The 72,089-nt window shown below is 43.9% G+C and overlaps 1 protein-coding gene across 3 annotated transcripts; it reads right to left on the bottom strand.

The window, feature by feature from the left end:
* Nucleotides 1-13,099: 13,099 nt before the first annotated feature.
* RAD23B (RAD23 homolog B, nucleotide excision repair protein) lies at nucleotides 13,100-70,635 on the bottom strand. Of its 3 annotated transcripts, none has more exons than XM_065549865.1 (10): nucleotides 70,425-70,635; nucleotides 46,605-46,686; nucleotides 43,735-43,814; nucleotides 41,382-41,665; nucleotides 39,419-39,474; nucleotides 34,899-35,026; nucleotides 27,898-28,027; nucleotides 24,771-24,897; nucleotides 23,242-23,440; nucleotides 13,100-14,429 (listed from the first exon to the last, which is right to left on the bottom strand). In XM_065549865.1, the coding sequence occupies exons 1-10, from the start codon at nucleotides 70,488-70,490 to the stop codon at nucleotides 14,316-14,318; spliced, it is 1,266 nt and encodes a 421-aa protein (XP_065405937.1). In that variant the 5' UTR covers nucleotides 70,491-70,635; the 3' UTR covers nucleotides 13,100-14,315. The 3 variants fall into 3 exon arrangements, with proteins under 3 accessions (XP_065405937.1, XP_005283538.1, XP_065405938.1); XM_005283481.5 differs by having other exon boundaries at nucleotides 23,242-23,421; nucleotides 24,770-24,897; nucleotides 70,425-70,634; XM_065549866.1 differs by lacking the exon at nucleotides 46,605-46,686 and having other exon boundaries at nucleotides 23,242-23,421; nucleotides 24,770-24,897; nucleotides 70,425-70,555.
* Nucleotides 70,636-72,089: the final 1,454 nt, after the last annotated feature.

The raw sequence follows: 72,089 nt of genomic DNA, 5'->3' as shown, positions 1-72,089 counted from the left end.
GCCGGGGGGGGGGGGGGGCGCCGGGCCGCCGGGGGCCGGCAGTGCTGGGCGGGCCGGGGGTGGTCGGCTGGGGCCGGCACCCCAGGGCCCGAGCCGACCCAGGCTGGAGCCGCCGGGGGGCCAGCCTGGGCCGCGCCTCCTCCCCCCACACCCCCCTTACCTGCTTCAGGCTTCCCGCGAATCAAATGTTCGCGGGAAGCAGGGGAGGGGGCGGAGACTTTGGGGAGGGGGCCTGGGCGGGGCTGGGGCCCCGTGGAGTGTCCTCCATTTGGAGGCACAAAATATGGTAACCCTACTTAAAGCCCACAGACCGAGGCATGTCCCGGTGCCAGGAGAGAACCCCGCTGAGTGGGGTTTGCTAATCTAACTAAAACTTCACTACTACAAATGAAGATAATGATGTACAATTAAAGAATCAAAGTCCACTGAGAGGAGCACTTTCAGAAAACACAAGGACGAGCTGAAGTTCTAGTGAGTGTCACAGGCGATAAGAAGGGGGCTGCAGGTCGTCGGAAACCTTCATGCCAGCACTATGAGCGCGCTGCTCCAGGGGGCACCGGAGCCGACCCAATGGATACCACTGAGGGAAAAACTTTCCAGTGGCTGTGTCCAGGGTGAGCGCACACCTGCTTTGGAATGGACACAGGCAAGCCCTTGAAGAAGCAATTAAATTACTTGGGATTTTTAAATGGAGACTATACAAAGTGCTAGGCAACATACTATAGAGAACAATCCTACACTAGCAGAAAGATAGCCTGGATGAACTAAATGTCTTTTCCAGCTCAAATATCTATGACTTATGACTGGCTGTAAGGACATACTGTCCTGAAGATGCAGCCAAAAACTATTAACTCCAAGCATTCATTAATCCCCAGGAAATGCCCCATACGAAAGTCTATTATAAACTGAAAAAAAAAAGGATGTTTATTAGCAGATGATGCAATTTTACACTTGGAACATGCAGGTCATTTCTAGTGAATTAAGGCCTGTTTTTTAAAAGTAGGCACCTGGAATTACAGGCTACGACTCCAATCCAGCAAACAGGCTCCTGCTTAATGTTGCATAGGTGAGTAACCCCTTTGAAGTCAGTAGGCCTACTCACATGCACAAAGTTAAGCATATACATAAGTGTTGGTAGGATCAAGGCCCTAATTTGAACATGCAGTTATCATAATTACATACACAAAGCAATTAACTGCAGAGACAAATGACCACTTACATATTTAACTGGCCCATTTGCATGCATAATTACCCCTATTTGCATGTGCAATCACTGTAATTCCATGTGCAAATCACCCACATAATGTGCATGCCTAATTTTTAAAATCAGGCCTCTAATGCCCTGTATTTACCCAAGTAGATGCTTTAATGCTCGGTTTGTAATTCTCCATGCTGATCTGATGCTGCAAAATTCAAGCGAAGATTTCAGAGCTAGAGCCTCAGCGGGTAGGAAATCAGTGGAGTTCTGACACCAGTTGGGGGTTGGGCCAGGCTCTTTCAATGGCCTGTCATGAAAGGAAAAGGAGTGGCTGCATACATAGATAAGCAATCCACTCAGTCTCATTGAGCCATTAAGGCCCCTTTACATCACTCAGAAAACAAAGGTGCCTTAAACATGTGCAGTATCAGGACTCTTTCCATGCCCACAGTGGTGTAAAGGGATCCTAATGGAAATGAGAAGCTGGCTCCACTGTGTGAAGTGTTTGCACTAAGCAGGGAGCGAAGTGCACCCTGAGCAGCGGAATCTCCAAAGTCTTTTTGCCTTTCTGTGTTTATTTTTCTCATGTTCTGAGGAGAATCTGGAAAAAATCAAGAGGGTCTGGAACTCTTGCAGCATGCAGCATTCCATTGTGAAGAATATTGGAACAGATGTAACAGAGATTTTATAGTGTGCTAAGAAAAGCTCTGGAAAAGTTAATGTGAGATCTGGAAAAATGAAAAATGTAATTACGCTACCCAGGTCTTTCCAGGCTCTCTCTTGGAAGGCACTGGATCACTTTAGCAAACACTTTAAAAAATACATTTAAAATGTAAAGCTTTTAAAATGCTTTGGATGGCAAGCTGGGAGCTCTCACAGGTACACATTGCCAAATACAGCATGTCTCATTAATGCCTACCTGGCAGCAAGATGGGTCTGAGCAGGTCAGCTTGTGGGGATCAGTTAATTGTTGAAATAAACAAACAGTAAGCGACGGAAATAGATTCTGTTCTCAGTCAGTGGGTTGGTGATTTATGTTTGTTTTTAAATCACAGCACCCAGCTATTTCTACACCTTGACATTTTATTTCAGCTAATACTTGCAATCTTATCAATTCAGTAAGAAAGAGGCTACCAGGTCCACCTACTCCAGTATCCGGTCTACAGCATTTGTCACCACCAGATGCTTCAGAGGAAGGCATAAGAACCACCCAGTAGCCAGTTGTGGGATTATCTGCCTGAGCTCCAATAACTCTCTAACTACGCCCTTTCCATAACCATTGTTCTCATTACCTAGGTTGTGAGCTCTCAGGGCAGGGACTGACTTCTCGTCCTGGGTTTGTGCAGTGCCGAGCACAATCGATTGCTGGTCCGTGACTAGGTACTATGGCAATGCAAAGAATAAAAAATAAATAAAGTAAGAACAACTCTGGATATTCTTGATCTCCCTATACAGGGATGTGTGACAGACCCCAGCTACGTCGACTCAGGATAAGGCATGCTTCAGGAGAGAATTGCAAAGGCATAGATGGCAGGTAGGTGTCCAATTCCCATTGAAAGCAATGGGAGCTGGGCCCCTAACTGTGATTTGGGCCTTTGGAAATCTCCCCCTTATTCTTTTAGAACAAGGCTGAGCCATAAAGCTCCAGGCCGAGTCTGAGCTGGGCATAGCCCGGCTGCCCCAGGAGCAGCGCTGGGAAGGGATTAGAACTGACACACCAGGGCACAATCTAGCCCGTAGGAATGAATGATCACTGTATCAAGTATTCCCACAGGAGGGGAGGCGGGTGTTTCTTGCTAGAGCCTTAAGTAAACCCAGTAGCACCCTAAAATAATGATCAGGGTCACTGTCCTAATATTAGAGTAAGCTGTAGTGTTTGGATCCATTACCATAGCACGGAAAAGTATTTTGAAATGAGCGAATAAGATAAACTGATATAAATCAAACAATTTATCCTTACACAACAGGGGATCTCAGACTTTTTCTTAAGGTACAACTTAACCGAGAGATTGTCTCATGGGTACCTCATTCATGGAACCTCCCCTCTCATTCACATTACATCCATGGAGCAACTACAGCAATTGTTGGAAATGGGCCATCCTGATTATCACTACAGAAGTTTTTTTCTCCTGCTGATAATTAACTGATTACTCTCGTTATAGTTAGTATGGCAACACCCATTTTTCATGTCCTCTGTGTATATACACATCTTCCTATTTTCCACTGCATGCATCTTATGAAGCGGGTTTTAGCCCACAAAAGCTTATGCTCAAATAAATTTATTAGTCTCTAAGGTGCCACAAGTACTCCTCGTTCTTTTTACAGCAATTACGTATGTGAAAAAGCCGTATCAGGCCTCCAAAGACCTAGGTTCAATCCCTGCTTCTGCAACTGGCTCGCTGAGTGACCTTGAGCAAGTCACTTCTTGCCCCGTGCCCGTTTCCCCAAAATCTGTTAAATAGAGATAATACACCGACCTTCTTTGTAAAGTGCTTGGGCCCAGATCCTCAAGATCTCAATGATAAGTACCTTTGAGCATCTGGGCCTTTGAGATTGACTGATGAAAAGTGCTATAAGAGCTGGGAAAGGAGCTAATATATTGGTAGCTCTCTGTTAATGCAATTTAGCATGGACCCCACATTTGTGTGGGTGGTAGGTAATTTTGGGACTAAAATGAGTGAGGTCCTTTGAACTGAGACACATTGGAGAGGCATGTTTCACTGTTTAATTGCTGTTTATAGTTTCTTTTGCCTTTGTGTTTGGTTCCAACATTTGGATTTTTTTCCCAGGCTGTTCTTAATTAATAGGAGATTGTCAGTTAATGTTTTGTTTCTTTAATAACTCTCTTAGAAGCTTCCAAATGAAATTCCTTTCCATACTGTCATTTTCCATTTAACAAAGATTAATTGCCAACTGCTTTAATGGTGTTGAAAAGAATGCAATTCAGCATATGTTTAAAGGGGCAGGACACACTAGTTAAATGTTATAGAACTTTACCAAACAACAATCACACTTCTCATCTGGTTGAAGACAGACTTTGGCTTTCTGCCTGCTAACAACCCTAAAGTATCCATCATCTCCATACACTCTCTCACGAGTTATGGGCTAGTGGCCTGCTTTTCAAAGGTGTGAAGCACCTGTATTTCTGAATGAAGGCAGCAAGAGCTGTGGGAGATCGGCATCTCAAAGTCAGGCCATAAGGAACTAGGGAAAGGATGTGAAGGGAGGCAGGTTGTGATCAGGTTCTATGTGTTGAAGGAGGGATGCAGTCAAAGCTTGCTTTAGTCTCTAGACTTAACAGCCTCAGAGTCACTGTTACAAGTAGAGCTGCTCAGAATTCCTTATTTCCCCCTGAACATTTTGACTTTTCAGCATAAAAAACAAACATGGAAATATTTTGATTCAGAAATGTTGCTGCAGTGCTTCAGAGGACTTGTAGTATAGGTGCCTCATGATCCCAGTCTGCTCAATAGGCCGAGCTCCCTGGTTGTACCACATGTCCCATGATGCACCATGGCCTCCTCTCTTCCTGAGGGGAAGGAGTGCATCATGGGAGACCCATGGCTACAGAGTATCCTGGGAAATAAAATCTGGCTGGGGGGGCCCTGGCCACTAGAGGAGAGGGGAGCATGAGACACCACAGCAGAGTATCTGAATTGAAATGTTTTCAGGCAATTTTTCCTGGAAAGCAGACACATTTCATGAACAATTTTAGTCAAAAACCCAAATTTCTGTCAACAAGTCTTGACAGAAAATGTTCAACCTGCCCTAGTTATAGCCTACAGCAATCCTGTTCTGTGACTCCTTCTGTCTTCATAAGACTCCATAGAGGGGCTCAACTGGCAAACCCAGAGCTACTCTGCTGAAATTTGTGTCACATCTTAAGGGGAAAAATTATCTACATACATTGATCCAGGCCCAACAGGGAGGAAAAGACCATTACAAGGCATAGCCGGTCAAAAATAGTAAACACTTTAGGCAATTTCATTCCATAGGTTTAGAAAATGAACAATTTTTCACTTACCTGATTTTATTTTCACATTCCCGCTCTTCTTTTCTTTCCCCAACTCCCTTTTCCTCCCCTTTTCCTCTTTTTCCCCATTTTGTCAGTGAAAAATGCAGAGAAAGAAGAACAAAGAAAAACCAAAAATTTCATTGAGAAAAGAGAATTTTTACACACACACACACACACACACACACACACACACACACACACTATATATTAGGAAAAATAGGACCTTTCTGTCCAAAACATTTTTTCAAAGGAAAAATGTATACCTCTATCCCGATATAACACGAATTCAGATATAACACGGTAAAGCAGTGCTCGGGGGGGAGGGGGTGGAGGAGACACTGCACACTCTGGTGGATCAAAGCAAGTTCGATATAATGCAGTTTCACCTATAACACGGTAAGATTTTCTGGCTCCCGAGGACAGGGTTATATCGAGGTAGAAGTGTATATACTTTCTATTAAATATGCTGCTTATGTTAAGGGGAGATCAGGGAAGATGAGGCTGTGGAAAATGCATGCAGGGAGTGGGGAAACTGTTCAGGTCTTAGGTTAAGAAGAATGGAGATCATTTTAGAACAGTTCTGAATAGTATCACATTCACACTTCAGTAGGTTGCCCAAGTTCTTCCAGATCCTTACAGTAGAACAGCTTGCTGTGTTGTGGAAGAATTGCTAAATCATTTGGGGCCTGATTCTGCTACCTTTCCTTACATTATTTCCGTACATTATTCTACAATTGGGACTCAATCCAATTTGAACAGACATCACCTGGAGGGAGGGGTCTTTCTATATTCAATCAGAGTTGTATACTTTCATTATTTTCTGCAGGCCTACTAGAAGAGCAAGGTGATACTTAGCACAGGGCTTTAGTGCATACTAGTCAGTCTCGTTCCCTGGCAAAATCAAGATATATGAAAAGTGAGGATGGCCCTCTACATAAATTACACACAACACTGTGTCAAGAGAGCCATAACGTTGCAAACTCAAGCACTCAACAGTTAGGAAATGCCAGTCTTAACGTCTGTGCAACATTAATTCAGCCCCCCTGTGCATACACATTAGTACAGTGTTTAATTACAGAATCATGTTTTTCCACTGCAAACTGAAACAGAGATTCCATCACGTGGAGTCACACTGGCCCCCACGGGGCTCATCAGCAAGCTTTCAGCCTTTAGCTCTCCCAGACAGACTCTCCCATTTGAGCTAAGGGAGTTAACTGATAGCAACAGTAGGTTGTCCCCTCTGTATGGGCCAGCCCCTAGAGGAGAATGAGACACTCACCTTGCAAGTGGGGGGTCACAGATATTTGCTGACAGCTGAGGAATGGTGTGATAGAGGCAGCCTGTGTTCAGTCCAGGTTGTGAAGTGGAGTGTACGCTCGTGACCAGAGCTTTCCATCCCTGTAGCCTCCTCCCAAGCCTGGCCCCTTCTGCCCTACCCACTCCAGCCTGCCCTTGTGCCAGTCCTGTCTCTCCTCCCTAGCTCTATACTGCCATCTCCCAACCCCCAGCTCGCCATCCCAGTCCCAGTCTCCCTCCCAGGTTCCTTGGTCAAGTCCCAGTCTCTCCCCCTGGCTCTCAGCCCCAGTCTCTCATTGCTCCCTGGACTGCCTGTGCAATCTCAGGTCCCCCATCCTCCCCAAGTCCCAGTCCCTAACTCCTCACCCAACATCTCCATGGCTTCCAGCTCTAGTCTTCTCCCCCAAAACTCCTTGCCCCCAATCAACCCCTCTGCCTGTCCAGCTCTTTTCTCTTCTGTATTTCAATCAGGTTGTTTTCTCCTCCTCTTCTGTGCTGCTGACTGTGGGGAGCAGTACCTGCAGGGAAAATCCCATTCAGCCCCTGCAGCCCCGGATGGAGCATGCTTTGTCGGGGATGGTGCATGTGCAGTCTTGTCAGTTCTAGGAACCGTGATGGGAGGGAGCATGGTCAGAGCAGATGGAATCTTCAGCGACCGTAGCTACCCAACTCTCTTGTGGGCATGTGTAGAGATTTTCAGAGGCTTATAACTTGGCCAAACTTGGGCAGTTTTTCAGGGGAACAGCAAAAAAGTCATTCCAGCCACCAGGGTGAGCCCTATTCCCCACATTTGTCAAGCCCTTGTTCAAAATCGTGGATGTGCTAGAGCCTTTCAACAAAACGGTTATTAAAAAAATTAACTTGGAAAAATGGATTTTTCCCTAATCTCATTCTGAAATGGCCAAACTGGTTTAGCAGAAAATTTCCTCAAAAATTCAGCCAAAGGCCAATGTTTTAAATCTGCAAAGTTATAAGCAACAAGAATCTCAAAGGGATGTGTCAGGCAAACAACCATATAGGTGGTGCTACCAGCTCTGCCTATAACAACATAGTGACAAATATATTCCAAAAATCAAGCCATGCGAACGTCACTTATCACCACTTCTCATGTGAATGGAAGTTAATTAGAATTGTAGTAATATTTAGCCTGTTCAGATCTGTTGAATAACTTTCACATTTCCTTTGCTCAAGCTGGAAATGAAATAATCTCTTTCACCCAGATGTGAAATGCTGCATTCCCAGTTCCACGCTGTACCCCAGGAAATCCCATGTGGGGTTTTATTTGTACTTAGATTTATTCATATTTGGAATAACATTACACCACAAAACAGTCCACAGAATTACATACTAAAATTGCATTCAGACTATTTGCTCAATACAGCCAACTGCAAACATATGCAACTTTTAATAGACAATAAGGATGCAAGTCCAACTCAGATGCTTTCAAAATGTATGTACACCCACACCCCACTTATGTTGAGGTAATTGCCATGTGATAAATAAGTATGTTGTATGATTCTGCAATTTATCATCCACTTCTGACCACCTCACCTGCACTCTTCCTACTAATCTATTTACCCTAGAACACGTGAAACATTCCAAACCCTGAGCAACTTCAAGCTGCAACTTAAAAAAAATAATCAACCTGACACAAACTAACTTGCATCTTTAATTTCCTTCATTTTATATTGAAATACACAGAGGATGGCAGTAACCCCTCCCCTGCCTCCCCCCACTTGACGATGATGCACCTAGTCTTACCGTATTTGATCCTGCCCACAAGATGTTGCTCATCCTGCCCTACTCCTTTCCAAAGATCCTCTGTTCTCCTAGACAGCTTCCATGCTCATTCCACACTCTGCACAGCAGGCAAGCAGCCTCCTCTGAGGCTAGAGCTGTGCACCATGCAGAAGCACCCAAACTTGGCCTTGTTTTGTGTATCCCCTTGGATCATGAAACTGCTTTTCCCAAACAAGGTTAGAAAATATGGACTCATGTCCACTCAACTAGTAGCCCATGAATCTCCCATCCCCCTTGTTTGCATCCTTGTGAAGGTCACAATTATTTAGAATTTAAGACAAGTGCCAACAGGTCATGAATTAAAGATTTGCCAGTATCCCATAATCCCAACAGAATGAACTGTCAAAATGAACTCCACATGATCAGCCCCTTGATAGTACCCAGGAGCCTATGAACTGTCAAGGGGGGAATTTAATTACTTTAAATTAGCCATAGGTACAAACAAAACAAGCAATAGCATGCCCACGAAATGTGCTGTTTGGAGAGGGAGAACCTGGCTAATCAGCTCAAATAGGCAAGGGGGGAATTGTAAAGAAGCCGAAAAAGCAGCTAAAGAGACATGCATGGATGGAAGTGCAGCAAGTTAAAAAATGTCTGACAACTACATTCACACAATGAAAGAGAAAGTTTTACCTGTCAGCTTCCTTTTCTCCAAGCAGGGTCACGCTGGCAGTCAAAGCGGAATTATATTGAGTAGACCTCCGAAGAGTGTGTCTGTATATAGTAACATATGGTTTTTATCCTTCTCTGACCCCTTCGCTGTTCTCTCCTTGCCACCTCTCCTCACGCAGATACGACATGTCACCCACACTCTCATTCATTAGTTGACTCCATTTGCCCCTGTACTCAAGCTTGCCAAACTGACCTGTCCCTTGGCTGACTTAGCAACTCCTTGGGTCCCCTGAGCTCCCCCAAACCCCTAACTCCTCAGAGACCCTTCCCTTCACATCACTAATGCCCCAGGCCCCTCTTCCTACATCATCTCTTTACTGCTCAGAACCAACCCCCTCAGCTCAGAAACCTCTGCCATCCAACAGACTCTGCATATCGCTCCCATCCGACTTCCCCCTCCACTCCTCAACCCTCCAGACTGAGTACTCTTCTTACCAAACACCCAACCCCAACCCAGAACCCCCCCTTTAGCGTTCCTTTTCAAATGGTCACACAGTACAAAACTCAAGACAATTAGAATAATTCAACTTTTGCACGATTCTTACTTCCCGCTGGGTCTAGAAAAACAGGAGCAGAAGGAGCAGTGAGCATGTGCTCGGAAATAGCTCCCAAGAACACTTGAGGGAGCTGAAGCCCTCCAACGACAGCCCAGTGTAGCAGTAACTCTCTGGCAGCTGGTGGTACTGCATACTGCAATACATCAAAACACTACAGCGCGGGGGAACAACAAAGAAGTTTTCAGGGGATTTCCATTCAACGTTTTTTTATTGAAAAAAAATCTGAACTTGAAAAGTGATGACTAGCTCTAAAAATTCTCATATGTATGAACTATAGATTAATTCACCTGTTTTCTTATCCAAGGCTGCGGTCTTTAAAACTCAAATGAATGAACAAACAGCAATGAATCCATCACCTAGGAGGCCACAACAAATCACCTCACCGTTTGGCTGACTTACTTGGTACATGACCATCCCTCACGTATCATGTCTGAGATCCTTGTTATCTCTGACAATAGGAATTCCAAAGATGCTCCTGCATAAGGGCACTGAGGATTTGCTCACACATTATTACCTTTAAGTTAGAGGCTTAAAGTTTTTTATGGTCTACTACTTCTAAGCATTGCTGCATGGGCGGCGGGGTGCAGGAAAAACAAGGCCCTGAACATCACCACTTGCTACTGGATTTCCTAGTACCAATAACATTTGATTGTTATTCAGTATTGAAAATGTGTCTGGGAGCATGTAGAGGGATAGGAGGTGAACAGCAATAACATGACTTTAGATGGTACTATTTATTAAATTGACAACTAAACCCACTCAAGATTGAGTGATCTGCATGAAGATTGATCCTAACAAAATTTGTGGACAATAGATTTCCCAGATACCAGTTTTACTAAAGTGCATTTTAAGTTAAAAGAAGCATTAAATTGCTTATTATTCATGTTTTAATCTCTTGCCCAACCAGTGTTCATTTCTTATTTCAGAGGAGGGGGAAGCGGTTCACAGCGAGCCTAATATTTTCTCTATAGTACAAGCTCAAGGTTCTTGTCAGACTGAACATTCCTAGTCCTGACTGAGCTAGTACTAAGAAAAGACTCGGATGCATGCAGCACAGTAACTGGACAACAGCACTAAACTCACACATCGATTACAAGGTAGCACCTTACTACCCATTCACTTTCCTTCCACTGGCCACTTCCATGCATCTTGCCAAATGGGCATCAATAGGGTGATGTGGAATAGGACCCATTTTTTTTGCACTCAGTATTCCAGCATCTCTGCAATCCACCTTTAGTAACTACTCTCCCCCTTAGCAAGTCCTCTTATTTGTCCGCTGTTTACAGTCTTCAAGTATGAGCAACAGAGCCTGACCAAGGTTGTAGCAGCTTAGTCAGTAACCATTTGTACAGATGTCCTCTCAGGGATTATGACTAGGGCTAATGAAAAAAATAGTTGTTTGGATAGTTTAATAAATTCAAAGGCATTTTCCATTATTTTGTTTCATAACAATCCAACTTTTCATTTTCCAAATGGACGATTTCATTTCAAAACTCTTAGTCACATCATCTGACTAAGCTTCAGGAGTGACATTGGCCACACACGTGCCTACCTAACCCCCCAAAAGGGGGAGGGGGAGACCAGGTCACTCTAAACCAGGGGTGGCCAAACTTACTGACACTGAGTCAACAAACTTCAGAAGTTCGGGAAGCATGGTGCAGCTGCCAGGCACCTCCTGTCCCACAGAGCTGAAGCCCCAATGCCCTCCTCCCTGCTGGGGAGAAACCAGAGGCGGGGTGAGAGGGACACGTGGGGTCACATCCCCCCTGATTTTTGCCAGGGTTTGCTGGCCCAGCTTGGTTACATGCTGCTGCAAGGCCCCCTCCCTGCACAGCAACGGCTGGAACGGATGAGCTGTGCCCTGGGTGGAGGCAGCAGCAAACAGCTGGGAGCTGCAGGAGCTTTTGCTGCTGCCTCCACCCAGGGAGCTACAGCAGAGGCCCCGCCCCGCAGCTCTCAACTGTTTGCCACTGCCTCTCCATGCAGAGACAAGGCCGGGGAGCTGCAGGGAGGGGCTGCGGAGGGTGACACTCGGGGGGGGGGGGGGAGGGGCGCGGCAGGCGCAAACCTTTACATTGTGCCCCCCCCCACCCCCAGCAGGCACCAGTCATCTGTCAGAAGCCCCTAGCCCTCCCCAACCCCCGGTGGGCAAAGAAGCGGGGGGAAAGGGGGGCAGCATCACACAAGCCACAGTTTGGCCACCCCTGCTCTACACTCTTCAGCTACAGTTAGGCCCATGAGAGGATCTGCGATTGGGACAAGAATAATCACCCCTGCTATTTGAAAAGGGAAGCAGAGAGGACTAGGGACATCTTAAACCATAAGCAGCAGAGCTGAGACTGAGTGAAGCTTTTTCATGGGAGAAGTCCCGCACACCTATCAATGCGCGAACAGCAGTTATCCACATGAACAGTGCCTGGCCCTAGGACCTTTACTTGAAGGAAAACAGGAGATAATATGAGGGCGACTTGTTTAGGTCATATTGCTACCTACTTAAAAACTTGACTTGTACGAGATGTGCCTTTCCAGCGGCGGTAAGGAGTGGCTGGGATTTGTCTCAGCCTGCATCCATGGTAGAAGTTGTACTCATTTTTCCAGCACTAGTTCAGGTGCATAGTATTACCAGTCTATATTCACTAGATCTATTAGGGACGCTTATTTTCAAGATGATAATGTTCTACAGGTAGAAGGGGCTAATCTTGATTAACTTTTTATGAAACCCTGCTTATGGTACTGATGCTTATGCTTAAATTATCTGAAGTGTATTGAAATTTCTGTTTTTGTTTTCTGAAGTTAAATTTTGTAAATCTGCAAAGGTTAAAGTTCAGTCTGGAACTATTTACTGGTCTATACAACTGCCCATGATATCACTGCCATATTGTTGCAGTGTTGCACTCATGGGTATTATGTAACCATGAAAGACACTAAGGAGTTGCAATGAAAGTTGAATGAATAAGAAACACAACAGAAAACTGAAGACCCTCTAAATAACTGAAGGCTACAGCAGAGCAGAGAGCTCTGTTTAGTTAAACCACAGGGCACCCTGAAGCTCATTATTCTAGGCACTGAAAGTTTTAGTACAGTGTAGCTAGTCCATGCAAAGATGAAATCCCAGCGTGGAAGCTGTGTGTTCGTTTTACTCTCCCCCACCTCATCTCCTTTTCCAAGGTACATGACTCATTGTAGACGGTGAACAATACGATCAGTCAGCGTACTGACTACATATTCCATGCATAACATCCCTCATCTGGTCAGAATTGTACCATTAGAGATAGAGATGAATAAAGATGAAGAGATCAAAGGTTAAACACATAGTTTAGAGAGTTAACATGTAATTGCTTTATGGCCAAAAAGTGATGACTTCTCTGCAGCCCATGTTCAGGAAGTGTTGTACAAGAGATTTTTGGAGAAAGTAAAATTAATTTTCCTCCTCAGCACTGCAGCAGAGTTACAGTTGTCTCTGCCAAGCCAAAACGTACGTAAGAGGAAAGCTCACTGAATTAGCCGCTCAGCACTCAAAATAACTGACAACGGGGCACCAAGAAATAAGAGTCAGAACTCTACAATTCGAGCTTACTTTTAATAGAAGGAAAAGTAGGTGTGCATAATGTTTTGGGATGCAATAACTTGATTGTTCGCCTAATTCTCAGGTTCTGAATTCCCCCACACAGCAATTTATAGACACAATGTCCTTCCTGAAGAGAAGTTCCTGAAACATTACAATCCTTTCAAGAGCAATACAACGCCAATAGCCTTAGAGTGGTCCTACGTTCTCACAGAAGATGAAAAAAAATAAAGCAAAGGTGTTACAAACATTAGATACCTGGTTTTGAAATACTTCCAGCTGTACTGGTGAAACAACGTCAATGAAACAGGAAGTACAGTGGAATCTGACTTGTTAATAAATAATATTTCACTATGATGGAGAGAAGTGAAGTTTACATTTTTTTTTTTTTTTGCTGACCAAAAAGTGCTCAATTCACAAAAAGGGATACATCAAAACCAAACATGCAACGGTTGTTTTTAAAACCTTTACTGCAACGTAACATTGAAGTAAACAGTAAGTAGATATCTCATTTTTCGCCGGAAAAGAAAAGACGTAAACAGGAAAATAAGTTTGCCTGTATGTGTACAGCTTCTCAGATCATGTTAGAAGGGAGTCTAATTCAATGATCAACAAATTTTAACATAACAGTAATGAGTTTTCATTTGAAGGCATTTTTTCTTAAATCCAGCATTTAACATGAAATCATGGGCTTCTTGCACTAAATTTAATACATCTGAAGCAGCAAAATAACCCCCTATATTTTGGCATGTATGTTTACAGTTGCTCAATTCTTTTAGATTTCACAAAGCCATTATCCAGTGTTGCCATGAAATACAGATTGTAGATTCTAGGTAGCAAAAGCTATTTTCCAATACCAATGTCAAGTAAAAAGAAACATGAAGCAGGGCATTACACTAAGTTTCTGGAACTAGTACAGTAAAAGTGAAAACCTAGAAAAAAGTTAACCTACAGTTTATAGAAGGAACTAAATACCTGCAGAAGCTGATTTTTGGTTGTATAGTATTTTACACTGTGTGATTTGCTGCATCTGCCAATTTAAAGCAGACATGCTTCATTTATCCTTGCTTTGTTTCCTATGTTTTCTTCTCCCTCCCCCCATACCATACACCAAGTATTGTGGATATGAGCCCAAATACCCCCAAACAATCCAGTGAACAAAGTTAGTGTAATGCACTGGTGTGAAGCGTGAGATAAAAAAGTCTCTCCCTTTCAATCTTCATCAAAGTTCTGTTGTAGAAGAAAGTTGGCAGCCAAGTTTTCATTCTTCTCACAAGCAAAATATGCTTGTATCACAAGTCCTTCAGGAAATCCTAATGCCTTTAACTAAAGAAGAGAGATGCATTTAGAAACCACTACGTTTAAGTAGATTAAAACTCCTTGAATGTTTTCTATATTAGGATTTCACCATTTAAGTCATTTGTTCAAATAAACGTTGTGACCAGTTAGGCTTCTCTTCCCATTCCTTATTTACTAGAGATTTTGAATTGAATTGAATTAAGTTCTCATTTAAAAAGTGGTTATGTCAGTCTGACTGAGTACATTAAGTCACATCACTATGCATTCACTGCTGTAATAAGTTATAAAACAGGCCCCAGGAAATAGCAGCTGAATGCTGCACTGCTGTAGCTAAAATTCATTCAACACAAAGCACATCTGAAATATGAATAGTAGGATAGTTCAGTGCCTTTAGCAACAAGTACAGATTGTAGCAAAGAGGGTCTAGAATGCAAGGACACTGGGGAACCTGACTATCGCAAAAAGAGTGTTTGATTTTAACTGAGCGAGCAAGTCAAATGCAATTGCTGCTGTGAAGACCATTAACCTTTGATTAATTGATTAGGTTTGGATAGATAAGAGTGAGTGCTGGATTTATCCACTTTACACTTCTGTTTATGTCTTCATTTTAGCTAGCTATAAAAGTCAGTCAAGTTAAGGAATTTGTGTTTTCCGTCACAAAATTTTCTGCACATATTCTAAATTAATACCAGACCAGCACTTAGTCTGAGACACTGGGTGCTCTTAACCAGGGGAGGATATCAATCCCTAATTAAATCTAACAGGAGTATTTATGGCACCTTAGAGACTAACACATTTATTTGAGCATAAGCTTTCGTGGGCTATAGCCCACTTCTTCGGATGCAACTGCAACTGTAGCCCATGAAAGCTTATGCTCAAATAAATGTGTTAGTCTCTAAGGTGCCACAAGTACTCCTGTTCTTTTTGCAGATATAGACTAACAGGGCTGCTACTCTGAAACCTGTCATTAAATCTAGAGACTTATCATAGTGTACCTCCATGGAGCACATGTCAGTGGTAACACCACTGAAGGCATTTGAGCTCTCGAGTGTGCTAAGCATCTGACAGGGAAAAATGTTAGCTTCAAAACCTCATAAAGAGTGTATTTTAGAGTTAATCCTTTACTGCATAAAAATGAATTTAAAAAGAGAAAACAGTAGGTTGAGGCAATACTAGATGAAGAATCATACTATGCAGGGTGCATGAGGAAAATAAGCTATTTTAGTGAATACCAATTTTCCTTTACCAACCCTGTCTGACCAACCCCATCTTTTTTATGGTTATTCCAAAAGTTGCTGCAGAATCAGGGAGCGCCATTGGAAGAATTCGAAATTTCAATGAAATATACAAGAGTTTCCACAATTTTTTGGATAATTATTAGGGCTGTCAATCGCAGTTAATTCACGCGATTAACTCAAAAAAATTAATCGCGATTAATCGGACTTAAACAATAGAATACCAATTGAAATTCATTAATTATTTTTGGATTTTTTCATTTTCAAATATATCAATTTCAATTACAATGCAGAACACAAAGTGTACAGTGATCACTTTATCTTATTTTTATATTTGCACTGTAAAAATGATAAACAAAAGAAATAGTATTTTTCAACTCACCTCATACCTGTAGTGCAATCTCTGTCATGAAAGTGTAACTTACAAATGTAGGGTTTTTTGTTACATAACTGCACTCAAACAAAACCACGGAAAACTTTAGAGCCTACAAGTCCACTCAGTCCTACTTCTTGTTCAGCCAACTGGTCAGAGAAACAAGTTTGTTTACATTTGAAGAAGATAATGCTGCCCACTTCTTAATTACAATGTCACCTGAAAGTGAGAACAGGTGTTCGCATGGCACTTTTGTAGCCAGCGTTGCAAGTTATTTGCGTGCCAGATATTCTAAACATTCGTATGCTCCCTCATGCTTCAGCCATCATTCCAGAGGACATGCTTCCATGCTGATGACACTCATTAAAAAAATAATGTGTTAATTACATGTGTGTCTGAACTTCTTGGGGGAGAATTGTATGTCTCCTGCTCTGTTTTACCCACATTCTGCCCTATATTTCATGTTATAGTAGTCTCGAATGATGACCCAGCACGTTGGTCATTTTAAGAACACTTTCACTGCAAATTTGACCGAATGCAAAGATACCAATATGAAATTTCTAAAGAGAGCTACAGCACTCAACCTAAAATTTAAGAATCTGAAGTGTCTTCAAAAATCAGAGGGACAAGGCGTGGAGCAGATTTCAGAAGTCTTAAAAGAGCACCACACCGATGCAGAAACTTCAGAACCCAAACCACCAAAAGAGAAAATTAACCTTCTGCTGGTGGCATCTGACTCAGATGATAAAAGTGAACATGCGGCAGTCCGCACTGCTTTGGATTGTTATCGAGTAGAACCCGTTAGCAGCATGGATGCATGTCCTCTGGAATAGAGGTTGAAGCATCAAGGGACATATGAATCTTTAGCACATCTGGCATGTAAATATCTTATGACATTGACTACAACAGTGCCATGCGAACGCCTAGTCTCACTTTCAAGGGACATTGTAAACAAGAAGCAGACAGCATTATCTTCTGCAAACATAAACAAACTTGTTTGAGCATTTGGCTGAACAAGGACTTGTAGGCTCAAGTTTTACATTGTTTCATTTTTGAATGCAGGTTTTTATTGTACATAATTATTGTACAATAATAGAATTATGTATTATTGGACTATAAGGTGGATAGAAAGCTGGCTAGATCAGGCTCAATGGGTAGTGATCAATGGCTCCATGTCTAGTTGGCAGCCAGTATCAAGTGGAGTGCCCAGAGGGTTGGTCCTGGGGCCAGTTTTGTTCAATATCTTCATTAATGATCTGGAGAATGGCGTGGACTGCTCCCTCAGCAAGTTTGTAGAGGACACTAAACTAGGAGGAGTGGTAGATACGATGGAGTGTAGGGGTAGGATACAGAGGGACCTAGACAAATTAGAGGATTGGGCCAAAAGAAATCTGATGAGGTTCAACAAGGACAAGTACAGAGTCCTGCACTTTGGATGGAAGAATCCCATGCTACAGACTAGGGACCGAGTGGATAGGCAGCAGTTCTGCAGAAATGGACCTAGTGGTTACAGTGGACGAGAAGCTGGATAGTCGACAGCGTGCCCTTGTTGCCAAGAAGGTTAACGGCATTTTGGGCTGTGTAAGTGCGGGCATTGCCTGCAGATTGAGGGACGTGATCATTCCCCTCTAGTCGACATTGGTGAGGCATCATCTTGAGTACTGTGTCCAGTTTTGGGCCCCACACTACAAGAAGGATGTGGAAAAATTGGAAAGAGTCCAGCGGAGGGCAACAAAAACGATTAGGGGGCTGGAGCACATGACTTATGAGAAGAGGCTGAGGGAACTGGGATTGTTTAGTCTGCAGAAGAGAAGAATGAGGGGGGGGATTTGATAGCTGCTTTCAACTACCTCAAAGGGGGATCCAAAGCGGATGGATCTAGACTTTTCACAGTGATACCAGATGACAGAACAAGGAGTAACGGTCTCAAGTTGCAGCAGGGGAGGTTTAGGTTGGCTATTAGGAAAAACTTTTTCACTAGGAGGGTGGTAAAGCACTGGAATGGGTTACCTAGGGAGGTGGTGGAATCTCCTTCCTTAGAAGTTTTTAAGGTCAGGCTTGACGAAGCCCTGGCTGGGATGATTTAGTTGGGGATTGGTCCTGCTTTGAGCAGGGGGTTGGACTAGATGACCTCCTGAGGTCCCTTCCAACCCTGATATTCTATGATTCTATGATGATTTGTAAGTTCAACTTTCATGATAAAGAGACTGCACTATAGTACTTGTAGTAGGTGAATTGAAAAATACTATTTCTTTTGTTTTTTTATGGTGCAAATATTTGTAGTCAAAAATATAAATTGAACACTGTACACTTTGTATTCTGTGCTGTAACTGAAATCAGTATATTTGAAAATGTAGAAAAAACATCCAAAATATTTAAATAAATGATATCTATTAATTTTTTTAATCGCGCAATTAATTTTTTTAATCGCTTGACAGCCCTAGGAATTATTCCTTTACAACTATTTATAGAAAAAACTGCGTTTTAAAAGAACTGCATGGAAGCACCCCCTTGACATACAAATCCAGATTTAGATACTTAACTATTTCCTTAGTGCTGATAGGTAGAGGTAAAAATTGTTGTGCATTTTACACTTTAATGCTCCAATCTAGTAACTACTGCAAAATTCCACAGCTACGCCTCTAGTTAGCAAAATAATGCAACCGCAGTCTATTTTACAAATTTTAGTCACAACAGTTAAAGTTTCATTTTGTTCCAAATTACTGCATGTGTATATAGGTCACCTTTACTGAGCAGCAAGTGGAATTTAATGCATTCACTGCATTAGGTTTCCAGGGCTTGCAGATCTGTAAGTTTATTTAGATGTTTACTAGTATTTTTAGCAACCTACACAGGAAAACTCAGTCAAATAACTCGGTTAAGCAGTGACTTTCGTCTACTTCCTATGAAAATTAAGAGCCAGTCTGAATACTTTAGGAATCAATTTTACGGAACAAAAGAGCACTCGCCCTGCACATTACCAAAGCCACTATTACACTTCCGGCATTGGTATCTGAAGCTTTCGCAAAAAAGAATGGCTACTCACCTTCTCGTAACTGTTGTTCTTTGAGATGTGTTGCTCATATCCATTCCAATTAGGTGCGCGTACACAGTTGTTGGAAAGTTTTTTCCCCTAGCAGCACCTGTCAGGTCGGCTGTTGAACCTCCTGGAGTGATGCCTCCATAGTGCTCTACATATGACCTGCCAACCCGGCACCTCCTCAGTTCCTTCTTGACAGCTACTCTGACAGAGGGGAAGGTGAGTGGGTTTGGGATGGATATGAGCAACACATCTCGGAGAACAACAGTTCTGAGAAGGTAACCGTTCTCTCTTCTTCAAGTGCTTGCTCATATCGATTCCAATTAGGTGACTCCCAAGCCTTACCTAGGCAGTGGGGTCAGAGTTATGGAATTGCTGATTGGAACACTACCCTGCCGAATGCTGCATCATCTCTAGCATGCTGGACGATGACATAATGAGAGGTGAACGTATGCACCGAGGACCAAGTCGCTACCCTGCAGATTTCTTGGATTTGGACTTGGGCCAGGAATACCGCCGATGAGGCCTGTGCCCTTGTAGTGTGTGCCGTAAGTGCTGGAACTGGGATTTTGGCTAACTCATAGTACGTGCCGATGCCACCGCTACAAACAACTGGTTCGACTTTCTGAATGGCTTAGTGGAAGACCATGTAAGGGGGTCAGAGGTGAGGGCATTCAACTCAGACACCCTTTGTGCTAAGGTAATGGCGATCAGAAAAGCTACCTTGTACGATAGATAGAGGAGGAAGCAAGTCGTCACCAGTTCAAACGGGGGCCCCATTAGATGGGAGAAGACCAAGTCCCATGCAGGAACTGGCCATCTAATCTGGGGATGGAGGCGTTCCAGGCCCTTGAGAAAATGTCCCACCATGGAGTTGGCAAATATGGAGTCTCCAGATACTCCTGGGTGGAAGGCCGAAACAGCAGCGAGGTGTACCTTAATGGAAGACGCTGCCAGGCCTTGTTGTTTTAGGTGTAGGAGGTACTTTGGGATGAGTGGTATAGGCACCTGGATTGGAGGTGTGTGATGCTGGGCACACCAGCAGGTGAACCTTTTCCACTTAGCTAGCTAAGTGGCCCTGGTGGATGATTTCCTGCTGCCAAGTAGGACCTCTGTTACTGGTTCCGAGCACAGAAGTTCCATGGGGTTTAACCTTGAAGCTTCCAAGCTGTGAGATGGAGAGACCCGAGGTCTGGGTGAAGCAGGCGACTGTGGTCCTGAGTGATCAGGTTTGGGTCGAGTGGCAACGCAATTGGGGCGTCCACTGACAGTTCCAAGAGCATGATGCATCAGTGTTGTCAAGGCTAGGCCGGGCCACCAGGATTACCTCCCCTCTTGTGCACCAGAGGGAAGGGGGAAAAGCCGTACGACAGGCAGCCTCCCCAGGATAGCAGAAACGCGTCCGTGACTGACCCCAGGCTGTGATTCTGGAAGGAGCAGAACATCGGGCACTTCCTGTTGCTGCGGGTGGAAAACAGGTTGACCTGGGGAAAACCCCACCTTTGGAAGATGGATTATATGACATCCGGATGGACAGACCACTCGTGATTGCGGAATGATCTGCTGAGATGGTCTGCCAGGTCGTTCTGAGTCCCTGGGAGATAGGATGCTTCCAGGTGAATGGAGTGGGCTATGCAGAACTCTCAGAGCCTGAGGGCTTCTCGATACAGGGAGGAGGAATGGGTTCCACCCTGTTTGTTGGTGTAAAACATGGCAGTAGTGTTGGTTCTTCCTCATTGCCATGCACTGGCCTTGCAGCCAGGCGCAAAAAGTTTGGCACGCTAGGCGTACCGCCCTGAGCTTCTTGATGTTGATATGAAGAGAGATTGTCCTGAGACCATAGGCCCTGCGTTTGTAGATCTCCCAAATGTGCACCCCAACCCAGAGCCGACACGTCCATTACCAGGGACAAGGAGGGCTGGGGGCTGTTGAAGGCGACTCCTTCGCACACCCTCCAAGGGTCGAGCCACCACTGGAGGGACTCGAGTATGTGCTCTGGTACCGTCACTACTAAGTCCAGCTTGTCGTGTCCCGGGCGATAGGCCGACGCAAGCCACACCTGCAGGGGCCTGAGCCTCAGCCTCGCACACCGGACCACCTAAGTGCAGGCTGCCATGTGGCCGAGATGTAGGCTACCCCTTGCCGTAGTAGTCGGGAATCGCCTGAGGCCTTGAACGATGTTTGACATGGCTTAGAATCGTGTCTCTGGCAGAAGTGCTCTTGTCTGCACCGAGTCCAGCACTGCTCCAATGAACTCTATTCTCTGGGTCGGAGACAAGGTTGACTTGTTCACGTTGAGGAGGTCCAGTCTCTCGAAAGTGGATCTGACGAACCAGGCCTGAGATTCCACCTGCTCCCTGGTGTGCCCCCTGCGCAGCCAGTCGAGGTAGGGGTATACCTGCACCTGTCTCTTGAGAAGGAAGGCTGCTACGACTGACATGCAGTTGGTGAAAACTCAGGGGGCTGTTGACAGACTGAATGGGAGGACCATGAACTGATAGCGTTTGTGGTTGACAACAAACCTTAGAAATCGCCTATGCACGGTGCGAATGGCTATGTGAAAGTACATGTCTTTCATGTTGAGAGCGGCATACCAGTCTCCTGGATCCAGGGAAGGGGTAATTGTGCTCAGGGAGACCATATGGAACATCAACTTCACCATGAATTCGTTGAGTCCTCGCAGGTCTAGAATGGGTCAGAGACCCCCCTCTGCCTTGGGGATTAGGACTCTGAGCAGTGCCGGGACTCCGAGTGGCACCTGTCCCTGGCGGCGCCAAGGGGCAGAGCACTGCAGGTTTTCTGCAGGACGGTGTCGCACGCTGTGGCATTGGGGGCTTGGTGCGAAGGGCCGGGGATTGCGGTGCTGTCATGTCTATGAGGTCTCTCGCGGCCTCAAATGTCTCTGGGGTGGAAGGCAGTTGTACCTCCTCCACCACCTGACACGGTAAGTCCAATTGCACCAGACTCAACGACCCCTCTTGCAGGACTGAAGTGGACGGTGCTGGCTCCAAAGTTTTCGGCACTGGGGGCTCCCTCCCTGGGATGCACCCCACTGGCCGGTTCCGAGGGGTTGGGTCACAAAGTCAGGGAACCACTCCTTCCTTGTTTCCGGTGCCACTTCTGACCCAGGTAATGGGACCAGTGCCAAGTTGTCTGACGGTTTCCGCACTGGAAAGCGGGAGTGCTGTGGGTCTCTTCAGGAGTCCTTCCACGGTGCCATCTCTGCCACTGACAGGGCACTATGCACCGATGCACTCAGTGCCGGGTCCTGCCGCGCCAATGCTAGTTGCAGTCTAAGTGCTGCCTCCATGAGGAGCTGCTTCAGTCTAAACTCCAGCTCCTTCTTCGTTCTTGGGCGAAACCCTTTGCAAATCCTGCACTTATCCGCCTGATGCATTTTCCCGAGACGCTTCAAGCAATCGTCATGGGGGTCGCCCATTGGCATACGCTTGTTGCAGGACTTGGAGGGTTTGAACCCCTGGGACATAGGCATGCCCCGAGTTCCCAGCGAAAGCACGGGCAGGCTGAAGGAGAACCCCCCCACTCCCGACAGCGAACTATTAATACTACACTAATAACTAACTAAACTACGTAAGGAAAACAAACACTAAGTAAAACAGAGCTAGGGAAACGTGGAGAGCTGGCTGAGCAAGATGCCAGTTCCAACGACCATCAGTGGCAGTAAGAAGGAACTGAGGAGGTGCCGGATTGGCAGGCTCTATATAGAGTGCTATGGAGGCGCCACTCCAGGGGACTCCACAGCCAACCTGATGGTGCTGCTAGGGGAAAAAAACTTGCCGACGACTGTGCATGTGGCATGCGCACACCTAACTGGAATCGATATGAGCTATCATTCAAAGAAGAACTCGTTTTATCCTCTTCCTGAATAGGGCTCTATTCTTCTCATTCAGTTATGCATGTGCACAGTGGACCCATGGCCATTTCAAACTGCAGTGTTGTGATTGCAACTGCACGGCCTTTTAAGGTTGGGAAGCAATGGCCTTACAGCAGGCCAAGACTACAACAGCTTGCAAATCTTACACCGGAAAATTAAGATGATTCACAGCAGTAAGATATCAACTTCACATACAGCTTTAGTGCAGGTTTTAACCTGCACAATGTCTAATCTTGAGAGAAAAAAAAGATAGCAAGAGTATGAAAAGTATTTTAAACCCAAAAAAGGCGGCTTACCCTCTCTATAGCTTCTTTCTCCTGAGGTGTTACTTGAATGTAGTTCATCTGACCACTTCCAGCTTCTGCTACTCCTCCACTGCCGCCGCCGCCACCACCTCCTCCTCCTCCTTGGCCACCAGACTCTTGAACTGGCTCATTTAACATCTGAATAAAATGCTCCTGATGTTGGCTGATTTGCTGTGGTGCATGGGAGAACAAAAGGAAGCAATACACTGAAATAAAGCATGTTCAGTCCTGCCAACCGGCAACCAAAAGTTTCTAGTTGCAGTGAACTTTGTGGTCTAGAGAAATGTTACGGAAACCTGGTTACTTTTGAGAATAATACTTGGCAGGTTCTGAATGAGAAGAGAAACCATTATGGTTACCAGAGTCAAGTTGCAGCTACCTCCGTACTCCCTTACAAACTCTGCATCCCGTATAAAGGAAATAAGCGGTCATGCATTCTGTGCAGGAACTAAGGCTGTTTCACCACTATTCTCACTGGCCAAAAAGACAGCTACTGAGGAAGCGTAGCTTGTCACAGACATTACTATAGGAATACCTACCTTCTATTTCTAACATTTGATCCTAATTCAGTTGAATCTCAATAGCTCCCCTTCTCTGAAAAAGCTTCTGACTTCTTCCTTCCAACCCCACTCATCATACTTATAATTTGAGATGGTACTTTTAAAGAAAATGAAAACTAGGAGAATTTGCAAGCATATCTTAAGGATTTAAGGACAGTGACTCAGCATATTAGGCTGCATTAGTAGGAGCATTGCCAGCAGATTGAGGGAAGTGATTATTCCCCTCTATTCGGCACTGGTGGGACCATATCTCGAGTATTGCGTCCAGTTTTGGGCCCCCCACTACAGAAAGGATGGGGACAAATTGGAGACAGTCCGGCGGAGGGCAACGAAAATTATCAGGGGGCTGGGGCACATGACTTACGAGGAGAGGCTGAGGGAACTGGGCTTGTTTAGTCTGCAGAAGAGAAGAGTGAGGGGGGATTTGATAGCAGCCTTCCACTACCTGAAGGGGGTTCTAAAGAGACGGGAGCTTGGCTGTTCTCAGGTGGCAGATGACAGAACAAGGAGCAATGGTCTCAAGTTGCAGTGGGGGCGGTCTGGGTTGGATATTAGGAAACACTATTTCACTAGGAGGGTGGTGAAGCACTGGAATGGGTTACCTAGGGAGATGGTGTAATCTCCTTCCTTAGAGGTTTTTAAGGTCAGGTTTGACAAAGCCTTGGCTGGGATGATTTAGTTGGTGTTGGTCCTGCTTTGAGCAGGAGGTTGGACTAGATGACCTCCTGAGGTCTCTTCCAACCCTAATCTTCTATGATTCTATGAACTTTTAGACAGTATCTAGTACTTCGGTTTGTAGCCAAATTGGGTGAGGTGCAGAAAGAAAGCCTCCATCCCAGTACTTTCCAATCATAAAATTGTTTCACACACCCCAAAAATAAGAGGGCACATTGCTAGTATTGATGCATTAAAGCACCCTTGCCTGATCTAGACACGTTATCCCATGGTGCTTAAGTCACCTGCAGTAGCTGGGGGTTTTCCCGTCCTATCTGCTGTAGCAATGCTGGCAGCAGATTAGGATTCTGCTGAATAATTTGTCTCATCTGCTGGAACTGAGGTTGATTTCGTAAAAATTCAAGTGGATGTCCTGCAATATAAAGAGTTATACATTTAAGAAGAAAGCAAGCAAGTTACTAGAGTGGCTTCTGTAAATGAGAACAACAATATATATTAAAAGGAAAAAACTGGATTCGCTGAAGTTTCAGAGTTGGAGGGTAATGTGAAATTCCTTTCAAGGTGACTCAAGTCTTTGAAGTGTACAATATTCATAATGGCCTTATTACGGACAGGCTCAGACGAAGGAGTGGCTTGGCAGCAGGACCTGTCTCATCCATAAATGTGGCCCCTCTCTTAGGGAGGAGGTGGTTCAGTGAAACAGTAGCAAAGCTTGCCTCACCAATAACCACACTGCTCCTGTTCTGTGGCTTTACACAGAGAACTTCAGTTTAAGAAAATGTCAACCAACAAGAATTTAGAACATGACTTTAAAAAAATAAAAGCAGACTTTGGTCTCTTAAGGCCTAAGGTGAGGCTGTGTTGGGGACTAACATTTCACACTGTTACAGTTTAAAAAGTAAAATGTAATACAAAGGGATAAAGCAAAATATACGAGTTCAAAGGATCTTGTGGCTTTACAAGAGGTGTTTCCAACCCCAATGAGATGGTGATTGGAGAGCTAATCTGAAGACCACTGCAGCTGATTTGCTGAGATCAAGTAAAAGCAGACAAATGTTCAGCCTCTTTGGGACCAGCATTTACTGGTACAAAGTCAGCTTTTAAGAGACTTCCCTCCTCCCCCGCTTCACAGATTGAACTGTTTCTACAAGTTACTTTCCAACCACCCATGAAAAGTAATGAGAATATATCCCCTCAAATAAAGACTAACATCTAACCTTTTCATGAGAATGTAAGGGTACGTCTTCACTTACCGGAGGGTCCGGCAGTAAGCAATCGATGTTCTGGGATCGATTTATCGCGTCTGGTTAAGACGCGATAAATCGATCCCGGAAGTGCTCGAAGTCGACGCCGGTACTCCAGCTCGCCGAGAGGAGTACGCGGCATCGACGGGGGAGCCTTCCTGCCGCGTCTGGACCCGCGGTAAGTTCGGACTAAGGTACTTCGAATTCAGCTACGTTATTAACGTAGCTGAATTTGCGTACCTTAGTCCGAAGTAGGGGCTTAGTGGGGACCAGGCCTAAGATTCCAAGGGTGGTTTTCCGTTCTGTATAATTCATAGCGGAATTAATTTTAACAAGCATACAGCATTTTATTTTGCTTTTTAGATAAAGAGCAGGATGATGCAACACACTGGAAAAACAGATGTTTCGGCTAACTTAGGGGAGGTCAAAAAATTGGTGTCTGTGAACCATATAGCTAAGACAAGACCATATAACTCCCTCCCAAATATCCACATCTGAAAGATAAACATGCAAAGCAGCAGCAAAAGCCTTTATAATATGCAGCATGGATGTAGTTTTATTCTGGTACACACAAAAAAGGCAGAACTTAAAGCAAACTTGTCATTACAATGACAAAAATGTAGCAGACAATTTAGTTTATTTTTAGCATTCACTGAAGTATGAAGGACAAGCAATAGCAATGAGCTGACACTCTCTGCCTCCTCACACTCGATTTCATTTTGGGAGTGCCAATTCCAAGTGTTACTCCTTTCGCCACCTTCCCAATGATGTAAGTGCGCTCCCTTAAGTGTCTACAAACATCCTCAAACTTTTCAAAACTATGCAGAAGAAACTATAGGGACTTCTTTGAAAAGTAATGTTTGAAGCTTTATACTTCATAGTGTAACTTAGCAACCACATTGCATTTAATAAACATGATAGGTACTTGTTAAATGCTTATGTTAAGGCAAGTTTGAGTCCTCTGAACTTAGTAGCTGAAATGGTGGGTCCCCTGCAGAAAACTCCAAAGCTTTCTGCTGCTGGGAGGTAGTATATTTGAGGGGGGTACGCTGATATTCATGAACAGGTCCTCTTCCCATGCACCCTCAAAGGCTTATCCAAACGACTGATCTACATACAGCAGAGCTCAAACTGAGATGGTCCACAGAGCATTTCATGGCAGCTGATTAAGAGCTGGGTGGACATGTAGTGCTGGCTTTTTTCCCAGCTACTTCTACAGGCCTCTTTGAAAAGAGCTGGAGACACGGGGAAGCCAGAAATAGTGGAGCTAGTCTAGCTGCTTCTGTTAGGGTCGGATACGACACAGGAGGACAAACTAGAGTCACTAGCTAGAAAGGCACATCACTGGAAGCAAAGCAACCAAGGATCAAGTAACATATGCAGAACAGGTGGAAAGGGGACAATAAAAAGGAAAACAGTGATGAAGATTGAAAAGTGAGTTGCACTGAGAGGACATTTACTACATTTAAAAAAAAAAGGAACTATACGATTTTATTTTGTCAACATTGCTTTTCCATGTACCACTGTTGTGGTTGCAAGAGAGGGGAGGTTCTCACGGATCACCTACTTAATAGTATTTGCCACATTTTGAGTCTGAGAACCCTGATTCTTATTTATATTACAGTAGTGTCTAGGAGCCCTAGTCATGGACCAGGTCCCCATTGTGCTAGGCGCTGTACACAAACAGAACAGAAGAGCCCCAAAGAGCTTACTAGTAAGTTTTAAAATTTCAGGTGGCCACAAGCAGGGTTGCCTATTATCGTAGGCAATACAAAAATGGACACCTTTAGAAATTAAACCTAATACTCTGGGGTTACAAGTGAGGAAGTTTTGAAGTGATGTACTGCTGCAACTCTAATTCTAGACAGTAAGAAGCCAGAGGTGAGGTTGGGGAAGATACGAAGTTGTCCATAGCTGTGATCTCAGGAACTTAAAATCACACATACTGGATCACAGAGTGGGTATAAAACCAACAGTGGTATTTGGGAATTTGAACAACTATGGCCCCAACATTACAGATCTAGCCACCCACATGTGTTTCCTCCAAGCAAGTTCTACTGCCCTTTTGTCTCTCACTTTGAAAAGCCTCACAAACTTAAACACACTATTTAAACATCTAGTACAGAGAGATTGCTTAACAGCTACCCATAAACACAAGACCATCTTACCGCCTGAAGAACTAGTAGTCGTAGTTGTGGTTGCTGCCGCTGCTGCCACTGCTGAAGATTGAGACGCACCAGTGCTTGCTGCCTGAGGAGGATCAGCCGCAGCTTGAGTCTCTCTATCTCCAGGGATACCCTAAATCCAGGGATCAGGTTACAATTAACAGCATTTTCATGGGTAGAGATCAAAGTTAATGGTTTCACTGCACTTGGTTTTTTTTTGCCCTAGAAATAAGACTCAATACTTTCATTGCCAATATAAACCAATTAACACATTACAAATTTGCAGACACTATTGCTAACAGATCTACAAACAACTCCAAATCGTTCAATATAGCATTGAGTAAACTGAAAAGGGAGAAAGTTCTCAACAATTTAGTGCTCCGTTAAAACTCAACATCTTGAACTGCACTAGGAAGTTTACTGACAGTTAATGCAGAGTAGCGCAGTGTTCCAATATGTTTTTTGCACAATGAGTGCTTCATTGCATGACTTTAATAGAGGTAATCAATACATAATTGTCATAAGGGCCACATCCAAATTGGAAGACTGCACTTGTTGCCAGCCGCTGATGGTTAAGAGCACTCTTGCCTACAGCACTCGATAGTTCAGAAGTAGACCAGGATGTAGGACCCTTAAACAGCAAGTCTGTATTACAATGGGCTCTGTCAGAGGTACAGATCTAGTTTCCTTAATTGCTCCCCTCAATATTCTTATTTGGGTTCAGCAATTCTTGGAACATTTCTTGGAGGATAACATCTTGTTTCAGAAGATGGAGGAAATAACCATGGGGCACCCATTTTAGACTTGATTTTGACTAACAGAGGAATTGGTTGTGAATCTGACAGTGAAAGGCAATTTGGCTGAAAGTGAATCAGGAAATCGACCGTTTCATGACTAAGGAAAGAAAGGAGTGAACAGCTGAATATGGACAATGGACTTTTAAAAAAGCAGACAAACCCAGAACTGGTAGGTAGGGTCCCATGGGAAGAAAATCTAAGGGTTTGGGAGAGGAAAGCTCAAAGAGAACATTAAAGGCTCAACAGAAAACTATTCTGATCCAAAGCAAAGTAGGAAGAACAGTAAGAGGCCAATATGGCCGCATTAGGAGTTCTTTAGTAACCTGAAAAATCAAAAAGGAATCCCACAAAAAATGAAAACATGGACAAATTGTTACAGGTGAGTACAAAAGAATAGCACAAGCATGTTGGGACAAAATCCGAAAGGCAAAAGGCACAAAATGAGTTTCAACTAGCAAGGGATAGAGAGGCAATAAGAAGAGGTTCTATAAAACCTCTCTCTTGCTTCTAATGCGAAGTGTAGGCCCACTATTTAGCAGGGAAGGAGAGCTAATAACACTGCTCTACAGCCAAAATGCTTCTGAAATAAATGTAGTCAGACTTTACTAATTCTGGGTCACTGAGAACGAAAATGATGGTTAAAATTGTTGATTGGCTCTAGTTTTCAAGATATGCTATTGGGTCAGAATATACGACCCCTGACTTGGGAATGGTGGAAGATAAGTGAGTTATAAAGGGAAGGGATCTCAATTTAAACCAGAAATGACTAAAATACATCTTTGACTGGATCTATGAATAAATCTATGACTGGGTTTGGACAGTATTTGCTTTTTAGGCAAAACAATGAATGATGCAATCTGAAGCTGGTATTGCGTCATACATGATATGAATTGCATCATGTTATTCCTAGAAGTCATGGATGATGCAATCATAACGAAGCTTACATCACTCTGCTGAACAAATTGCCCTAGATCAGCTCTAGAAATCATAGTGTCGTGCTCTCTTATTTGTCAGTGTTTGATTTTGCAAAGGGACACATTTCTGTTTAGTCAAAGTGAGCCTCGTACTTGTGTGAACAGTGCAGATAACTTCTGCTATGTTTGTGGTGAAGTGACTTTTCCATCACAAAAGCGCAGTGTAACCACTATGGTTAAGAAAGCCTATCACCTTTATTTTGGCTGCAAAATTGGAGATTAGGACAAGAGGTGAGCCTCACACATATGCTGCAACACTTGTGCAACAAATCTTCGCCAGTGGTTGAACAGGAAAAGGAAATCTATGCCTTTTGCAGTGCCAATGATTTGGAGAGAGCCAACCGATCATACCAGCAATTGTTACTTCTGCATGGTGCCTCCAGTTGGGAAAGGTGTGTCAAAGAAGAAAAAGTGGACTGTGCATTATCCAAACATTCCATCAGCTATACGCCCAGTACCCCACGGAGAAGGACTGCCGGTTCCTGATGCACCAGAATCATTCTCACTTGAGTCAGACGAGGAAGAGGAAGAGGATGAAACTTCTGGTCCTGAACCATCAATGTCACAGGACCCACTTTTTCTCCCATCCTCCTCCTCTGAACCACACCTCATAACACAAGGTGAACTGAATGACCTTGTCAGGGATTTGGAACTACCCAAGAGTAAGGCAGAGCTGTTGGGCTCCAGACTACAGCAGTCGAATCTCCTGGCAGGTGATGTTAGGGTTTCCATGTTCCGTGACCGTCAAAAGGATCTTGTCCCTTCTTCTTCATGGAAGATGATCTTGTAGCCTGCAACAACATCGATGGTGTGATGGCAGCCCTCAACATCGTTCACTATCCAGATGAGTGGAGACTGTTCACTGATTCATCGAAGACGAGTCTTAAAGCTGTTTTACTGCATAATGGCAATGTTTTGCCATCAATTCCAGTTGGTCATGCAGTCCATATGAAGGAAACCTATGACAACATGAAACAACTTTTGAGGTGCATAAACTATGACCAACATCAGTGGCAGCTTTGTGGCGATTTGAAGGTTGTTGCTCTCTTGCTTGGTCTGCAGACTGGATACACAAAGTACTGCTGTTTTCTCTGCGAATGGGATAGTCGTGCAAGAGATTCCCACTACATCAAGAAAGATTGGCCACTCCGACAGTCATTGGAGCCTGGGAGGAAAAAAAAGTGTTCAGCATCCACCACTTGTTGAATCAAGGAAGATTTTGTTACCACCCTTACACATCAAGCTGGGTCAAGGCCATTGACAAAACACAAGCAGCTTTCAAGTACCTCCGTGGAAAATTTCCAAGGTTAAGTGAAGCTAAGATAAAGGAAGGTGTCTTTGTTGGTCCTCAGATTCGTGAACTTCTTCGAGATGATGCATTTGACCATGCACTGCGTGGCAAGGAAAAGACGGCATGGAAAGCCTTCCAGTTAGTGGCAACAAATTTTCTCGGAAACAACAAGGCAGACAACTACAGGTTGTTGGTGGAAAACCTCCTCAAGGCATACAAAAGCCTTGGTTGCAACATGTCACTAAAGATACATTTTTTTGCACTCATCTAGATTTTTTCCCACCGAACTGCGGAGCAGTGAGCGACGAGCACGGTGAGCGATTTCACCAGGACATTGCAACAATGGAGAAATGCTATCAGGGCAAATGGAGCCCATCAATGCTTGCAGACTATTGCTGGACAGTGACAAGAGATGCTCCATTTAATGAATACAAGAGACAAGCCAAGAAGCGCCGAATAGGCACTGAATAGGACTAAACTATGTACATAATAGTTTTTTGCCTTTTGTTTCATAATACATTTTATTTATATAACCCTTTTGCTGATTTTTAAAGTGTTACATAAACAGGACAGGTGAAATATCATCATGTAAAGCAACCATAAACGCATGGAAAAACCTAGGTTTACAATTTATGATTAAAACTCTACTATCTCCACAATATACATAGACATAAAATGTAAAAACTTAAATAACTTAGAAACAGTAGCCAGTTGTTTTAATTGTCATATTTGAATTCAGCACATCAAAATACATAATAAATAGCACATTTTATCTCTGAAGCAGACTTCTCAAAAATCGTAGACCAGTGTAACTGATGACAGCAAGGCGGCTGAGGTGTTGAATGCCTATTTTGCTTCAGTCTTCACTAAAAGCGTTAATTGTGACCAGAAGGGTTAATTGTTACCACAATTAATATTTACAACAAGGAAGAAGGAACACAAGCCAGAATATGGAAAGAACATGTTAAAGAACATTCAAGTAAGTTAAATGTATTCAAGGGAGCAGGGCCTAACCAAATTCATGCTAGTGTATTTAAGGAACTTGCTGAAGCAATCTTGGAACCATTGGCAATTGTCTTTGAGAATTCATGGAAGACGGACATGGTACAAGAGGGAGAAGGGAAAATACAGTACCTAGCTTTAAAAGGGGAACATAGGACCTGGGGAATTATAGACCCATCAGCCTAACTCTGATACCTGGAAAATACTGGAAAAAATTAAAACAATTTGTAAGCATCTAGAGGACAATAAGTAATAGCCAACATGAATTTATCAAAAACAAATCATGCCAAACCAACCCTAATTTAGTTCTTTGACAGGCTTACTGTTCCACTGGATTGGGGGGAGAGAAGAGACTTGATTTTAGTAAGGCTTTTGACATAAATATTCTCATAAGCAATCTAGGGAAATGTGATTTAGATTAAATTACCTAACAGTAGGTTCACAACCGGTTGAAAAACTAATCAAAAGAATAATGAGCAATGGTTTGGCATCAAACTGGAAAGACAGATCTAGTGGGGTCCCCACAGGGTTCTATCCTGGGTCTGGTATTATTCAACATTTTCATTAATGACTCAGACAATGGAATGGAGAGTGTGCTAATAAAGTTTGTGGCTGACACCAAGCTGGGAGGGGTTGCAAGCACTTTGGGGGACAGGATTAAAATTCAAAACTACCTTGACAAACTGAAGAATTGGTCTGAAATCAACAAGATGAAATTCAATAAGGACAAGTGCAAAGTACTACACTTAGGAAGGAAAAAATCAAATGCACAAACACAAAATAAGGAAGTACTGGGTAGGTGGTAGTATTGCAGAAAAGGATTTGGCGGTTACAGGATCACAAATTGAATATAAGTCAATATGATGTAGTTGTAAAAAAGGCTAATACGTTGGGGTGTATTAACGGGAGCATTGTATGTGAAACATAGGAAGTAGCTGTCCTATTTTGGGTGCCACCATTTAAGAACAATGTGGATAAATTGGAGTGATCACAGGAGAGCAACAAAAATTGTAAAAGGTTTAGAAAACCTGATCTACAAAGAAAGATTATAAAACTGGGTATGTTTAGTCTTGAGAAAAGATGACTTAGGAGGGACCTGATAAGTCAATGGTGATCAACTGTTCTCCATATTCACTAAAGGCAGGACAAACAAGTAATCAGCTTAATCTGCAGCTAGGTAGATTTAGGTTGGAAACTGGGAAAAATGTCTAACTATAAGGCTAGTTAAGCATTGGTATAGGTTACCGAGGGAGGTTGTGCAATCCCCATCACTGGAGGTTTTGAAAAACAGATTAGACAAACACCTGTCTAGGTACAGTTAGTTGGTTCTGCCTCAGCAGTGGCACAGGGTGAGGGGGATTGGATTAGATTAGTGTTTCTCAATGACTTGACTCTCAACCTCCTCACCAGTCCCTGAAATTTCCCTGACACAGTTTAGGAAGGCAGCAAGCCGGTCCCTGATATCAAAAAGGTCAAGAAAGACTGGAGATGACGACATCTCAAGGTCCCTTCCAGCCCTACATTTCTATGATTAGCCAGCTATCCCTCATCAAGCCCCAATCCCAGACACACAGGAACAATGTAGAAGTTCACATCATTAAAAAAAATTCTCTTACTGCTGGCTTACTAAACAGCTATGTAAAGAAATTTCTCTATTATAGATCAACATTGTGAAATATATATAACATTAATGGGGAGGACTGAGGTCTCTTTACATCTGTTATGTAGTGCAAGGTTCAGTCCTTGCAGTTTAAAGCTTGAAGTCATTTTCATAAGCAGTTACATGCAATTTATGCTGAAAATGAGTCATAAGTAACAAGTGCAGCTCTGGCTTAAAACTGTAAGTAGTAACCTGAAGGATTTACATATGAATGATGCCTACAGAAAATAGTTACCAATTCAAAAGCTTCCTCCTAGGAAGTTCAAACCAGTTTTTTTTCCCTTCCTCAGTCTATAGGGAGTCCCGTTCACACAGGATCTGTATATCTCCACTTCAAAATAAGCCAGAAATTAAGTTCATTAAGCGTGAATGGGGAATAGCAACGGGAAACTGATGTCAGGGGAAAAAGTGACAGTTTCAAATGAACTCAAACGTAGTCAAAACTAGAGACACTGGAAATCTCCATTAAATAACTATCTGTCCCACTGAGCTTCCATACCCATTTTCATAGTTTCCAGAGCTGCTCGTAACCTATCTGGCTGAGAAACAGAACTGAACGCAATCCAATACAAAAATGGAATGAAGAAGATTTTAACATATGAAGTAACATAACAAGAGTCACTTGGGACTTGTAGCCATTTTCCATTAAGTGCACTGCATTTTTAAAGCCAGTTTTACCACGGATAGGTTGTATCTTGTTCAGCAGATTGATCACTCAACTCCTCTCCAAGTTTAACTACTATTTAAAGAAAAACACTGAAGTCCAGACCCTAAGTTAATATTATGTACACATGATATGCTCTCTAGGTTCTACAGCATGATTCGTACCAAGGATGAACCAACAGCTTTAAGGGCTTAGTCTGTTTTGTGATACTATAGCTGCCAATACAAAAAACAGTGACTAATATCCTCAATTGGTCACAACAGGAGAAACATTTTTAGTTAATTGATACAGGCAGTATCCTATTGAGATAGGGCATAGCTAATTAAACCACACCATGTCAGCTTCAAAATCTTCAGACACACCTTGCATATACAGCCAAATAAATGAGTACAAAATATGGCAATCACAAAATTTAGGCACCAGTATCGCCCTCAAGGCAGTAAGCTCTTGAAAATCCATTTATCAACCTCCCATTCTCTCTGCTTAAAGCTGCTGTTCCTTTGTGGACTTCTACTCATCTCTTACAACTTGTATCTTTTTCAGGTTATCAAGTCATTCAAAGATGAATTCTTCTCAAAAGATGGCGAGAAAGTGAAAAGATGAAAAAATAGCTCACCATTAGAAGGTACTCCACTGCTCTGTCAGGATTGTTGAAGCTGGCTCTCAGTGCTGCAATTACTTGCTCTCGCTCATAGCCCATTGACATGATCTCAGTCACCATATTCTCATAAGACTGACCTGTCACTAGAGGGGCAAAAATAGCACAGTTGTAAATGCGGTAAAAGGGTGCAAGCAGACTTTGAGAAATGCCAAAACGGAGACATTCACTCGAGAGGAAGTGAGGGAAAGTCAAACTAAACTTGCCAAATTCTGTCTATTTCATTTTTCAGTATGATCAAGTTTTATATTAAGGACTCGACAGAATGGAAGAGTTCCTGGGGACAGAGCACAATGCAGGCTTCTATGGAAGATTCAATGTGCTTGTGACACTCCTTGTACTAATAATTCCTCTTCCCCACTCTTCATTAAGGTCAAGGGCATCTTCACAGCTATCTAATATTCAGTTCCTGGCTTAATTAGAAAAAGCTTCCTGCAGTTCAAGGCTGGAAATTAATCCCACTAAACTGAAATCTGTGCCAGATTGCTTTGGAAAGCCAAATAATGACTTAACACAACAGCTGGAATGGTCACCAATGGTAAGTGTGGACCAACTGACAGTTCTACACCACTGCAACATGGTAAAGAGAGACAGTGAAGACCACCTGGATCGCGCAGTAAAGCATTGGATGGATCAACCCAAGATGGCAGAGAAGGGAAGTTCTGAAAAGTAACAGGCGGCTTGAAGTGCTGTTTAGTGATGCAAGTTTGTTTGTTTTTAAACAGTCAGTGGATAGTGAATTGGGTCCAACAAAATTTTGAGAGTGTTACATATTTATGGCCCCAACAACTTACACCCTCCTAACTTAATAGATTCTAAGTTCACAAGGCAGTCTGATCTTATCTGTCCTCCTGTATGATATGGGCTACATCTAATCTTGATTTAAAAATTGCAGAGATGGAGAAGCCACCACAATTCTTGGTACATCGTTCCAGTGGTTAAGTATCCTATTAAAATATTGCACTTCGTTTCTAGTCTGAGTTTGTCTAGCTTCAAGCTTCCAGCCATTGGATCTTGTTTTACCTGAGAGATTAGACAGTAGAGATAAGATTAGTGCCCTTTATCAAATGTCTGTTTCCCATGTAGGTACATACAGACTGATCAAGTTATCCATTAATCTTCTCTTCATTAAAAATTGATTGAGCTGCTGGGGTATCATAGCGAACATAGGCAGCAGCTTGGTGTACAGCCCTCCTAGGCAGGGCTTTCTACACTAGGCTGTTGCCTCCATCCTCAGATACATCTGAAGATGCTCCAGAGGTCCCAACACTAAGGTAAAGGGAAAAGGTCCACACGTGTCCTGCCTCATCATATGTAGCACACTTAAGGATTTTTTAAAGGAAAAAATTCAATGTAAGAGCCTAGAAAGTCCATTCAGACATATTGCTATTAAATGCAAAAAAATCAGTCATTTTACTCTAAACACTTTGCTTCCTTTCTTTAAAAAAGAGCACGTTACACAAGTCAAGTAAAGGGCTGATTCTACCTTGAAATGTAACCTGACAACTTTCATGGTGCGGTGAGGGGCTAAGTGTGGCAAAGCTGATCAGTACTAACTGACTCAATGGAGCTGCACATCACTGTTCTAGATACCAGTGACACAGACAGGTCACTTAAGCAAGGTGGCAAAAACCATTCAGAATTGCAATTACAGCAACTAACAGTTTTGTTTTCCTGTTACTTACCCATATTCCAAATTTGCTAATTGTACTCTGCTAGGAGTACTAAGTAACAATGGAAAAGAATCTCATGTTTTGGGGCTGGCTCCCACTCGCCGAGCACACAGCCTGGGCGCCCCTACACAAGCAGCCTTAAGGGTGGCCTGGGAGCAGGACAGACAGCAGAGTGGGACCAAGCAGCTGCCATGCAGGGGCAAGAGCAGCAGAGCTCCCAGCTCAGCGCGGCTGGGGAAGGGATGACCCCCAACATCCAGGCAGCCGGGCGCCGCTAGGCTGAGCTGTGTGCGTGTTTCCTCTGAAACCTATTTTACATCTAACTTCAAAACAGACAAAAATAAAAGCCAATGAAGGTGTTTTGGTTGAACATCCCATTTTAAAAATTAAGAATTACAAAGTTTCATGCTAACAGTTTGACAGCCCTGGAGACTGATGGTCTAATTATCTCAGCCTAGAGCTGGAAAGCCCAATTCTCAGATTAGATGGTAGTTCAGCATCAACCTTCTCAAACTGCAGTCATTCTACTGCAACAGTCACCAAAGGAGCTAATTATTCAGATTACGTACTCACATGCCCCTTATGGGCACTAGAGTGCCATCAATAGCACCACCACAGTTAGGAAACAAGGTGGGCAGTAGAGTGTCCATGCAGTGCATCATGTTCCTAGAGCTAGAGTGTCAACAGCTGGGGCGTGGGGCGCACCAGGCACTTTGGGATAGGGTTTCTTTGACTCAGATCTGTGCACAGCAGTGTGGATGCCAGAGTCTCAGGTTTGAGCATGGGTCAGAACACTCTTAACCTAGGGTTAAAATGCAACATAGATGCTCAATTCCAGGGTTCCCTGACATGCATCAGCTGACTGGAATCCCACCAGCCCTAGGCTTACACTGCTGTGCAGACATTCTCTTTATTATCTACAATGAATTTCGGGGGTAAGTGGAGATAACATACATAAGCCACTGGCTTATCCAAAATAACCTGGTAAACCAAGTACAGAGTTGGACTCCCCATGGCATTAGTAAAGTCAATTCAATACTAAACAAAAATCAGTTCAATTCTGAGTGACTGCCACCTAGACAAACTGTCAACACAGGGTCAATAACTTTGGCCCAGGTTTAAAGAAGTGCATGCACAAGTTACTGTATTTGTGTGTGCATTTGCAATAAGAGATTAGCCATTGTCTCTCCTTGGCCTTCCAAGTTTACAGAAAGAAACTTCTTAAAACACAAACTTGTAAAGTAAAAGATTTGTGTTTTGAGAAACAGTGGCAGAAAACCAGTACAAGTACAATCATCTTAGGTGAGGTGATCTCAACTTACAAGATCAGCAATTCTTTCTACTGACATGGATCATTTACTCATACTACAAATCACAAACTAAGACTGGCAAAAACATGCTTCATAGTGCAAGTGAAGAGCACCATCACTTCTGGTCCCTAACCACATTAAACTGGTCACTTTTTTCAAGTGCCTTTTGGGACCACCAGTGTTATCCAGGTGTAAACTAGAACACTAGATGAATGGGGAAAACTAAAGGAAATCTGAAATTTATTCTAGCCTACTGCAGTACGCATCAACTAAGATGAAGGAGAAATCTGAATACTGGTAATTTATGCATCTATAGTCAACAGCAATCCATGCACTCAAATTTGATTTCTCTAGTCACTCCTAAGTAGCATTAAATCAGGCTTGTGACTGGTACTCTAGGATCCACTTTTTTGTTTTGACAATCCATCAGTACCTCATTCATATTCAGTTGTGGATATTCTAACCTGCAGTAAAACCTGGACTGTTCCAATGAAAAAGGAGTAAACAGTCAGCTAATTTACACAGTGAGAAACGCTGACAGATGTGCCATCCATCCTTGTAGCACATGAAGGGGGAAGAGCAGCAGGTTTATTCAAGTGGAGAGAGAAGGATCCCAGAAAGTAGAAACCTCTCCATAGAAAGTAATCATTTTACTGGGCAGACTCTGGCACTAAAACGTCCTTCCATAAAATCCTCTCTGGGATGTAATATGGCACAGAGGCCAAGTTAAAGACCAGACTGAGTCAGGATACCTGGGTTCTAGATCCAGCTCTGCTAATGTGATGTGTGATCTTGGGCAAGTCATTTCTTTTCTAAGTCAGTTTCCACATTTAAAAAATGTGAGTTTATGCCCACTCACCTCTGTGAAGAGTCTTAGGAGTTATGGATAACAAGCACTGCATGTGTTATAAATTAAGACCAGCAACTCACTTCACAGGTCACTGCACTGTATCTAGAGATAATTACTGCAGAGACCATTTGTGACCAGAACTGCATTCAAACTAGTGACCCTAAATTCACTGGGTGCACATGCTAAATAGTACTGTCAAAGTTGGAACGGTTGTTTCAATACTGTGAACATAATGGTTGAGGGTGCAAGTCATTGGTTGTGTTTACTGGCCATAACATAAAACAAAAACACACCAAACCCAGCATTCCATTCAAACCACTTCAAGTTGAATCATTGGGAAAAAGAGTATAAGAAATCTGGAAAAGCCAGAAGGGCTGCTATAAGTTTGTTTTCCCATCTTTATACAACACATCTTTGTATACAAGTTGAAACAACCTCTGTAATAAAGCGAGAAGAATGTTTACATGAGGTTGATTTTACCACATTTACTTCTGTTCTTTGGGAACAGCACTTTGATAATAATCTTGAGGATAAAAAGGTATAGTAGAGGAGAGAATGCAAACAACTTATCTGTTAACCCACCATTTATTTCAGCTGCAGTGAAACAAGACTTAAGTGCAAGCTAAAGTTTAGATAAACACTTACCAAGTGCACTTGTAGCATCCTCAAAAAGGTTTGATCGAGAAGTATCACCTGATGTACTGCAAGACAAAACAAGATTTCAAATACACAAGTTTGGAACACATAATTGGTAAGCAGAAGCAGCATCTGTAACTCTATGTTATTTCCTAAAGGAGTTAAGGGTGTCTAAGACCTGGTATGAAGCCAGAATTTACATACTTCTGTGCTCTAAGTAAATGCTAGTGTTTTTAACCCTTACTCTTGCTGACTCCTATCAAGAATATCTACATTTGGAATACTGCTTATCCATTCAAGTGCTGACACCTGCTTACCTAAATATTGCCTTTAGGGCTGGGAGAAAAGTAAGGGTTGGATGGGATTTTTGTAAGTGCTCAATGTTTGCCTAACTGCTCCCACAGAAGTCAACAGTAAAACTGACATTGAATTCAGCGGGAGCAGAGTTAGGCCAGTGCAGAGCACTTTTTAAAATCTCTCAGTATCGCCCCTTGAAGACAACTGATCAAAGTTTATCCATTCCCTTTAAAATTCCTGCGACATTTGAAGACCTTTGTTCCCACAGTTTGTCTGAATCCACTTCCAAAAAGGCAACCATTCAGAAGACACTGTTTAAATGGATGTGAATTTTTCTACATATATAAAAAAAAAAAAAACCATTCTGGAAAGAGTACCACGCTATCAATTGACACTGACAAGATTTACCAAAGCTAGAAATGCTACACAGTGAGGGATCTGTTTTTACTAGTCAATGCCAGGGAAATCCACAGCCATACTCCAGAGGACAGTTATTTAAGAAACAGCTTGAGCAAGTGGGTTTATGGTAAAGCCTCCTGCCACAATCAAGCAAGATTTTTAAAAGAAGATTCTATTTCCATTACACACCCTTCCTATCCCTAATTCAGAGTTGGGCATTTACACCAAGACTTATTTCATATTCAGCCTGAAGTTTTATTTGTGGCCTTCTTCTTTTCTCTCACACCAGTTTCTGTGACATCTTTGAATCTCCTGCTGCCCCTCCAGCCCACACTTGAGTGAATATTTACAATCCAGAAGACAAAAAGTGTATTTAACTAAGAAGTGCTTGTATAAGTGAGTATCCACATTTAACTCACTTATATCAGTCCATATATGAAGTCATTCAATAACCAAGAACTCTCTCTCTTCAGACCATTTCCTGTGTTTGAGGTATCTGTTAACTACCATCTTCAAAATGAATAGGGAAGGGCAAACAAGATCTAGACAAGAGGTTCTCAACCTCTGAACTCTGATGCAAATGTCAAATGCAATTTGTTACAACCCACCCAACTCCCACAGACCTTTGCAGCTGGGTCAAGGATTGCTTTTATTCTGGATATTTTCTAATAGTGGTAAGATGGAATAAGAATCTTTTGGAATCTGTTTAGCAAAGGTGAGTACGATAGATTCCTTATAAAATTATTCTTTCCAGAAACTAAGTGAGATTCTGGTCAGATAAGAACTTAACTAACAACATGGCTAGTGCATCTAACTAAGATGTTTCAAGACATGGTTTTGAGCTTCTGGAGGGCAATCCATTTAAGTCCGGAAGAGCTTTACAGACATTAATTCACTATGGATCACAATACCCCAGGAAATAGGAAAGTATACTTAGCTTAGATGGGAAAACAGAGTCACAGTAATTCTGTGACACATCCAAAGTCAGAGATGTCTGTGAGAAAGCCAGAAATAGAACCTAGATTTCTGAAACCCACAGGGCTGGGATTCAATCATAAAACCGTCCTTTCCCTGAAAAAAGGTAGTGCACTTTACAAAGCTTCACACCAGCCAGACAGCCATATAAAAACTATTGTAATGGAGAAAAATAATTAGCCATCTTTTCACTCCATGTCCCACTTTAGTGGCAGATTTAATTTAAATCAAAGCTAAAGGAAGACTAATGGCCAATTTCATATGGAATGGTTTCAACAATTTCCAAGTGGCCCATTCATACCTGTCAGTTGATGTTGGGCTGATAGCAGCTGTTGCCTCAATGGGCTTCTCCGCTGGTTTCTCTTCTTTAGTGGCACTTACAGGTACAGGTTCACAAGCCACTGCAGCTGGTGTTGGAGGGGTAGGGGCTGGGGCTGGGGCAGGAGCAGGAGCAGGGACTGGTAGAGGAGCTGGTGCAGGGGCTGCAGCAGCTGTTGTAGTAGAACTAACAGTAGTAGTGGTAGCATTTGATTGCTGCGTTGTAGCTGGTGATGGTGTTGGAGCAGGAGCAGCTGCTGCTTTGGGCTACAAAAACAATGAAACAGAATTAAGATAGCACATTCCTGCTCTAAGCATGCTCTGCAAGGACCAGTTAGGCTTTAGATAGTAACTTGCAAACTCAAACTCTCCATTTAGTGGATTTTATAAAAGACATTAAAAAAAATATGAAGGTGTATAGTTGAAAAACCTAAATTTACAACATCTTAAGCATCTAAAGATACACATTTTTAAAGGCCATCATTTTGCAATCAGAACTGAAGTATTTAATACATAATTACAACATCCAGTACTATGTTAGAGGCTTCCTGTTTTGCTTCATAATCAAGTACATTCAAATCCAAATACATTAAAAGAATGCCTACTCATTTTTATAAGATGTACATTTCCTAAATATTATATAAGCAACAATGTTTATAGTGGAAATCATCAGATTTTTGACGAGTGAAGAGAGTGCAAGTTGTGACCACACAAATTTGAAATAAGCTGATAAAATGAAAATTTGACATTTAACTGTTAATTTGTTGGAAGGTAAAGTACCAAGAGTTAAGATTAGAAGTAAATCCTTAATATTAAGCTTAACCCACTACCAGTATGCCTAGGTACTAGAGCAGAGGTGGGCAAACTACAGCCCGCAGGCCACATCCGGCCCGCAGGACCCTCCTGCCCGGCCTCTGAGCTCCTGGCCCAGGAGGCTGGCCTCCCCTGCTGTTCACCCTCCCCCACAGCCTCAACTCGCTCCGCCACCTGACCCAGTGCTCTGTGCTGCCAGGTGGCACGGCTGCCTGTCCTGGTGCTCTGGGTGGCACAGTTGTAGCGCCACCAGCCACCAGGGCTCCAGGCAGCGTGGTAAGGGGGCAGGGAGCGGGGGGGGGTTGGATAGAGGGCAGGGGAGTTCGGAATGGTGGTCAGGGGTGTGGATAGGGGTCGGGACGGTCAGAGGGTGGGGAACAGGGGAGGTTGAATGGGGGCAGGGGTTCCCAGGGGGCAGTCAGGAAGGAGGGGGGGTTGAATGAGGCAGCAGGGAGCAGTCAGGGGCAGGGGTTCCAGGGGCAGTCAGAAATGAGAGGAGGGGTTGGATGGGGTGACGGGGGGCAGTCAGGGATGGGGGTTCCAGGGGCTGTCAGGGGACGGGGGGTTGGATGGGACAGCAGTTCCCGGGGGGCTGTCAGGGGGCGAGAAGCAGGAGGGGCCGGATAGGGGGTGGGGCCAGGCCACGCCTGGCTGTTTGGGGAGGCGCAGCCTCCGCTAACCGGTCCTCCATACTATTTTGGAAACCCAATGCAGCCTCAGGCCAAAAAGTTTGCCTGCCCCTGTACTAGAGCACCATTTTCAAAACACTGCAGAGCATTTTAGCTATATAGTTACCACCGAAGTCATGCAGTGTCTTTAATATAAATTAGTTAGCAATATGTGACAGGTTTGCTATTACAAACATGATGATTTCTACAATCATCTCTTCCCTACCACTCACCACTTGAACCATGTAAAACTTATTTACATTCAATATTAAGTCCTCATATATGGTCCCCTCTAATTTGCCATAGCTGTCAAAATTCACAGGTCCACTTCCTTGAACAAATCATGTTTTTTCCTAGTTTAAACTGTTGAAGTTGACACAAAGGACCACAGTCATGAGTTCTGAAAGGCAGCCACTAGAAACTTCGGAAGTTCTGAGCCTGAGGATTTAATACTGGTCTTCCTTCTTTAGTGAATGAACTCATGAACAGGAGGACAGGAATGTAACCCAAGTAGATAGAATGAAACATGGGAAGATTGTAAGAAAGGGTGGACTGTAAAATTCAAACTCCACTTATCACCCAGGAGCCATCAAAATGTTGTTGGAGATTTTTGCATTCTAGTATTGGTGTTCATTATTACATGCTGCAACATTTATGCACAGTGGAGTGGATAAAGGACAAAGTTTCAACTCTGAATCTCCCCTATACACACAGTTCATGAACAACATAACTCTCAGATAACTTAAATAGACTTTAGTGGTTTTGTAGGTATGCACTTACATGTGTAACGCTGAGAACCACAGTAAGAGCTCTTTACAAAATGGATGTGACTTTGATGAGAAAATTGCAACTTACCTTTGTCACCATAACCACCACAAAGTTCTTCTCATCGATTTTGTATTCTTTAAGAGCAGTATCATCATTAAGGATTTTACCTAGCAAATTCAATATAAAAGTTATTGAGAAGTCATTTAACAGTTTGTTAGCTCATCTTAATATGCCATTAGTGCAAACAGTATCAAGTACCTAAAAAATAGCTATATGCAGGCACTTGAATATGCATAAGCCAAAGAAAAATGTTTTACCCCTAAACTTCTCTCTGCAGAGCTCCCAAATAAAATTTTCCTGCTGTGCCCTTCTATAGCACAAGTTATTTGAAGCCAGTTCTGACTATTCTGACAACATTTTCAACACTACACCAACAGTGTCAAATATGTTCCATAATATTGAAAATAGGATTGTCATCTCAAGGAAAAGGTTTTGTTCAGCGTTTCTCAAAGCTGATCTTTTCAAACACTAGAAAAAATACTTCACTGTATCAATCAAATAATTTAAATTTGCCTAGTGCTTAAGATAAAGAAAAAAAATGTCAATATCCTCCATGCGTTATAGCCTAATGCCTTATTGTGACTTTGTTAGCCTTCCAGAGCCAGCAACTGATCAGCGTAAATGCATCTGCATGAGGCAAGCTTGTGACTTTGCAATTTTACCAATTTAAACTTAGGAGACTCAAATACTGTCTTTATGTGAAACAGGCTTAACCTTTCTTTCATCCTGTCTTGCAAAAAGATTAAAGTACAGACAAGACGAAAAAAACAGTGGTGCTTTTCTAATTTGCACCACCATTGTTGATTAGCATCTTTTGTTATTAAGTATATATGACCATCTTCTGCTTAAGTTCACTTATACCAGCTTGGTTTAAAACTTCATTATACTACATAAATATCCTGTAAAAGTAGTTTCAGTTATAGCATCACTATAGAACTCTAGTCTTTGAGAAATTAAGTGAGATAAGGTTAGTGAATACTATCTTACTATAAAACTGAGCAATCATCTCAGTTCTAACAGTCAGGTTTCCTGCAGAGGCAGCAAGTCTTGAGGAAAGGTTGGGACTAACATACATATACACTTTTACAGTGGGGTTTAAAAACAATATGCTGCCTCAGCTGTAGTTAGCAGGATATTTCCTTGGCCTGTGGTATACACAGTCTGGGCACTGAGGATATGAATAGAACAGTCTCTCACTCATGTGGCTCCACCTGGGAGTTGAAGGTAGACTTGAGTCCTAAATGGTTTGGTCATTTGAACACCAAAGGTGAAACGTGGATGCAGTGTCTGAATGGACAACATTTGCATTGGTCTATTTGCCCACTGAGGATCCTTTATTATCTTGTAAGCTGTATGGGAAAGGAACTACCACCACCTGTATGCACAGGACTCTGCACCACATCCCCAAAAATACTCTGTTAAAGCCTCCAGGGACTACTGTAATATAAATATGAGACTACAACCAAGTTATCCTCACCTTTGAGCAGTTTAGTGTTTTTTAAAGCAAACCACAACAATTCCACCAGGTTGAACCAAAGCCTAGCACAGTGCTTAAAAAAAAAAAAAGCCACACGGAATGCCAAAACGGGCCCTCCCCACTCACCTTCCTAAGAAAGGGTTTTATGCCATACACAATGACACCACCAGTACCTTACTTCTAAATTTAAAAAAAAAAATCTTTGAGCAATAATGGTGCAAGCTAGGATTATGGAAACGTGAGTCTTGACTCCTCAGTTCAGATTTTAATTCTGTATCTTATTCCCTATCGTCCCTATACGATTTTATTTGGAATAGTCAATTTGCACAGTGCTGCCAAAGAGACATAAGAATTTGAGAATCTCAAAAGTACAGCTACTTGTGTTAAATCCTGTGCCCTGCTGTGTCAGGATTTTTCAGCCCCATAACCAACAGAAGTTTCAGAATTGCATGCAATTTTAAATACATGCATGAGACATTTTATGACGAAAGTTTTCTAGTTAATATATTTAGAAATCCCTCTTTATGAGCTGAAGTCAATAAGAACAAACCAGGCAAGACAAGTCCATTTCACTATCCTGGGGACTTTCCTGACTGTTTGTTATTGTTCTGCCTGACTTAAGCCCTCCAGGACCAGAGATGTGAAGAGAATCCAGAACAGCTGCCTTTACTGTCTCTCCCCTTATCTCAAATGTGGGGTTTCCAAGTTTGATCTTAATTTTCTATTTCCTTTTTTATTTATGCCAAGCGTCCCTATGTGTTTTTTCTCTTAAGTTATTGACATGTGCACTCAGCCTTAACTCCAATTTAAGGACTTTTTTGCCTCTGAAGGAGAACAAACAGTTTTTCTGAGTTCCAGAAATCCCACCTTGCTGTATTGGGGAGAGGTCAAGGCAGCTGCTTCCAATATGTTAAGGATATCAACAAGGCTTTTTTGGGAGAAGAAGGAATCTGTGAGAGTATTTTGGTCCTTGAGAGAAGTATCCTCTGAACTCAAATGAAGCTACGAGAAGTAAGGAGAGTGGATTCAGACATTTTAAAGCCAAAAGGGACCATTATGCAAGAGGTCAGACTAGATGGTTGTTACATAGCCACTGGATTTCACCAAGCAATTCAGGCATCAAGTATTAAGAATATGATTTTAAACCCTAATGTCTATCTTCCATAGCCAGTTTCTCATGAGTATATACTGTATGTTTCTAGGTGATTGTTTGTGATGCACCTGGAAAACTACTACTGAGAGCTGATCCCAAAATACCAAGAACTCCCTCTGCTGATGAGACAGCTCGTTTTGTTTTTTAGTACTTCTAAAGGCTAAACAAAATCCTAATCCTTGGAACAGGGGGATATGGAGTAAGAGGTCAATGAAAAGCAGAAAGTTTGTCAGTTTCAGATGTAATCTTTACTTTAGAAGATGTTACCTGCATAAATTAGTTTTTGGCCAACTACTGGAAAAGCATCTTTCCCCTTTTCTGATTCGATCTTCTCTTTCAGCGCCTTCACCTAAAGCACATAATTCTTGTTAGAGGAAAGTAGATTCACACTTCAAATCCCGCTAACACTGTGTTTGTTTCAACAGAACAGCAGATACAAATAGACAAAGTGTATTTCAATCCCAGGTTTGGAACATTGTCACAAAAGTCAAACTGCCAAAGAGTTTTCCTTCCAGCCTCCTCTTGGAGCAATATTGTTTGAGGGATTTTCTACTAAATCGAATTAGAGTTACAATCCAGTGTCACATTACAATCACTCCCCTGACAAATATGAAATATAGATCTAGAATTCAATGAAAAGTGAAGATGAGATTTGACGCAGAAAGTGCTCATTAAAGAAATGAGGTATCACGCCTAGTGGCCCTTCCCTAAAGCACTTGCTCGGAATACATGGGACAAGCACAGAGTAGACAAGAGATTTAAAAAAATAAATATTCTCCCCCCCCCCCCCCCCCCCATAGAATGATGAGCTCACTATCTATAAATTCAGTTGCACTGTCTTCAATCACCAAGTGATCTGCTAGAGCAGGGGTTCTCAAACTTCATTGCACCGCGATCCCATTCTGACAACAAAAATTACTACATGACCCCAAGAGGAGGGACCAAAGCCTAAGCCCACCCAAGCCCTGCTGCCCCAGGATGGTGGGCTTAAGCCCCAGTTGGGGGACCTGTAAGCTGATCACCACTGCCCTGGACAGCGAGGCTTGGGCGCAGCGTGGTAGAGTTCGGGCTTGGGCTTTGGCCCTGGGCCCCAGCAAGTCTAATGCCAGCTCTGGTGATCCCATTAAAACGGGGTTGCAACGCACTTTGGGGTCCTGACCCACAGTTTGAGAACCACTGTACTAGACCACTGTGAGGGGCAAGTTGTCCAGTTTTGCTGCTGAAGTTAGATGACTCCTATCCAGAGGGACTATATTCTGGTAGTAATGTGCAAAAGGATCACTAATGACTGTTCAGAATACATAATTAAAGAAATGTTTTTATACTAATGCACTTAGAATGTTAAATATAAACACTTTATATTTTACATTTGTTGCATTTATCCCTTGACAGTTCACAAGAACCGTGACATCTGAAAGTCACACCCATGCATCCACAAACTAACCTAGCTTCTAAAGGATTTCCATACTTGTCTTTCAAAAGTATACAACACGAGCTGGTACAGGGTCAGTAAAAATAGACACTGGGGTTAAAAAGTGCACAACATGCCTAACCCAGAGGACTATGCTTACTGACCAAGGCAAAAGATAAATTGTGATATTAGGATACAAGTAAGTCAATACTACTTGTGCCCTATGTAGCTGCTACATGATCAATATTGTTTCATTTTCAAATGCAGCTTACTACTAATGCTAGCCCAAAGCCGAAATATACTCAAATGCTTGCGATTCAATATCTGATAGATTTCTTAACTTACGTATTACAAAAAGCTGTCAAGTTAACACTGGTGAAATCTGTCAAACATTTGCCCTTACATGTTTCTTGTACCTTTCCTGGCATCACTTTGTTTTGTAGTTCTTCCTGCCTCTCCTCTCCAGGTCCCTAGCCCCCATCCCCCAACTTTGCTTCTTCCATCTTTTTTCTGCTACATTATACATTTTACACACTTACAGTATTTTAACTTTCTCCCAGCAGCCTCTCCCCACAGGGCTTAGAAATGAGAGCCCACTGTCCAAGGGAAACTCACGTGACAAGTTGCGCCTTCCTCTTTTTCCAGCTGCTGGGGAGAAGACTGTGCTGATATTCCCATTAGACATGCTGCCCTGGGACCTATCAGAAGCTCTCTCATATCAGCCTCCCAGCTAATCAGTTGTATTTCTATTGGAAAACTAGCCAGGCTCTTGACTTTGGATCTGTTACAACTCCATGACCTCTACATGGCTTTACCATGGACAGGATTTTCTTTGTTTATAAAGGGCACTCTATTCCCCTCTGAATTTTTCCTGCAATACTATTGACTTGCTGGCAAGCTGCATTACATTTACTTTGGATAAAACTGGCATTTTATTATTATTTAGTGTTTACTCCAAAAAGGCTTTACATGGAGTCCACAAAACCATGACTGTTCAGATGTAAATTCTTCCTAGACTACTTCTTGAGATTGAAAGACATTAACCTTGTTTTTGAAATATTAACTTAGGCTGTCTCTACACTGCCACTTTCAGCGCTAAAACTTTAGTCATTCAGGGGCGTGAAAAAACACACCCTCCCCCCCGTGCGACAAAAGTTTTAGTGCTGAAAAGCGCCAGTATAGACAGCGCTTTATCGCCAGGAGATAAAGCTACCACTCCTTGTTCAGGGTGGTTATTTTTTTTATCACCAGGAGAGCTCTCCCCCGGCCATAAAGTGTGACTACACTGGCCACGTCACAGAGCTGCCGCAGCCGTGCTGTAACATGGGCAGTTTAGTCAGACCATAAGGCCTTGGCTACACTTGCAGCTGTACAGCGCTGTGAGGTAAACCTGTCTTCGTGCAGCTGAGTAGGGAAAAGCGCTGCAGTCTGTCCACACTGACAGCTGCCAGCGCAGTGGTGTGGCCACACTTGTAACATTTGCAGCTGTGTTGGGAGCGGTGCATTATGGGAAGCTATCCCAGCATTCATGTGGCTGCAATGTGCTTTTCAAAACGGGGGGGTGGGGTGGATTGTGACAGGGAGTGTGGGGGGGAGAAAGAGTGCTTTTTGGAGCATGTCAGCTCTCTATTTTGCAAGTTCCGAACTCCCAGCCCCCTGCTCATTCATTCACTCACTCAAAGCAAGCTGCAATCTGTTTGCTTTTCTCTGTGGTCCGAGCTTTGAAACCGGCACTTTCGCATTCCTGCAGCCGGTCACAATGGAGAGGATTGGCCTCTTGACAAGGTGATTAGTACAGCGCTGCAAGCGTTTACACTCACACCTGTGAGTCGTAGCCACTCCGCTGCAGCTGTTATTCCTCTCGGAGATGTGGAGTACCTGCAGCGGTGTACCCAGGGAGATACAGCGCTGTAAGTGCCCTGCCAGTGTGGACGGGGAGCTAGTTACAGCGCTGGGGAAGGCTTTACAGCGCTGTAACTTGCAAGTGTAGCCAAGGCCTAAGTCTGTATCATTTGTTACCACAATAAACAAACCTGTAAATGTGATCTGTAAGCAAGTTTGATAAAAGTTTTAGGGACTCTACAGGCTAAGACTAAAAGCTGTCATTAGCAGCTGAACTAATTAGAACTTGGCTGATCGCTGTCACACTCAAACTCAGCCACCACATTCAGTTGCCCTGCCCTTTGACCATGCTATTTCATCTTCCACTTACATGTTTAACCCCCATTTTGTAAGGATGTTGTAGATTTTGTCCCCTTTCTTTGGGAGACTAAGGCTAAGTCTACAATGGTTTGGTAAGGTGCACAGTATAGCTGCTCTGTTACTCTCCCAGTGACAAAATAAAACCACCCCCACCGAGGGGCGGTTGCTTTGTCCACAGGAGAGCGGCACTTTTCGTCCTTAAAACTTTTGTCATTCGGAGGAAGGGGGGTTTCCACACCCCTGAGCAACAAAAGTTTTAACAATGAAAGTGCAACTGTAGACAAAGTTTAGATCAATGTGCTAATTATGGTCACCAAATAAGAGCAATAGATAGGGTTGTTTTCTGACTAAATTTCAGCTAATGACTTGAACAATGAGTTGAAAACAAGGGTTTTCGCCTTCCTCTGCAGGGGTCACTTGCTGGAAGATTCTCTGCACCTTGAAGTCTTTAAACCATGATTTGAAGACTTCAATGGGTCAGACACAGGTGTGATACAGGAGTGGGTGGGTGAGATTCTGTGGCCTGCATTGTGCAGGAGGTCAGACTAGATGATCATAATGGTCCCTTCTGACCTTAAAGTCTATGATTCTAAAAAGGTGTTTAAAAAAAAAAATACTGGAGATACCTAAAAAAACTACAAAAACAACAAGGAGTCCAGTGGCACCTTAAAGACTAACAGATTTATTTGTGCATAAGCTTTTATGGGTAAAAAACCCACTTCTTCAGATGCGTCAAAAAAAAAAAAAACCCACCACACTACCTACCTAACAAAACCACATAGGATGCAGGGCCAAACCACACTCTTCTACACCAGACCACGGATACACTTTTGACTAGACTGAGCCATAAGATATAAAATTAAAAAGTGTTCCACAATTTGTTCACAAGAAGTGAATCGACGGTAAATTGAAAAAAAGCTATAAGAGATGTGTCATTACAGTACAATACCAGTCTTGATCTGCTCTTTCAAACTATCTCAAACTTAGGACTTGTCTACACAGGGACATCTAGGAAAAAGTTCATCCAAATTAACTAAAAGTGTGAATTTGAAGTGAATTAGTTAAACTGCATTAAATCCATGTGAACACCCTCATTCAGAATCAGAGTGGCCTTAATTTGGTTTAGCTGAATTTACTTCTGAAGACAAATTAAGGCCACTAATTCTGAACTATTTAATGCATTTTAACAAATCCACACCTTCGAATTCAGATTAATCTTCCTGAACATCCCTGTGTAGATAAGCCTATAGGTGTCCATCAGTTTAAAAACAAGGCATATATTAATTTCTGACATTGTGGGCCATTTTATCCTCAGTCATGCTTGTGCTACTCCACTGACGTCAATGTGGATGCATCGGTGTAACTGAGGGTCAAATTAAGTCATAAATTAAGAGAATTTTTATTGACCAGCTGAATTTATTACCATTTTATGCAATACTCAAGTTGCTTCCAAAACAGCAATTTCTAAAAATATACACACTTATTTCGATAAACCTGAAGGACCTCAATCACACCCTAAAGAAACACATTTACTTAATGACAGGTTTCAGAGTAGCAGCCGTGTTAGTCTGTATCCGCAAAAAGAACAGGAGTACTTGTGGCACCTTAGAGATTAAGTATCAAAGGGGTAGCCGTGTTAGTCTGAATCTGTAAAAAGCAACAGAGGGTCCTGTGGCACCTTTGAGACTAACAGAAGTATTGGGAGCATACGCTTTCGTGGGTAAGAACCTCACTTCTTCAGATGCCAAGAAGAAGTGAGGTTCTTACCCACGAAAGCTTATGCTCCCAATACTTCTATTAGTCTCAAAGGTGCCACAGGACCCTCTGTTTCTTAGAGACTAACAAATTTATTAGAGCATAAACTTTCATGGGCTACAGCCCACTTCTTCGCATCCGAAGAAGTGGGCTGTAGCCCACGAAAGCTTATGCTTTAATAAATTTGTTAGTCTCTAAGGTGCCACAAGTACTCCTCTACATTTACTTAAGTTTAAAGTGGTTGTTTCTCTCAGAAAAATAACCAGAATTAGAAGTTTTTCTGCTGTTACCAAGTCAGTACAGGTGTAATCTGTCACAAAATGTATTCAGTACAGAAACCAACAGACTTCTGCTGCTAGAAACAGAAGTAAATTCCTTAAGACATTCCAGCTATAATTAGTTTCTGCAACTGTAAACTCCCCTGGTCTTTTGGACTATCAAGCCAAGACTCTTCTCACCTGCAGAGGGCTTATGAGTAATGCTAGACTTGTGTCATGGTTGCCATTGATTCTATAATCATGTTTCATGATTTATGACTCAATTTTATATTAAGCCATTTGATCACAGAAATATTAAGCAACTCAAGTTTCACTAAGAGCTACAAAGTTAAATCTTTGAGTAGAGATGAGACAAACAGACCAGTTGCTCAGCGGTACCACCAGATTAGGGGACGAAGTGAAAACTTAAACTGACTTGTACATTTGAAAAGCAAGCAATGTTAAAGAGGCAGTAGGACAACTAAAGAAACATCCATAACCTTATGACCACTGTTCTCAAAGCACACACCAACCAGGCAGATATCCAGCCTGCTGAGTAAGCATTCTATATAACCCCTTTCCAAAGAGCAAAGCTTGACTCCAACCCAATCTAGCAGCCAAATACAGCTATCAACTCTTGAGGACCGAGAAGTGTTTCTCCACTGCTTAGAGTTCCATCCTTTTAATACTTAGGCCATGTCTATATTACAGCTGTTACAGCAGCACAACTATACCACTGTAGTACCGCAGCATAGGCACTTCCTACAACGAAGGAAGGGGCTTTTCCATCGCTATAGGTAATTTACCTCACTGAGCAATGATAACTAGGTCAACTGAAGAATTCTTCTGTCAACCTAGCCACATCTATACTGAGGGTTAGCTTACTATAGCTACAGCTTTGGGGGTGTGACTTTTTCACATCCATGAACGCAATAGCTATGTCAACCTAGCTTTTAAGTGAAGGGCAGGCCTTACACAAATTATTTCATAGCAAACTGATTTCATTCAGCTAGGGAAGTTTAGAAGGACCGTAGCAAGGTGGCTACGGGCTTCTTCCACAGCTGACAGCTCTTATGATTAGACAGAAGAGTCATGCAGACTGAGGGGATGCCCCTCACACATACCACTGATTAAGGTAGAACCTATAGCACGTAATAGCCCTTGAATCCTTCAAGTCCCCAACTGGAGATGAAGTAATAGTATGGGAATTCTTCCAATCAGCAACTTTAAACATCCTGAAAACCTGGATTTTGACGCTTTTGAAAAAAGCGCCTCACCCCCTTACCACTGTAATAGTTTGCAACAAATCTAGTTCTTATATTTAATGCATTGCTGATTTTAACTCAGCTCTAATGGTCTAGTGACTTCACTATAGAGTAAGCAAAGGATTCTCCCCATTAGCTCCACAGCCTCCAACACCCTCAAGGATCCTCATTTATCATCTGCACCTAGTTGCTCTGAAGATATAGAAGTTGAATGTTTTACACAAGGTAAAAATGCTGAGTAGAAAGTCAGGAAATGCAAGAGTTAAGGTTCCTAAAGCAACACTACAGTAACTCACAGTAAACATGTCCTTTTTATTCCTGTTTTCTTAAGAATTAAACGTATACTACACAGATTATTCAAAATGGTCACATTACCGCTTTACCTTTTGCATTCTGGCTTTCACCCTGCAACCTTAAAAATGGCATTATGAAGTTTGGTTTATTTTTAAGAGAAATTGCCCATGTTTAATGCAGTTGGCATTTAAGTAGTCCCAATAGGTTGTACTCATGACAGTAAGCTTAATGAAGGTGGTAGAGGCAAGTTCATACCTTTCTATGTATTGTTTGGCTGGACACAGTTTTTACAAAGCTAGTGGGGCAGGTATCTTTTGCTTGTGATGGCTCTCTTGGCACTTGATGGCTAGGAACTCATATCTTTTCAAATGAAAACCTATACTGCACAGACCAATCAAAGATTTTGAAGACCCTAAAAATCCACGATTCACAATTCCCTCATGTCGAGGATGAGACAGTTTACAGACGGCTGTGTTTCAATAGACACTTACAGGCATCAGCATACAAACACTACACTCAGCGGATGCCTAAGAACAGCAATACCTTGACTGTCAGTCTCAGCAGAGAAAATGGGCACTGTGATTTTTGAGGGGGAGCACTGTATCGTTAGGATCCAATAAAAATCTTAGATGCCTACATACAAAGCATGCTTATTTATTTTTAAAAAATTGTAAACTGATTGTGCACGTCAAATGAGCACTATTTACAAACCAAATTTCAAAGTTCAGTTTGCTATTCAAGTTGTAGGAAAGTGCAGCAGTAATTGGAGTTGTGAAAGGCAGAAAGCTGGAGTGCATGAACAGATTTTCCCCCTCAAACTTTTTGTTGTTGTTTTTAACGTCAGCTTTCAGCTGAAGCCTTTCAACCTACAGGGATTTCTTTTTGCAAGTCATAAGCGGTGTTCCCTCTAATTTTTCCCTCTAATTTAAGTGCATCAATATGGAGGTGATGCGTGACACATCATCTTCATATCAGTGCACAAAACAAAATTCATGTGGTGGGGTTGGGGCCAAGGAGTTTGGGGTGTGGGAGGGGGCTCAGGGCTGGGGCAGAGGATTGGGGTGCAGGGGTGAGAGGGCTCCGGGGTGGGGAAAGGATGAGGGGTTTGGGGTGTAGGGGGGTGCTCCGAGGCTACAGCATGGAGAGAGGACTCCCCCGGCCCTCTCTCCCTGCAGCAGCACCTGGGCTGGCAGGGAGAGGCACCTCTCCCACCGCGGCAGCTCCAGGGCTGGGGCCAAAGGATAGGTGCCTTCCCCTGGCCCCTGCAGATCCAGTCAGGGCTTGGTTCAGGGAGAGGTACCCCGGCCATGACAGGTCTGGGTCAGGGCTGGGTTTGGGGACGGGCACCCCACGACAGGGCCGGGTAGGGCCGCCCGGGTTCAGGCTGGGTCGCCGCATCCGGGCTGGGCCGCCCACCTCCCAGGATTTCCAATAAGGCCCCAGCAGCGGCTGGGTCCGGGCCGCGGCATCCCGGCCAGATGTAGGGGTGCCCCATCCACAGCAGGTCTGGGCTGCAGCATAGTTGAGGCTGAAGTGCCGCCCCAGTGGCAGGTTGGGGCTGGTGGAGGAGCATCCCTCCCCCGGCCATTTCCCGGGTGGGTTCCCTGAGCACCTGCGTGTCACTAAATAATCTGCAGCACAGTTTACAGGGAACTTAGGTCATAAGTGAGGGACAGTACAGAGTAACAAACTGCTTTGCATATGTAAGTTCGCAAGCTATGCTTTAATAGATTTTTTGCTCTCCCCTATTTAGGGCACCATTTTATAAACTTCAAGTAAGTTTCCTACTAGCCAACCACTGTTTGTTTCTGCACTACCACTAAACTGAACTGTCACCATTCCCAGAGGTTCATCGATGACTATGTAGCAGTAAAGTGACCTCAAATTGTTCACAGGTCTCACAGAAGTAGTGGTTACTTGTTTTTTGTAATCTCCCTTGTGACTTTTTAAAAGCAAAAAGTTTTAGTCTGGTGGGAACTGTCATGTTCCTTGTCACAAATAAAAATACCTAGCACACATCCAAGAGCTTCCCAGGATGAATCCTTGGTAAATAATAAGTCAACTACTGATTTAAAAATTGCATTTTACAGTGCTGCTACAAAGTTCAGCGAGAGTCCCAGGCAACCATCTATATTCAAACTAAGATTTTGATTACACTGAGTTTTTACTTTGCAACTAAATCAGTGCAAGATACTCAGTGTGGACAAAAATTACATTAATGGCCTGTCTGACTCTAGCTCTTAAGTGGGGCTGGTAGACTGTTTTGAAGTAATCATCACTTTTGTTATTACAAATGTTAAATATTTAAAAGGGATGTCTGGTTTTATTTAATTCAATATGCTGGGAATACTCACTTCATTTGTTTTTTCTACCACCGTTTGATCCACAGTTACTGCAGCGGGGAGAGGGATGGATCAGCGTTTATGGCACACTCATCGGTACCCAGCCCAGCTAATGATCAACCAGCAGACCAAATTTGGTGGTGAATCCTGGTCACGTACTACCTAAGGCACGTTGCGCACACGCTAAGACGACGACGCCTGAAGCAGCAGCTTCCAGTTCAAATGGATTGTTAAGTACAGTATCAGTGGATTCAAAGCATATACAAAGTTCTTACGCATCTTATAAGTTCTATAGGTTGCTCACAAAACATTTAAACCAAAGCATTTTATACTTTTTTTGTATTTCACTTTGAACACAAACTAGGAGACCACGTTTTGGTTCTCAAGCATTGCCGTCTAGCCTTTGAAAGGGATATTTGCACTGTGATGATTGCTCTATAGTGTGTGTTCAAAGTCAGCCCATGCCATCGCTGCTAGACCAAGAAACAAACTGACTGATAGCCTGAAGTGGTAAACTGACCAGTATAACAGGTTTTATTCCCCTCCACCAAGAATAATAAAAGACAACGGACCAACATCTCACTGATCACTAAAATAATCCATATATTAGTGCAAGGCCAGGTCTACACTAAAAAGTTAAGTCAACCCAGCGACATCACTCAAAGGTGTGAAAAAATCTATGCTCCTGAGAGACACAGTTAAGCCAACCTTTCCCCTAGTGTAGACAGCATTGGGTTGATGCTACTGCCTCTTGGGGAGGGGAGTTAAGTACAAAAATGGGGGAACCCCTCTCGTCACTGTAACAAGCACTACAGAGGAGCAGCTGCAGCATTTCTAGTGAAGACAACCTAAGACAACTTCACTGGTAAGGGGATACCTAGCTCCAGCTTTTAGTAGAAGTATCAAAAACCGTCTTGGTTGACATTAGCCTACTTTACAGTAAGGCCTTTTACATGGGACGCCAGGTTTTATTTATCCTCAATTTATATACCACCTCTGGACCAGGAGCAGAATAGCAAACTGCCTTGACAGTTGCATTTAGAGACATGGCAATTTAGTGAGAAAGAACAAAAGTTCTATTAACCCAACCTGGTTCATTAGTTTTGATGTTTCTGCCTTGCTCTCATACCAGTAATACATACCTGAGACAATACCAGGACTTTAAAGTCCATTTGCCAGTAGGAAATAGGATTCTGTCCCTGATAAGCATATGGAGGGTGGGGGAGGGAAGACTAACCCAAATCGTTTTCTTTAAAAAGCTTCTAGACTTCTGTTTGTGAAGCTATGCTTTTGCAGGTGTACCAAATTTAAACTAATGCAGTTCTTCCCTCACAGTTTGCAGAGAATCAGAGGGGTAGCCATGTTAGTCTGTATCCACAAAAACAACGAGGAGTCCGGTGGCACCTTAAAGACGAACAGATTTATTTGGGCATAAGCTTTCGTATGTAAACCACTTCTTCAGATGCAGAGAGGCAGCTGCAGTGATACTGCTGTCCATAGATTTCTCAAGCAATATCAAGGGGAAATTAACACTTAAGTTTCAATTCTCATTTTCAAAAACCCTATGGGCAGGAATGAAGCCACACAAGTAAGAGTCACATCAACTTCACCCTGCTGATGACAGGAAAAAGCTCTGAGCATTACAGGTAAGCACTGAAGTTATTTGAGAGAGAAAAGGCTAAAAAAACAAAACCCAGAACCCAGGAAAGGGGGTAGAACAGAGCTCTATTTGCCCAGTAGTCAAGACTAAGGTGGGTGTAAGATTTCTTCTTTCAGCAGAAGCAGGGGTAGATTTGAGATTTCAGACATCTGCTAGCCAAAAGCTGATACACGAGATAAAGAGTCAAGTTTCTATTTGCCTTCCCAATACCTGAAAGTTTGTGGAGGATTGGCACAGCAGGACAGAAGAGAAGAGAAATGCAACTGGATTTCTCACTGCTAGACCTTGAGCGTATCTGGGTAGACAGTTTAGACCTCTCACAGGTAGGTCTGGTAAATTTTTCAAAGCACTGGTCTACATTCCCAACATTTTCACCTTAGCAAAATCAACAGTAATGGGTCAGCAAGCTCCTCAGCCAGCTCTTCTAAACTCTTGGATGCAAATTATCTGGACCTGCTGATTTATAACGATCTAACTTTAGTAGCAGCTGTTTAACATCCTCATGAATTACTACTGGAATAGAAAGCGTCATTATATGATACAACTACATCACCTGGACTTTTTCCCAAATAACGAACAGAAATATTCATTGAACATTTCTGTTTTGTTAGCACATAGCCCCCAAAAGTCTGTAGTAAAGTTAGCTTGATAGTTAATTGCCCATGCTCTGAACTTCATCCAAGGAAAGGTGTGTTCATTGAAAGGAGTATAATATAAAATACAAAAATTAAAAAAAAAAAAAATCACATGTATAGTTTAAGAAGTTAGGGTAGGCATACAAAATTATTAGAGAGGGTGTAAACATGTATGGTTATAAAATAGCTGAGTCCCCAGTACTTCAGAGATAATAAATAATCCTATAAGGCCACATTGTAATGTATCCGAACAAAATTAGTGGTGAGCATATTCTGGCATTTCATGCAGTCTTAACATTCCCTTAATGAAGACTTATGGAATACAATATATTTATATTAAGAAATGCCACAGAATACGGAGGAGGATTAGAAAACCAAAGAGAACTGGATTTTACCCTTCCCTAGCCTGAGAACTCAAACTGTGGCTATAAGACTGGAAGCAAACAGACTGGAAGCAAACAGAATTTCCAAATAAAAGCAAAATGTGCTTTACAGAAAAATACAAGTTTGACTTCTCAAAAGGATGTCTCACCTTGCCCACAGATCTTAATTTGGAGGAAAGCATGACAAATTATGAAGCAAAAAATTACACTACTAAATGTTTATTCTGACAGTGTAGAATTTTGAAGTTACTATTTTTGCAGAGTCATCCACTGAGTATCAAGAAGCAAAGTAAAAAGAATGAGGAGTACTTGTGGCATCTTAGAGACTAACAAATTTATTTGAGCATAAGCTTTCATGGGCTAAAACCCACTTCATCCAATGCATGGAGTGGAAAATACAGTAGGAAGATATATATACACAGGGGACATGAAAAAATGGGTGTTGCCATACTAACTATAACGAGAGTAATCAGTTACGGTGGGATATCAGCAGGAGGGGAAAAAACATTTTTTAGTGATATCAGGATGGCCCATTTCCAACAGTTGACAAGAAGGTGTGAGTAACAGTAGGGGGAAAAAAACACATGGGGAAATAGGTTTTACTTTGTGTAATTACCCATCCACTCCCAGTCTTTATTCAAGCCTAATTTAATGGTGTCCAGTTTGCAAATTAAGTTCAATTCTGCAGTTTCTCATTGGAGTCTGTTTTTGAGGGGTTTTTTGTTGGAGTAGTGTGACTTTGAGGTCTGTAATCGAGTGACCAGGGAGGTTGAAGTGTTCTCCGACTGGTTTTTGAATGTTGTAAATAAGTAAGGCCCTTACACTTCACAGCTTCCCCAACTATTTGTGCAGTAGCAGTTAAAGGCGCAATGTAACTAGCCTTTAAAGGGGAAACAAGATGCCACATAGCAACTGAAAAGTGATAAAAGACATCAGGGATGAAGGACACGCAAGTACATCTTCTTGCCTAGAAAAGGAAAATAGACAGGTTTGAATTCTGCACAGCTTCATAAGAACATTTTTCCTCCAACCAATATGAACATTAGTCCCCTCATAGGCAGATCATTCTTGTGTTTCTGCTAGCATGTCTGGAAAAGTAACTTGTGAACGAACCACATATTTGGGGTGGAGAAAGCCACAAAGGACAAAAATAGTTGTATAGAGGGAAGGATGCCTTTCAACTGTTCTTCACAATTATGGAAGTTTAATTTTAGATTCATATCTACTTCTAAACAAAGGGATCTTCTCTTTCGCTACTGTAAAGTTGTGAGAGAAGGTTTGACATGTGGTGATAGAAATCTAAGAGAGCAAACACAGCAACTCCACATTAGAGTGTTCAGCACTTTTATTCTTGTGCCCATTTTTAGGCCTGACAGTTTGAGATGTTTGAAGGAAGCTGATCTTGCACTTTTTCCTCCTGTCTGTACATAACACCCACTTCTCCTTCTAACCCGCACTTGAAATCCATTAACCCTCACACTTCAGTTAAATGAGGCTACTAGTGCAGTAGGCGTTTTCCTGGCACAACCCCCTACCTCACCTAGCAAGATTTAATTGAGTCCTCAAGAAATATGCACTTTCTTCCATCAATGTAGCTACCATCGGGGGGGGGAAGGGGAGGGAAGGGGAAGATGGGGACAGCAACAGAAAAATCCCTTCTGTTCCTGTAGTACGTGCACTACAACAGCATAGCTGCAGCTGTGCTGCTGTAGTGCTTGTAGTGTAGATATACCCTTATTGTTTAGAATTAACAAGACCTTCATGACAGTTTTTAGAGACAGTTTCAAGCAATTAATTAGTTTAGAGACTATATCACAAGAATTTTGCACCATGGGCTCTATATAATGAGATCCCAAGATTATCACTCTGAAGCCTAGAAAGTCTGTTGATACTGTATTAAAAGATGGAAACAGCTACAAGCATGATGAAAACGTTTTTTGTTTAGAATAATGCCATGCCAAGAGTCCTAGACCATTGTGATATCAGAGGTAGGTAACTCAACCAATCACTACCTTTACTCCACAGCTAATTGGGATGCAACAATTTCATTAGTTGTAAGAGAGGCTGCATAGATGGTGGATTACTTGGCCCAACTACCACACTTCTGCAACAGCACACTCACACACTTGTTGAAGGGGAAGAAACAACAATTAAGAGGATGGTCCAGTAGTCTAATAGGAACACTTCAAAGTTGAGGACCAAATACTCATTTCAGGTACTTCAGAAGGATGTGCAGCAACGCGGGCTACCAGTGCAAATACGCACCCAGGGGTCAGGCAGGCTTGTGAAGCCTGCGCCATCAGGTCCTCACTGCCATACGTTTAGTGAGCTACCAAGATTAAAGCTAGTGCAAGTATATCTACACTAGCTGCAAATCACACTCATGACTTCAGTGTAGACAGAGTATCCACCACTAATCTTCCTCAGCCAAAGGGGAAATTGCAGCAACAGAGAAAAAGGAAAGAAGGATCTCAAAAAGGACACTGACAAAACCAAGCAGGTAATGAAAAAAAGCCTACCTTGATAGCCAAGGCCTCAATTGTTTATTGAATGGTAGCTGGAACTTCAGCTCCAATATCTTACTCAATCCCTTCCCTTCGCTTCCCTCCCTCCCCTCACCAGCTTACTGCTAGTTTCTCAAGAGAAGTTAAATCCCAAAGCAGTAAAGTCAAAACAACATAGGGTTTAAAACTAATGACTAGTCTGCCAACCCATATGAATTTATATTACCTAAAAATAAAGAAGTTAGATGACTTCGGGCCTAGTGGTTCCTGCTGGTACTAGAAAATTAAATTAAATCATTGAAACTAGAAGGTATGTTGCAGACTTAGTTGTAACGATCCACTTACATAAGAATGGCCACACTGGGTCAGACCAATGGTCCAGCTAGCCCAGTATCCCGTCTTCCACTGACAGTGGACAGAGCCAGATGCTTCAGAGGAAATCAATAAAAGAGGGAAATTATGGAGTGATCTATACCCTGTCCTCCAGCTTCTGGCAGTCACAGGTTATGGAGCACTCAGGAGAGGGGTTTGCATCAATATGGCTAATAGCCATTGATAGACCTATCCTCCATGAACCCATCTAGTTTTTTTTAACCCAGCTATAATTTTGGCCTTCACAAGTTTCACAGGTTGTCTGTATGTTGTGTGAAGTAATACTTCCTTATATTAGTTTTAAACCTGTTGCATATTAATTTCATTGGTGACCCCTGGTTCTTGTGCTATATGAAGGGATCAATAACACTTTCTTATTCACTTTTTCTACAGTTAGTGATTTTATAGACCTCTTATCTCCCTCCTTAGTCCTCTCTTTTCTAAGATGAAGAGTCCCAATCTTTTTAATCTCTCTTCTTATGGAAGCTGTCCCATACTCTTAATCAGGCCTGCATAACATACAGCCCGCAGCAGGTGAGTAGGGCCAGCCAACGGCTGGCTGGCCGGCTGGCAGGCAGGTGGGCAGTGAGGGTGAGCCAGCGGCAGAAGGTAAGAGGTCAGCAGAGGGCAGGCAGGTGAGCTGGCGGTGGGAGGAGCAGGCAAGGCGGCGGCAGACAGGCAGGTGAGCTGGGGACGGGGGGGGGGGGCGCGGAACGACGAGCCGAGTGGGTGGGCAGTGGGGGAGGGGGGCAGGTGAGCCGGCAGAGGGGGAGCTGAGGAGGCGAGTGGGTGGCCGGGGGGGGGCGGGGGGAGGAGGTGAGTAGGCGAGCCGGGGGGGGGGTGGAGTGGGGGGATGACGAGTTGAGCGGGTGGGCAGTGGTGGGGGGCTTTATACTTGGGAGGGGGGGTGAGGAGGCGAGCGGCGAGCCAGTGGTTGACCTGTTCTACTGATCTTGTCTCTCATAAAAATTGGTTCTTTTTGCTGCTTTTCTCTGGGCTGGGGGTTGTCCCAATGCTGCAAAGAGGGTGTTCCCAAAGGAAGGTGCTTGCTTCTAAACCCCAAGGCCATCAGTATGTCTGCTCTTCTCTAGTCAGCCCACTTGACAAGTATGATTGTTCTTGGTCTGGCTCCCAGCCCCTCTCCAAGTGTTGCAGCTGTCTGGAGGTGCCTGCCTTCCTCATTCACACCTCATTAATTCAACAGGGCAACTGATTACAAAGTGGGGGGGGAAGATTTGATTCTACTTCTAGCAAAAAGACATTTTTCTTTTACCTTAATTATACTACCTTAGGGACCCGCTGTAACATATTACCAAGGTTCAATACTGCTGTTTCGGCGGGGCAGCACCGGGGGAGGAGGGTTTGTTTCCATGGGGCAGGCGGTGCTGGGGAGGGAGGGAGGTTGTTTCCGTGGGGCTGGGCAGCACTGGGGTGGTGGTGGGGGGGGTGTTTCGGGGAGGCTGAGCGGCACTGGGGGAGGTGGGTTTCGGCCTCAGCTGTTTTCTTTGGAGTAATATGGCCCACACTGCTTTACGAGTTGTGCAGGCCTGCTCTTAATAATCTTCATTGCCCTTCTCTGTACCTTTTCCAATTCTAATATCTTTTCTGAGATGGGACGACCAGAACTGCACACAGCATGCAGATATTTTCTGTTTTATTATCTATCCCTTTTCTAATGGTTTCTAACCTTATCTTTTTTGACTGGCGTTACACATTGAGCAGATGTTTTCAGAGAACTATCCACAATGACTCCAAGATCTCTTTCTTGAGTGGTAATAGCTAATTTAGATATTATCATTTTGTATGTATAGTTGGGATGATTTCCAATATGCACTACTTTACATATATCAACATTGAATTTCATCTGCCATTTTGTCGTCCAGTCACCCAGTTTAGTGAGATCCCTTTAACTCTCTGCAGTCAGCTTTGGATCTATCTTGAATAATTTTGTATCAACTGCAAAATTTGCCACCTGTTTACCCACTTTTCAAGATTATTGTTGAATAGCACAGGTCCCTGTCCAGCTCTTTGGAGGACTCCGCTATTTAACTCTCTCCATTGTTTAAACTGACCATTTATTCCTACCTTTTGATTACCATCTTTTTAATCTGTTACTCATCCATGACTGGACCTTCCCTCTTATCCCATGACTGCTTGCTTACTTAAGAGTTTTTGGTGTGGGACCCTGTCAAAGGCTTTCTGAAAGTCCAGGTACACTATATCCACTAGATAACCCTTTGTCCACAAGCTTGTTGATACCCTCAAAGAATTCTAATAGATTGGTGAGGCACAATTTCCCTTTACAAAAGCCATGTTGACTTTTCCCCAATGCATCGTGTTCATCTATGAAGTTAGGTTTCTTAGCCTGTAATTGCTAAGATAGCCTCTGAAGTCTTTTTTAAAAAATGACATTACATTAGATCCGTCGCATAAGAGGCTCTATTCAGCAGCACAGCTTCAGTTTCAGCATGCCACACTATATTCCCTTTTGGTTTAAAATTGCCAACTTTTCCCTTTGAAGATTTATTGGAATGGAAAGAAAATGCTTGACTTTTCTAGCACACCATAAGAAATGAAAGTAGCAGAACTGCAGTATTTACTTTTATGTCATAACACCACAACTTGGCTGTTGAGTCAAGAAGCGTGCCCCTCCACGCTAGCGAGCGTAAAGCATACTATGGCACTGGAGCTGGTGACAATGTTTAGGAAAGAGCTAATGACAAGTTAAGAGAGATGAATGGATGAATAGGGATACTCCCAAACCTTAGGCTTGGCCTAAACCTAACATTTAGATCAACCTAGCTAACACTTTCTGTCACTAAGTGTCTACACAGTGGTGATCTGTGCCACTGTAGTGCTTGTAGCGTAGATCTGCTCACAAGGTGATCTGTTAAAACTAAGGGCAAGTCTAAAATTTAGACAATTCAAGCAGATTATTTTGGAAAAATTACATTTATCACTCATTTTATTCTTGAATACTGAACAAATGCCAAGTTCTATCTGCCACAAAAATCAAGTGTTTAGGGCTTGATGCCACGCCTGTTGATTTCAATGGCAAAACTGCCACTGACTTCAGTTAGGGCAGAATTGTGCTTTTAAGCGCTGTGGCCTTCCCACTTCATTAACTGCTTTTAAACAGTCTTTAGCGAAACTTCTGAAGTACTGAAGAGATTAGAAACCGATGGGACCAATACGTCTCTCAGTCTCAAACTTGCATATAAATCCACTTGTAAAGTTTCAACCACCCAAAAGATTTGGTTTAGTAACATTATCTGATTCACACATTTTACATTACCACTACAAGACAGACCTCAGAAAAGAACCAGAGTTACGTTTTGGGATTCCACCCATATATGTGTTTGCGATTACATCACCAGAACAGTATCAGAGGGGTAGACATGTTAGTCTGGATCTGTAAAAAGCAACAGAGAGTCCTGTGGCACCTTTAAGACTAACAGATGTATTGGAGCATAAGCTTTCGTGGGTGATGCATCCGACGAAGTGGGCATTCACCCACGAAAGCTTATGCTCCAATACATCTGTTAGTCTTAAAGGTGCCACAGGAGACTCTGTTGCTTATCACCAGAAAAAGCATTTCAGATTTGTCAGATTCTACCTCGGCTCTGTGCTCCTCTGACTGACAGGTTTTACCCACACGCTTCACTATAAGCCTGCTGCCTTACTCCCCACCCCTCAAAATCTCCCTTACCTTCCCTGCTAGAGTAGTCATTTCTTCCTATCACTCTCCAAGAGCTGTATATCATCCTTAATGGAGCACTACAGATGTTGACTCAATGAAACCCTGCATGCAACACCATCATCCCCACTGTAGCTTTTTCCCCTTCCTCCTCCCATTGCAGCTTCAATGGAACCTGCTTCATGTCCAGGATTCCTTCTTTGTTAGAACCTACCCTCCAAGCAGATTCCGTAATGCTAAAATTTGAGAGGCTGAAGCTATGTGCCATCTAAGATACAGCTTTCAACATCACCACAGATATCTGTTATGAACAGGGCTTTTTGATGTGAACATACAGCCATATATACTCGTTCATAAGCCGAATATTTTTTAGTAAAAAAGGGAAGTACCAGAGAAGGGGGGTCGACTTATGAACGGGTATAGAGAGGGAGAGGTGGGACACAGTCCCTCCCCCCCAACAGAGGGAGCAAGGAGAGGCAGCACAGTCAGCAGAGCCAGAAGGGAAGAGGCGGGGCCAGAGTCTCTCCGCTTCCGGCCACGTTGTTCTCCCCCAAGCCTCCGAAGCAACCGCCCGGCCTGCTGGAGCAGGCTGCGCGGCCGCGCCGCCCGGCCCAGCCTGCTGGAGCAGCTCCAGCCAGGCCAGAGACATCCTCCCCTGGCCCTCTCCAGGCAAAGTGGGAAGGGATGGGGAAAGTGTGGGGGTCTCGGGCTAGGGGTGGAGTCATGTGGGAGGTGGTCACAGGGGTTACTCCCCTGACCCCCAGCTTTTCCCCCCCAAAAAATTTCCCCACCAGTTGCTGTCCCGGCCCGTCAGGGTAAGCAGCTGGCACACAGGGACACTTTGTTTACTTAGGTTTACCTCTGTGACTGCAAACGTTGGAGGTAAACAAACCATCTTGGCCCACCAGCAGCTTATCCTGATGGCTCAGGAGCCAAAGTTTGCTGACCCCTGAATTATAGGGTCGGCTTATGAACGGGTCATAAAAATTTTCCATTTTTACTTATCCATCCTGGGGGGGTCGGCTTATAAACGAACCAGCTTATGATCGAGTATATACGGTAGTTATATTTATATTTTACTGTTAAAATTAACATGAACACCAAATTTGTCCTAAAGTTGTTTTTAAAATAGCTTCCACAACTTTTTTTTAAAAAGACATTTCTTAAACAAACAGGCATTACTTGAAGAATGCTAGAACAGGAGAATCCAGACAATGTTAACTAGACACTGTTGGAAGAAGAGTGACATTTTTGGCATTTCTCTAAGCTTGGAACGAGAGATTTAGTTCAATAGCCTAGTAAAATATAAGTTAAACATAACTTAACTAGGTTGAATTATTGAGGCCAGCATTCAACATATTAGGGAAGCTTAAGAACATTTTACCCAACACTGCTGTATATTTAGAAGCATGCTATTCCTGGGCGACATCAACTGCACCTTGGTCTAGGCATTCCCAACAACATAACACCTTTCAAAAACTGTTGATTGTCATGACTGTCTTTCAGCCACAGGCAAGAACTCCTTTGCTAGACAGTACTGCAAAAGTCTCAGATAGTGGGAATTATTTCAGCCTGTGGTCCTCTAGTGCATTCACCATTTCAATCAAAGGTTGTCAGTAAACAGGAGTACCAACTACTATATAAACAGAGGCTTTTGTTCATCCTGAACCAGCCAGAATGCATTACAAGTATTCAGCCAGCAAAACTTAGACTCCACCTGCTCCAACTGGCAAAACAATTTTCCATAGAGAATGAGGGGTGTAAATATGATCTTTACACATTTGTTCCAGAAGTTGACTGCCCAAAATCCAGAGGCCAGAACAAAGCATGGCAAGTATTTCCCCTCAATGCAGATCCTACAGAACTTCTCCAACCATGAGGCCTTTAGCCAAAACTTTCTTAAACCAAGTATTATACCAGATGAGATTTTCTATAGTTTCTACCTGATAAATTCAGAAGTGTACCTCCATGGACACAACACAGGTCCTGCTTCAAGTCTAGTAATTAGAAAGTGCAAGTTCAGACCATGCTAGTACTTTAAAAAAAAAAGTACCACCAACATCTAACTCAGGACCATAGCAACAACACTCAATCACTTGGTTATGTGAGCCTGTTCTTTTATAAGGGAGATATTGTCAGAATTTTATGCAAAATGCTGAAATTGTTACTGAATTTGGGGTTATTTTAATATAAAATATAAATTGTGTTGTTTCATGTTCTGAGTGGAAAGTATACTTAAATATTTTCCAGACTTCTGATGGTTGAATACTTCTAATGACAATCTGTAGTGTTTCTTACTTTGCACTCAACATCAGTTTTTGTTTGTTTGTTCTTTTAAGCTTGACTTGTATAAACAAAGTTAAAGAAGTGGCCATAAATTGCTAGAATAGTAGGAGGTTTAAAACATAAGTTTCCTGAGCCTGTCTTAACTAGATAATTTTGGCCATGTCACAGTACAGGGCAGTGCTCCAAGTAATCAAACCTACCTTTAGCATTGAGCACATGGAAACAGTGAATTGACTAAATGTAATATTTCAAAAGCTCCCAGGAGTTAACACATTTTGATTCAACACAAGTCTAACATTTGGTTTGGGCTCTAGTACACTTAGTGCTATAAAGGGCCATTTTCAAAATTAGACTGAAAAGGAACATCCAACAATAAAACAGCTTTGAAACCAAAATTATTAACAAGGCTGTTTTAAAGGATTTGGTGATTTAAACAGATTTTGCTTTTTTAACACAGGCCTCATGAGCATGGTTTTTTTTATAAAGTTGGCATTACAACTGTACCATCAACTGTTCTAATGTTTGGCATACTTTTTCCAACAAGTTTCTACTGAATTTGCTAGTTTTAATACTCCAACCCTATTGCTGCAGAGTTACCAAGATCATGGTTTCATGATAAATAATTTGACATAAGATATCCAAAAAAATCTTGTCATATTTTTAGCCATAATTCTACTGAATCATTGTGTGTATACAAAGTCCCATATCTACTGGAGCAAGTTCTTTGCTCAGTTACACTTATGCAGCGATCCAATGTTTGTTAATTGGAGAAACCATTCTACTTCCCCCTCCTCCAACACCTAGCCCAGGGGTGGGGAACCTACAGCACGTGGGCAGGATCTGGTCGACTGCTTCATTTTAACTGGCGTGTGGCAACTTTCTGCGCAACGGGCCAGAAGCCCTGAGCCTCGGCGCCTCCCCCATTCCATGGGGCAGGAGCCGTGAGCGCCAGCTCACCCCACTGTGGGGCGGAAGCTGGGGTTGCCAGGCCATTAAAAGTCTGGTGGGCTCTGCACAGCTCCCAGAAGCTACCAGCATGTCCCCGCTGCCCCTGCTCCTAGAGGCCATCAGCACGCTGTCGCCAGCTCCAGAGCTCCCACTGGCCAGGAACGATGGCCAATGGGAGCTGCAGGGACGACACCTGCGGGCAGCACACACAGCCACCTGGCTGCGCCTCCGTCTAAGGGTCGGACATTGGCGGCCGCTTCTGCAGCAGCATGGAGCCTGCCTTAGCCCTGCTGTGCCACCAACTGGGAGCCATCTGAGGTAAGCGCCACCTGGCTGGAGCCCACACCCCAAACCCCCTGCCCCAGGTCAGAACCCCCTCCCACACACTAACACCTTCCCGGAGCCCACACTCTGAACCTCCTCCTGCACCCCAACCCGCTGCCCCAGCCCTGAGCCCCCTCCCACAACCAAACTCCCTCCCGGAACCCACACCCCAACTCCCTGCCCCAGCCCTGAGCCTGCTCCCGCACTGCAAACCCCTTGGCCCCAGCCCAGAGCCCCCTCCTACATCCCAAACCCCTCATCCCCAGCCCCACCCCAGAGCCTGCACCCGCCAGTCGAAGCCCTCATCCCTCCCACACCCAACCCCTGTCCCAGCCTGGAGCCCTGTCCCACACCCTGAAACCCTCATATCTGGCCCTAACCCGGAGCCTAGGGGAAGCCCCGAGCCTCTGCGCCCCCCTACGGGGCTGTGTGACCCGCAACTGATTTTTTATGTGGGTCAGTGCCCCGATAGAAAAAAAGGTTCCCCACCCCAACCTAGCCAATACTTTTTGCAGTCTCACATGCACAGCTTGTGTGGCTGGCAAACCTCCCCCTCTAATCCTCTCCTTTTGCTGAGGTTTCCTAGGACCTCAGAACTGCTCCAATTCACTCAATATGATGAACAGGGGAGAAGGGAAATAAGAGGAGAGAAAGCGGCTCCCTGGGTAGGGATTAATTATAAAGGCTAGTGTTTTAAGCCTGTGAAGGACTCCGCTGGGTAGATTTCAATTAGACATTCACAATCTCTCTCAGCCAACTTGTCTAGACCCAAGCACCCCTGTGAGCAAGCTGCAGCTACCCTTCACAACACTCAATTATCTTTTCTTTTTCGTGTGGAGGGAGGGGTGTTTAAACAATCAGACCTAGGGAAATAGTGAGGCACAGAGGTCTTTCCGTGGTTTCGTTACCCAGCCCTAATGGTCAAGGCCTGGGGAAGATCCACTGAAATCCCAGTGGGGTGTTAGAAGATGGCAGTAGGTATGGGTGTAACATGGGGAAAACTAGCTGTAAGAGGTTGCACCCACACTCTTCTCTAAGTTTAAAAGGCAAGGTAGTGCACTTCCAAGGTTGGAGAGAGTTTAAGTACCTAACCCTCATTTTAGTTACACACACACACTTCCCCCCCCCCCTTTAATATCAATGCGCCTACATCAGGCCCACTGGACTTTGCAGTAGCACCCGTCCCCCAGCACTCACTGGGACTGTCAATAGAGTCACCCCACACATGCACCCCCACTACAGAGCAGCCACTGAAACTCTAAAGGAACCACTAGAATCATCCCCCCCCACCCCCCCACACAAGCTTCTGCTACGGGAAGCAGGGTCTCAATTCACACCCAGCACAGCCACCCCCCCCCCCACATACACAAACTTCCCAAGAGAGACGTGCAGCCACTACAACCCGCCCCCCAGGGCAGGCAATGAAGTCTCCCCACAGGCACCGAGCCCAGCAGACACACACAGGCCTCACCCAGCAGAGACGCACCAGTCACCCTAACGCCACCCCCAGACACCCGCCCTGCAAAAAGGGTCACCCCTATTCACAAACGGGGGCAGCTGCTAGCCACCCCCACAGCCCCCGTCCCCGGCCTGCCCACCCCCGCACCCCCATTCCCCACAGCCTCCCCCCTCTTCCCCAAAGGGGCCTACTCTCCCGCCCGCCCGCCCGCCGCGAGGGGCCTGGCGCCCGCCCGCCCGCCCACCGGGAGCGCGGCCGCCGCCTCCCCGCCCCGGCCCGGCCCGGCCGCGCACCGTCTCCTCGGGGTCGATGTCGATCTTGAAGGTCTGCTGCTGCAGGGTTTTCAGGGTGATCTGCATGGCGAGGGCGCCGCCCCGGAGCTCGGCCGCCCCGCGCTCGCGGCCTGCGCCTCCCGGACCCGCTCGCGCCGCCTCGGCCCCCGGGGCCGCTCACTCCGCTCGGCGCGCGTGGGAGGGGGGGAGAGGGAGTCGGGAGAGGCGCGGGGGCGCGCGTGCGGGCGGGCGGGGGAAAGGCTCTCGCGGCTCACAGCCTGGCCGCCGCCATCATGACTCGCGTCCGCAGCCCCCTGCACAAGATAGGGGGAGGGGAGAGGGGCAGGGACGCTCCGTGCGCAGGCGCGGGAGGGGAAAGGCGGGTGACGGCCTCTGCGCATGTGCGAGGAGGGATTCGGCTGGCGGGGGAGAAGCTGCTGGGTAGGAAGGGGGCGGGGTTAAATTGCGTTGGGGGGGGCAGGGTCTCCCTGGGGGAAGGGGCTGCTCGGGGGCAGGGTTAGGGGGTAGGACTGCTGGGGGCTGGGATTGGGGGAAAGGGGACTGGGTTAGGGTTGGGTTGGGACTGTGGGGGCTGGGATTGGGGGAAGGGGCTGTTGGGGGACTGGGATTGGGGGAAGAGGCTATTGGGGGGCTGGGATTGGGGGAAAGGGGACTGGGTTAGGGTTGGGTTGGGACTGTGGGGGGCTGGGATTGGGGGAAGGGGCTGGGATTGGGGGAAAGGGGACTGGGTTAGGGTTGGGTTGGGACTGTGGGGGGCTGGGATTGGGGGAAGAGGCTGTTGGGGGGCTGGGATTGGGGGAAAGGGGACTGGGTTAGGGTTGGGTTGGGACTGTGGGGGCTGGGATTGGGGGAAGGGGCTGTTGGGGGGCTGGGATTGGGGGAAGGGGCTGTTGGGGGGCTGGGATTGGGGAAAGGGGATTGGGTTAGGGTTGGGTTGGGACTGTGGGGGACTGGGATTGGGGGAAGGGGCTGTTGGGGGGGCTGGGATTGGGGGAAAGGGGACTGGGTTAGGGTTGGGTTGGGACTGTGGGGACTGGGATTGGGGGAAGAGGCTGTTGGGGGGCTGGGATTGGGGGAAAGGGGACTGGGTTAGGGTTGGGTTGGGACTGTGGGGGGCTGGGATTGGGGGAAGGGGCTGGGAAAGGGGGCTGGGTTAGGGTTGGGTTGGGACTGTGGGGGCTGGGATTGGGGGAAGGGGCTGTTGGGGGGCTGGGATTGGGGGAAAGGGGACTGGGTTAGGGTTGGGTTGGGACTGTGGGGGCTGGGATTGGGGGAAGGGGCTGTTGGGGGACTGGGATTGGGGGAAGAGGCTATTGGGGGGCTGGGATTGGGGGAAAGGGGACTGGGTTAGGGTTGGGTTGGGACTGTGGGGGGCTGGGATTGGGGGAAGAGGCTGTTGGGGGCCTGGGATTGGGGGAAAGGGGACTGGGTTAGGGTTGGGTTGGGACTGTGGGGGCTGGGATTGGGGGAAGGGGCTGTTGGGGGGCTGGGATTGGGGGAAAGGGGACTGGGTTAGGGTTGGGTTGGGACTGTGGGGACTGGGATTGGGGGAAGGGGCTGTTGGGGGGGCTGGGATTGGGGGAAAGGGGACTGGGTTAGGGTTGGGTTGGGACTGTGGGGACTGGGATTGGGGGAAGGGGCTGTTGGGGGGCTGGGATTGGGAAA

Source organism: Chrysemys picta, chromosome 6, assembly GCF_011386835.1.
Source record: "Chrysemys picta bellii isolate R12L10 chromosome 6, ASM1138683v2, whole genome shotgun sequence".
NCBI classification, from domain to species: domain Eukaryota; kingdom Metazoa; phylum Chordata; order Testudines; family Emydidae; genus Chrysemys; species Chrysemys picta.
Note: the sequence above shows the minus strand (reverse complement) of the source record. Positions and strands in the feature narration are given on the sequence as shown.

Coding starts and splice junctions, on each gene's coding strand:
- RAD23B (XM_065549865.1), bottom strand. CDS start 70,490: ATGCAGATCACCCTGAAAACCCTGCAGCAGCAGACCTTCAAGATCGAC. Junction 24,898..27,897: donor GACTACTAGTTCTTCAGGCG/GTAAGATGGTCT, acceptor TTTATATTGCAG/GACATCCACTTGAATTTTTA. Junction 14,430..23,241: donor AGAAAGAAGCTATAGAGAGG/GTAAGCCGCCTT, acceptor TCTCTTCTTTAG/TTAAAGGCATTAGGATTTCC.